This window comes from Haliotis asinina, chromosome 16, assembly GCF_037392515.1.
Source record: "Haliotis asinina isolate JCU_RB_2024 chromosome 16, JCU_Hal_asi_v2, whole genome shotgun sequence".
Lineage (NCBI taxonomy): Eukaryota > Metazoa > Mollusca > Gastropoda > Lepetellida > Haliotidae > Haliotis > Haliotis asinina.
Window position 1 is genome coordinate 30,621,627 of NC_090295.1, and position 72,089 is coordinate 30,693,715.

At 41.4% G+C, this 72,089-nt stretch overlaps 1 protein-coding gene and 1 pseudogene across 1 annotated transcript; one reads left to right on the plus strand and one right to left on the minus strand.

Moving 5' to 3' along the window:
• Positions 1-27,278: 27,278 nt before the first annotated feature.
• LOC137267728 (uncharacterized metal-dependent hydrolase YcfH-like) lies at positions 27,279-28,205 on the minus strand. The gene is made up of 2 exons (XM_067802183.1): positions 28,035-28,205; positions 27,279-27,869 (listed from the first exon to the last, which is right to left on the minus strand). Exons 1-2 carry the CDS (start codon positions 28,203-28,205, stop codon positions 27,279-27,281), a joined length of 762 nt encoding a protein of 253 aa, XP_067658284.1.
• A 3,174-nt stretch (positions 28,206-31,379) lies between these two features.
• On the plus strand, positions 31,380-51,050 carry LOC137267729 (uncharacterized; annotated as a pseudogene).
• Positions 51,051-72,089: the final 21,039 nt, after the last annotated feature.

Consider the following 72,089-nt stretch of genomic DNA (forward strand, 5'->3'; position numbering starts at 1 on the left):
CGCACTTTTTGAAGCTCCTGTTTCAAAGCCACTGCACTTTGCCATCCTGGGGCATAGTTTCGTGCGGCGACTTGTTCAAGTCTGTCCCCCTCCACATGGCATCCTCACTACCGTGCGTGGGATCGGAGGGGCGACCGTCGCTCGGATGAAAGCTGAGGTGGATGCCCTTGATGCAGCTTTTCAGGGCATTGTGTTCTTTCAAGTGGGAGAGAACGACGTGTCGGCCTCTACTGATCCTCGGGACCTGGTCGAAGACCTGCTGGATCTTCTGGACTACCTTCGGTGGAAACGGCCAGGCTCCAGGGCGGTGATAGGGAGTCTGTTTCCGAGGGTAAAACCAAGGAACATGACGGTCTCTGCCTACAAGCGGAAGGTGGAGGAGGCGAACCGGCGCTTGAAGAAGATGTTGCGACGCCGTCTGGATGCCACCCTTTGGGAACACAGCCAGCACATGAGGATGGGACCTGCGCTGCTAGCCAAGGACGGCGTACACCTGACACCAAAAGCTAATGGGCAGTTCTGGCTTTCAATTCGTAAGTGTATGTGTAGGTATGTTTAATCACACTCACTCACTCACTCACTCACTCACTCACTCACTCACTCACTCACTCACTCACTCACTCACTCACTCACTCACTCACTCACTCACTCACTCACTCACTCACTCACTCACTCACTCACTCACTCACTCACTCACTCACTCACTCACTCGCGTGATATCAAATAAGCTGTTTTGCATCCCGCCGCACGCACAGGCTTTGGCTTTGGGTGGCTTTAAGGGTGGGAAAACATAACGGCAGCCACACGTGTCGCACATGACGCGAAAGTCAAGACACAGGGCTTACGACCCATGTCGAAGACAAAACCCTGGGGTCGATGTACGAAACATGACAAGTACCTACAGCGTGAAAAAATTGCCATAAATCGGGATAAATCGGGCTTAAAAGCGCCCCGGCGTCGAACCCGGTAAAGATTTGTCACTTCTGATGTTACCACCAGATAGCCCTGGGGACCAGCTTCACGTCGATGTGAAACCTGTCAATAGGATGTGAATATTCAACGTTCGAGTGACGTTTAAAAGATGCTCTCCGAGTAAGGCTTTTGTCTTGGTAAAATTACAGGTCTATAACAGATGGGAAAATGGGCGTGGACGCCCAACCAGGCACCCCATGTCGACCCCGTGATAACCCCAGGTGCTTCATGCACGTGGCCGAATTTTCATGTATGATATGTGTGCAGTATGTCTCTTTCTCCCGGGATGGGACAATTAGTGAACGCAGGATGCATAGATCAAACCCTGGTGATATCAAATCTGAGCTGTTTTGGCCTCCGTTACGCGCACGGGGCTTAGCTTTGGGTGGCTTTAAGGGTGGGAAAACATGACTGCACCCGCATGTGTCGCACATGACGTGAAAGCCAAGACACAGGGCTTCCGATCCAGAGTCAAATCAAAACCCTGGGGTCGATGTACGAAACATGACAAGTACCCGCAGCGTGAAAAGCTGCCAAAAATCGAGTTACATCGGACTTTAAAGCGTCCCGACGTCGAACCTGTCGACGGCAGGTCATTTCTGATGACACCGCCAGATAGCCCTGGAAACCAGCTTTACGTCGATGTGCAACATAGGAATGGGCCGTGCATGGTCAGCGCCCAGGCGGCCGTTAAGTGACGGCACCCTACGTCTCTTGCTCCCTGATATAGGCCTTATAACAGATATACAATGTGGTTTCCATAAAAACAGAAGTACTGTCGATCACTTAGTGCGTTTAGAATCATTTGTTAAAAACGCACTTATCAATAAACAACATGCTGTGTCTATCTTTTTTGATCTCGAAAAAGCGTATGACACTACTTGGAAATATGGTATTTTAAAAGATTTATATGACTTTGGATTGCGAGGCCGTTTGCCTCAATTTATATGCAACTTTTTAAAAGACAGACAATTTCAAATCAGAGTGGGTTCAACCCTGTCTGATCATTATAATCAGGATCAGGGTGTTCCACAAGGCAGTATTTTTGTCTGTTACACTCTTTAGCATTAAGATTAACAGTTTATCCAAGGTTTTAAGTGATTCAATAGATGGATCACTTTTCGTGGATGATTTTAATATTTCATGTCGCGGTAAAAATATGTATACTATTGAACATCAAATGTAGTTGTGTTTAAACAAAATAAATAAATGGTGTCTCGAAAATGGATTTACATTTTCTCCATCCAAAACTAATTGTCTACACTTCTGTAGAAAGTATAAGCAACATAAGCACCCAGAACTGTTTTTAAATGGCACTCCCATCAAAGTTGTCAAGGAGGCCAAGTTCTTGGGTATAATATTCGATCCCCATTTAACTTTTCTTCCACACATTAAGTACCTCAGGAATAAGTGCTGGAAGGCACTGGATCTATTAAAAGTTGTTTCCAATTCTAAGTGGGGAGGGGATCAAGCTACCCTCCTACACCTCTATCGATCACTGCTTCGTTCGAAACTTGATTACGGTTCTGTTGTGTATGGTGGAGCCTGCAAAAGCAACCTAAAACTGTTAGATTCAGTCCATCACCAAGGTCTAAGACTTTGTCTTGGGTCCTTCAGAACTTCTCCTGTTGACAGTCTATATGTTGAGGCCGATGAACCATCACTTTCACAACGACGTTTAAAGTTGTCTTTACAATACATTACCAAATTATATTCTAATGACTCTAACCCTGCCTATAACTGTGTTTTCGATCCCCTTTATGAGGATTTGTTTAACAAAAAGTCTTCACTTGTTCCACCTCTTGGGCTCAGAATAAAGCCGTTTATTGCTGCTGCTGGTATTGAGCTGGACAACGTAGCTCCTTTCCGTCTTCTTTCCTCTCCCCCTTGGCAGTTCGTTAGGCCACAGGTTGACCTAACTTTAACTAAATTTAAAAAATCAGAAACGAATGAATTACAATATAAACAAGAATATCATCAATTGAAACATACATATAACAATTACAAATCCTTATTTACAGATGGGTCCAAGGACGGTGGCACAGTTGCTTGTGCCACTGTCATTGGATCCAGAACAATATCTTCTAGATTACCAGATTGCAGCTCTATTTTTACAGCTGAAGCTAACGCCATATTAACAGCTCTTAAATATATTGAAAGACACCCGAAACGTAAACAGTATATAATATATTCCGACTCTCTTTCTTGCCTTCAGGCTATTAAAAATATTTCTTGTAAACATCCACTTTTAATTGAAATTATTGAATTGTATAATAATCTTGCTACTGGCCAATACGACATCGTCTTCTGTTGGTTACCCAGCCATGTAGGTATTTCTGGGAATGTGATGGCCGATCTTGCTGCCAAGGCGACACTCAACAAGTCTGTGACACCACTTCGTATTCCATACTCAGATTTTAAACCTACTATTAGATCTTATATCCATGATCTGACGCAAAAGAAGTGGGACACCCAAGTGGGTATAAATAAATTACATGCAATAAAACCCTACATTGGTTACACCTACTTGGGTTGTCAGTCCAGATTTGAAGAGGTCATTATGCGGCGATGTCGTATTGGCCACACAAGATATACACATGAATACCTTTTGAAAGGTGAGGATCCTCCGTTCTGCATCCCTTGTGATGAAAGAATCACGGTCAAGCATATCTTGCTTGACTGTGTTGAGTATTCCATCACAAGGGGTCAGTATTTTAATTCACAAACTATGAAGGATCTTTTAAACAGTGTTAGTCCTCATTTAATTATTGCATTTTTAAAGGAATTAAATTTGTTAACTGAACTGTAAATAGATAAATATTTTAAAATTGGAAGATGAAATTTGTAACTCAAATCGTTAGTGGCTGTACCCTCAAAGGGGGTTGGAGTACCTAAAAACAATTGTTCTCCTGAGAGGGTACACAAGAAAAAAAATGGTGATTTACAAAAATTTACAAAATGTAAATGTCATATTTACAAATATTTACAACGATTGTAAAGGTGATGTTTACAAGGCTTGTAAACTTTTGTAAATTTAGGAAGGATTTTACCACTACTTCTTTCAATTTTGCCATTTCTGGAGAATCCCCATGAATCTGTATACGTGTACTTACTAATTTATTATTTTTTTGTTCTGTTAGAGTTCTTACTGTTGATATGCATAATAGATCTTGCATGTGACATATTTATTCATGAAAACTGAATGGAATAATGGAAAAGAATAAGCCATAATTTGTATAGTCCATTTGTGCTTTATATCAATGCATGGTGCATGAAAACATGAAAGTTGATGTATACGGCCAGCATTGATCTATATACCAAGTACTTGTGACTGTTAAAACAGATGTCTTGCCTTTGTTCGAGATCATCATCCCAAGCTCATTCCGGTGATTTTACCACTCTGCTCCGTGGGAACTATATGCATTCTCTAAATAACACCTGTCACTAGACCTTTTGTGTTGGTGCTCATTAACGGTGTTATGCAATTGGCGTATTCAAGAAATCTCATAAACATGTCAATAGATAATTGGTTGTGATGTCAGTATGTGTGGATTGGAGCAAATACTCAAATGAATTAATACAAATCATTGGGTAACAAGATTTATACAATCATTTACAAGAAGTATGTTACAGAATATTTAAATGGTGCGTGCCGGTCTATCATTTGTTTGTTTACATTGTATACATTGTTTACATTGTTTCGGCTTACATAATTTTGTAATTTATCATTCATACATAAAACATAACTTACATAACTGTACACTCTGTTTTGGATTTGGTAACTTTCGCAAATATAAGAAATTCTTAAAGTGCTACACAATCATACATCATCAGTGTCAACAGTGATAGTTCACTTTATACACAACTGACTCAACAAAATGGGAAAAAACTTTTCCATACTCTGTCATGGTCTTCCTTTCTGCTTGAAGATGTTTTTTGTCTTTAGTCTATGGTTACTTCGGTGAGCATCCATAATTTTACAATCAAGACACCAAAAATAATTATCTTACCAATAACATTCTCATAAATGCTCTATATTAATACAATTAGTTTGTATGTGTGGAATGCACTTTACAAAGGTAAATAAACCAAAGTTCTAATACAAGATTATCATATGACAAACCACGAGGTTAATTCTGCAATCATATTTAGTATCAAATCTAAAAGAAGAAGTGACGAAGAGGTAGGCAGATCTTAACATGGACAGATTATTAAGATCAGATAATTCACTATTTCCATATAAGATTGTCTTCAAGCTTTACCCATGTTTGTAATGCAAATTTATGTACATATGTGACAACACATGCTGCATTTAAATTTTGTATTGTTTGTTGTATGGTACCGGTGTCGATATAAAGTGTAAAGCTGTTCACAATCCCATTTCATTTTTTTTCAATAAAAAACAAACACAATAATTAAGCACAAAAAATTAGATGTGTAAATCATTCCCTCTGCAGGTGATGGCTGTGTGGGATTAGTTAAACGACCAAACCCAGTTGAGCATGCCTTATAATCCTCTTACTCTTAAAATAAACAACTTCAGTCCAAAGAGGATATCACTAGTGGGATTATTTGGCTGATTTGAGTTAGTGTTTTGATAACGCTTAGTCTTGATGAACAATAGTCTATTTCAACAACATGGTCAATTGGTAAAATTCATATTAAAGTGACATACCTTTATTTACATGTTTCACAAACCGTTGTGTACGAGTGCACTGTCCATGGTATTTCTTGGTTGGAGAAGTTACAGAGAGGAAGAGTGACTCAAAGTAATTTGATGACCTATTGAGATCTAAATACATATATGAACACCCGTTTGGAAAATGCAGTTGATCAGTGCACCCCAACATACGGACATTTTTGCTGTCGTGAATTTGAGACTTTACATCTACAAAGCCGTTCAGAATGTCTGTCAGCGATATTTCTTCAGAGGGCACATTCAGCTCAGGTGAGTATATTGCAGATGACGCAAGTATATTATTTGTAAAATCAGTAAGGCAATCCTGATGACGCCATGTGTTCCTTCAGCAGCATGGTTGTTGAGAAATCTTACACTCAAGACTACCATATCATTTAGCAGTGAGCTCAATACACAGAGTCGTGAAATTTCCCTGCCATTCAGTAAGTGCTTAGTATATTGAATCACGATATGAGAACAACAGCCCGACTAATTGGCTGATCAAAGGTTTACTACATGTCATAAATATCCTTCCTGGGACTTAATAAGGCTATGGGGGTGGAATATATTCCCCAGGTAACACCAGCTGGTTTTTCTGTGGTTGAGCTGAAGGATTACCTGTTGCATGTAATTTAAATTATAATGTATAATTAGTATAAGACTGATTTTGGACGTATTCTTACAGACGTAAAACGTTCTGTTTTATGTTTATCAAAAACAACAATGACGGAGCAATACAGACTAATCCCAGTATTTATGCATATACGTATTTTGGGTTCCAATATCACACGTCATTATATGGATGGAATAGTGACCTTAATAGATATATCCTTTTCAAAATCGCTGAGGCATTTCAAAATCAAATTTAACACAAATATATTTTAAAAACTAAATTGATTGTTTATCTTTTTGTAAATGTTTGTAACGTTTTCAGACAGGAAATTCTTATACGATGTTGTATTAGCAGTAATTCGACTTTATTTAAGACTTTAGTTGTAATACCTGCTAGTCATTTTGTTAGGTTTTTCAAAATGCTAACTGCATTTTTCCCATGAATGTACTTTCACAGACAACTGTGAGGCAGGCTCTACGGAATGCTGAGTCTGTAAGAGGAATAACCCTAAATCCACAACAGATGTAAGAATATAATTTAATATGATTTAAATACAGTAACTGCAAGAGTTTCAATGCATTAAACCATTCAACAAGTAAAACTTCTGGTGTTTCTACAATAACCTCGACATAAATTTATCTTCATTGTGCAATAAATTTTGAATTGTATTTTTTCAGGTTGGAAACAGGACAGAATAAGGACGCTAAGGCAGCTCTCCCTGTTATTCCGCACGCTGAGTTTCAAGGTATTGCAGTTCTGCTTAATGCTCTGTCCTATATGCATCAGTGCACAACAAGAAATGAGCACAACCTACTGTCATATAAATAAGAATGCTCATTTCTTGAGCTCCAAACGTGACTTTTGTTGCACAATAAAATTATGCAACAAAATGTGATGTTCAAGGGCGATTTTGTTCAACCGTTTGAATTGGTTGCATGTGTTTGGTGACGATTTCTTGTTATAATTCAGTAATCACTCTATAATATATGTCAGTTTTATTGAAACATAAAGTTTCTGTCAGGGTATTGTATCTTGTTTGTTGCAGTGGCTATGACAAGATGTTTGCAGACAAAAAAGGAAACCGTCTCAAGAAAGAAAAACAACCAAAACAAACACATGAAAACCAATTTAACTAGCTTTCGGGAATCAAGAATTAGATGAAACTGTTTTAAGAGGATGCACTATGTAACTTAGCTTACCATCAATTAACAAGGAAGAAGGTATGTTAATCGATGAATCTCAACTGAGATGATATCAAGGCATTAGACCTTGTTAATTAATGAACCCTTACTGGCATGACTTGCTCATCAATGAACAAGGGATTAGGCCTTGTTATGTGTTGAGGCTTTGTTCAAGGCTGGGAGATACAGTAACAATCACCCCCCAGTATTAATCCTAGTCTGTCGTACAGACCCTGAAGTATATATATCCAAGAAAACCCACGCAAGTCTAGAAAATATGGCAAGTCTAGAAAATATGGCAAGCCTAGATTTCCTTAGCTTCAGAAAATGAAGAAAGTCTCAGGGCTCCATTTCAGTATTTTTTTCACTATGAACGTTTTTCAGTGAAATATGTTCATTTCAGAGACTAGCTGTTAGACTATATTAATATGTGTGATCTTTCAAAGGAGAAAAAAAGTTGTACCATACAACACCTGTGTTCTAATGCACTAAATACACAAGTATAAATAATACTTGCTATGGGATTATGAGAATAACCATTGATTCTATTTTCACATTGGTTTACCATTCACTTAATGCAAATATAATCATATTGACTGTTTTCTTCAGAAATCGAGTCGAAGGGATGCGACAGGCAGACCTGCCGAGCCATAAGAAAGCAAAATATGAACCAGTATTAAAGGATGCAGAACTACAATGCTACCTCATTGTTTTTTATTGTATATTTGATAATAATGTGTAACATATTTTCCCTAAATTTGTAAATGGAATGTTTTTGTATGAAGTTTAATCTTCCTCTTTCTTGTTGTAATCTGTAAATAAACATCTAGTGTAAGCTTCACGCTGTCTATTTGTTCTGGGATAATTTAATTAGCATGAAAGACGGGAGTATTATAAAAGTGAAACAAATTCCGCATTATAGAATACCATTTCCATCAACAGTGCAGTATTGACCATGGAGCACTATCAAGCGAACATCAAATTTATTTCAATGTTATGATATGCTAAATTCCTTCTTCACGCGTCATAAACCAAATTCAGCACATTACAATTTTCACCATCCAAACAACCAACTCCTCGGTGCATTATCGCGATGATGACACTGCAAGATGTCAAACCAGCCTACAACTCCTCAGAAACAATTTCAAAATGTTTTTTTATCCAATTTTTGTATCCAATAAAGATGCAGCAGAGTAGCGAGGGCAATTGAAGCAGTGTGACTCGTCACATCTCAAATATGGTTCCTATGCCATATGAATAAAATGACAATGCACAAAGTCGAACGAAGGCCATTCTGTGTTTTTACAGGCACAAGGTGGATAAGAACTTACTAGTATTTGGCATGACCACTATTGATCACGAGATAAAAAAACCCCAAGAACATATCAAATATCAACATGTCAAATATTCCACCACTATAAGTACTAGTAACATATATTCCACTATATCAGTTCTGCTGTTTGTAAGAAAATAAATAAAATTACAAGCGTACAATCGCGATTCAGAAGTGTTGTACAAGGGAGCCTATATAGAGTATTGTAGAGTATCCCTGGTTGTACTTGGACTTTCGTCCCTCGTAACGAAGCCCGCGGGAGACCAAACCCTGTCATAGCTGGTGGATGTGCACTCAAGTGTAACGACGGCTACCGATTGTCTGCTTCATTTGCTGATACGCCGAAGGCTCATAAGGTGTGGCCCATAGTGTATTCAAAAAGATGATGTGTGTGATGGGCATTTTAGAAGTATGGCGAGTCACAAGAAAGTAAGATTCTTTATGGATAACAACTTTTTGCATTGTATATGATGCGTCGTTTCAGTATGGATTGATATACCGTTGTCAAACAAAATCATATACACTGTGTTGTTATCCATAAAGAACGTATGTAGAGATGTTGGGTTTTGTAAACCCATCTCTGAATTTGCGTTCGATCCAATCAAAGATCATCTCAGTAGAGATGGTGAACTACTGGAAATTGTAATACAAGTACAAAGCAGGACTTGAAACTGACAAGTTTTTGCACCAGTTTCCGTGAGATCCAGTCATCCGAGAAAAACGGATGTAGTTTCTTTGCAACACATAGATATAAAAACATGTCATATGTACAGTTATCACACCTACTGAGTTACATGTGGCTGTGACAGGACTCGGGTGCATGAGTCATCAATCAATTTATTTTGTTTATGCGTATAGCCTGATAGGTGTTAAGTTTAAATGGCATGTGGTCAATGATTGAAGCTGTGTATTGCATATTGTCTTTAGCAGACAGGCAGACATATGTATAGGTGTCAATAAACCAGACATTAAGCTTTTTCTGTGATAGAGGCTGCTTCTTACAATCAACATGTTTTTTATGTAATGAGTAGATTATTTACTTGTTTGTGTACACAACCAAGATTAGACTACTGCTCACTATCTCATACTCCGGGCATACATACTGTTTCAAAGGAACCTATTCACTGCGCGTTATGGACGCAGCGCAGAACAACTGTTGAAACAACTTCTTCCCCCAGCAGTGGGGGAAATTTGGTGAATCGCTTGAACTCAGAATTCGCGCGTTTTTTTTCCATCACATTTCTTTTCTTTATAGGTTGAATTGGCATTTTTTATGATTAATTTTGTTTCGGTAACTGCGTACCAAAATGTATCAGAATCTGCAAAATTGTGTTTTCCTTTTTTATGTGACCTTTTAGAAAGTTTCTTTACATGAGATAACCTATCAAAATAATACAACATATCCATAATGCCCTATGTTCCAGGATCGTCAGTTCTGTCTGGAGGTCTTGATGTTTCTTTTTCTTTGGGAGCAGTGTCTGGCCAGCACTATGTTGCACCATGTTCAGTTTATTAATTTGCGTCTCCAGACCAGCATGAAATGTAGCAGTATGTGTTAACTGCAACTAGCCCGTGTACAACAGGTGTAGTCCCACGAAGCCTAAAATTATTCAGTTAGGTACAGTTTATTCGGCTCATGGGACTTCATGCCTCAATGAATTTATGGGATTATGGTGGATTGTTGCTTGGCTGACCACAGAAAGGAAGAATCAACATAAACAACAAAAATCAAATATGATTGTGAAATATTTGAAAAGGTGACCTATCAAATCTGTATCACTGGTACTATTGGTAAAGGTTGAATCGACCACATGATTCATAGCAACATATACTGTCATGTGTTATGTTATCACAACACAATCTCTATCATTTAGCATATTATCAGAGGTGACAAGGTGATATTGTTTATGGTTATCGGTATTCACTGTTCCCAAACACAAAATAAGTGGGATACTGAGTTGGAATTCTTTTCTAAATAGCTTGTGCATAGTGAAAGCGACACCCATGCATCTTCACTCCACCGAACACTGTAGTAAGAGCATCAGCATCCTACCTCTAACAGAGTGAGCCCTGTCCACTGAACAGTGGTCTGTCCCACTCTTATTTCACGCCCAAATTACCTCTTTAATTATGTCGAGGGGTCAAACTGTAATTAGCTTTTGGGATTTATTAGGTGTGAATTTGAGGCCTTGCAGACCATTTTACCATCACCCACCAGTTATCTCCCCTTGTGGATCTTTACAAATTGTAAATGTCTTGTAAACATCATCTTTCCAAAATTGTAAATGTCTTGTAAACATCATCTTTACAAAAGATTTACAAGCTTGTAAAGGTGAACATTTTTTCCAGTGTAGGTTGTTAGCATCGAGATAGAGTAGATGAGTCAAAGGCTTCTTCCGATTGTAGCCTTCCACATATTTGTTATTCGCTTTGGCATAACGTTTCAATACCATGGAAATACTGCTGTGTAACCTTTTCTCAATAAACAGATGCATATCATAATCTGTGAATAATCACTCACTCCACACCTGTTTTCTCCAGTAAGGCATCCCACGATAGCCCAGGACTTGAATAATACAATGCGGGGTCCAGCCTGTATTGTTTCGAACACGTTTTTCTAAATATCTCAAAAACATCAGCCAGCAACAACATGTCCGTTTTCAAATATAAATCATGGTAATCATCTAGATTCTCACAGCCCAGTTTTTCCCACACGTTTTTTGCGTGTTTGTAATCATCTTGCGAGACAGACATGTCAGTCAGCTTGCTATAAAAGCGGTCAGTATGAGGTAATTTTGTCTCATTAAAATTAGACCAGTCATCCATATATTCATACAGGTAAATACCCTTACGTAGCAGCAAAGCTCTAGTTTTCTCTTCTGTGTAACGATTAGTTATAGCTGAGTTGTCTGGGTTATTACAGGATATGTTGCCTTCTACCTTTGAAATAGCTTGCATAATCAAGTGTGAATCATACCCACGTAGATTGTGAAATACCACCGGGATATGAATAAGTTTAGGATTTATTCTTAACTTCAAATTACACTCATTGTGAGCTGCACCTCTGTATTTACCAGTAATGTGGCAGTGGTCTCTAACTGAATCACCATTCTGAGGTTTACAACATACATGACAATGCATGCTTTTGTTGTGGGCTTCCCGATCTGCGCACTGGTGTTTTGTTGCACAATATTTTCTTGATCTCTTCCTCTTCATGTTGTAAAGCCTTTAGAAATTTCCCAGCCGTCTCTGGGGATCTATAAATAACAGGAGGGTTAGTTTGGCCATCACAACAAACAACCACATACCCAAACCCACATGCCTCATGGTGTTGAAGTTTTTGTGTGAAACTTTTATTAGTGGATTGAGCTACTGTATCGATTGGTTTAATGATAGCGTAGGTAATGTATGGTACTGGCATCTGATTTTTGTGGTTGATAAATTTCAAGATATTGTTGTTTTCTCTTATCATATTGATCTGTACAGCTGTCTCCCCTACACCTTGCCAATCATCCCTGTGTGAATCGAGCAGATCGGCCCTAGAAAACCTGTGAAGGCACCTTTCACAAAAGTGTTTCTTTACCCCATGTTTCGATTGATCATACAACAGTCTGCTAAAATTCTTAATCCATGTGCAGTGATATTGTTCACCTTGTTGTATCGCCCATCCTTATACAATAAAGGACCTATCCTGTGCACTATTACTTTTTCACTGTCATGTCCGAATACATTTATAGCTAAGTCTGGATTTTGATCCGGATAACTGGAAAGTCTGTCAGAATTTTTTACAGCAGGAACCTTATCGCTATCCTCATACAATTTTTACCACAGTTTTTAACATTAACCATAGTGTGTTTGTTCTTAAAATACTCAGGAAGTGGTAAGGAGGATCCACCTTTCAATGGTTTATAGTTTGCTATATCCAGGTAGATCATATTAATCTTATCAACAACCCAACCACACCCCCTGTTAGTGTAACGTTTTAATGTTTCTCGAATTTTCCCAAATGATCTGTCTATAGAAGAGTTGATAGTATCTGGATGTATTGTAACTTCTTGATGACCTCTGAAGTAAACATTGGTCTGGTCAGTTGTTTCATTCTAGTGTCATCTTTAATGTGAGTTGAAAGTTAATACCTCTTAAATCTTTCAGTTCTTCATTCACTTTATCAAATACCAATTGTTTTATATCTTCAACGTCTATGTTCCTTTGAACTTCCATCTTCCAACCTCTCAAATATTTTCCTATAGCACCCTCAGTCGGTGTGAATTGTAATTCTATAGGTTGTTGTTCCTTTAGTAATTCGATGAGCTCAGACTTCCTTATATGGGAATACCCTCACATTCCACAGTCACAAGCTTCCTTTATTAGCTCTTTCACAGTAGGTGTTTTTTGATACTTTAAACCTAATAAATTTAGTAACTCACGTTTCCTCATACAAGAATAGCCTCTCAATCCACGTTCACGTGCCTGCTTTTTCAACTCATGCACTGTAACCATGTTAGACAGGCACGGGTTTATCCACTATTGCACAGTTGTGCATTGTGACTTCGTATCCCACCAGTTCAATAAACATTATTTCAACATTTATATTTAATCATATAGGAGTTGGCTTGTTGATAACCATTGCAGAGCCGTGTTCCTGTATGTACACCGTTGCTATGCTGTTGTTTACCCAGGACAGTGTGTTCATATATGAATGCTGGTGGTGTTGTGCTATACCCCATGGGGCTTTGTCCCCACACATTTAAACTGGAATTATTTTATAGGTATACCATCGTGGGGGGTTTCCCCACACCTCAGTAAATTTATATGTGAATGTCTTTGGCAGATGAAAAGTAGTTGTATGATTAGTCTCAGATGTGGTGTACCCTTTGGTTTTCCCTGCAAATTTGCAGGCGATTAGGCCATGTGAGCCAAAATCACTATTCCCTATACTACTCATGAAAGTACAAGTGTTCTTTTATTTTTTTCCAAGTTTCTTCACAAGGTATGAATTGCACTGAGTGAAATTATGGACACACACTGGTACTGTGTTCCCTTATTCGGCACTATGAGTATATATTATGATGAATATAATGACTTCATTGTCACATTCATGGGCGGATCCTGGTGTTTTGAAAGGGAAAACCCACTGACACCCTCACCTCCACCCTTTGGCCCTGCAAACACAAATCATCAATCTTCTTATATCAGCTTCAAAAAGGAGATTTCGAACCCCCTATACACCAGTGGCAGTTATATATATATAACTGGCAGTGAGGTATGTACGATGTAGAAAGACAATAACCTTGTACTCGTGAGTGAGTGAGTTAAGATTTAACGTCACATCGGCAATATTGCAGTCATATCGTGACGAGAACAATTAATTATAAAACTACAAATAAATTAGTAGCACATACATTGTAAAACCCTGTCAACGAAGGACAGTAAAACTAACTAGAATATCACAGAGTAGAATCTAAAACTAGTAAATAGACCTAAAACAATGCATCTATAGAGGACAGTACAATATAAAAATGAGCTATAGGTTGCTAACAACTGAAGGTAAATCACCATACTAGGACCATGGGGACTTACAGTACATTTGCTTCCTGCAAGGACCCTAGTTGGATTTACATCATCCCTTCAGATGTTAGCAATTTAGATAAATCTAGCCATAAAGTAAAAATACACTTATTCTACAATTAAAAAGCTGGAAAACTGAAATTTACTCCAAATGTTTGAGGACTTACGTACCCTCTCAAGAGGACAATTGTTTTACAGTACTTCAACCCCTGTTGATGGTACAGCCACTAACGATTTGAGTTACTAATTTAATCTTCCAATTTTAAAATATTTATCTATTCACAATTCTGTTAACAAATCTAATTCCTTTAAAAATGCAATAATTAAATGAAGGCTAATATTTTTAAAAAGATCCTTCATAGTTTGTGAATTAAAATACTGATCCCTTGTGATGGAATACTCAACACAGTCAAGCAAGATATGCGTGACTGTGATTCTTTCATCACAAGGGATGCAGAACGGAGGATCCTCACCTTTCAAAAGATATTCATGAGTATATCTCGTATGGCCAATACGACATCGCCGCAAAATGACCTCCTCAAATCTGGACTGACAACCCAAGTGGGTATATAACCAATATACGGCTTTATTGCATGTAATTTATTTACACCCACCTGGGTGTCCCACTTCTTTTGCATCAGACCACAAATATACCATCTAATTGTAGCTTTATAATCAGAGTATGGAATAAGAAGTGGAGTCACAGCTTTGTTGAGTGCTGCCTTGGCAGCAAGATCAGCCATTGCGTTGCCAGAAATGTCTACATGGCTTGGTAACCAACAGAAGACGATGTCGTATTGGCCAATAGCAAGATTATTATACAATTCAATTATTTCTATTAAAAGTGGATGTTTACATGACAGGTTTTTAATTGCCTGAAGGGCAGAAAGAGAATCGGAATAGATAATATACTGTTTATGTGTAGGATGTTTTTCAATATATTTAAGAGCCGTTAATGTAGCGTTTGCTTCTGCTGTGTAAATAGAAATGTTATCTGGTAATCTGAAAGATATTGTTCTGGATCCAATGACAGTGGCACAAGCCACAGCGCCACCATCCTTGGACCCATCTGTAAATAAAGATTTGTATGTATTATTGTTACTTTTTAATTGATGATATTCTTGTTTATATTGTAATTCATTTGTTTCTGATTTTTTAAACTTTGTCAGTGTTAGGTCAACTTGTTGCCTCACTAATTGCCAGGGAGGAGAAGAAAGAAGACGGGAATGAGATATATTCTCCATCTCAATCCCAGCAGCAGAAAAGTATTGTTGGATTCTTATCACAAGAGGAGGAACAAGTGAAGTTTTATTATTATACAAATCCTCATACAGAGAATTAAAAACGCAGTTGTGAGCAGGATTGGATTCATTTGAATATAACTTTGTAATATATTGTAAACACAATTTGATACGGCGAAGTTTCAAAGACGGCTCATCGGCCTCAACGTAGAGACTGTCAATGGGAGATGTTCTGAAAGATCCAAGACATAGCCTCAGACCTTGGTGATGTACAGAATCTAATAGCTTTAGGTTGCTTTTGCAGGCTCCACCATACACAATGGAACTGTAATCAAGTTTTGATCGAACCAGAGATCTATATAAGTGAAGGAGGGTAGTTTGGTGCCCTCCCCACTTTGAATTAGAAACAACTTTTAACAAATCAAATGAGCGCCTTCAGGAAATGGCATCGTGTAATCAGAGGTACTTAATATGAGGCAGAGAGGTCAGAAGTGAGTCAAAGATTAGACCAAGAAATTTAGCCTCCTTCACAACTTTGATGGCCATGCCATTTAATGATAATTTGGGGTCTTTATGGGGTTTGTATTTCCTACAAAAATGCATACAATTAGTTTTAGTTTTAGAAAATTTAAACCCGTTTTCCAGACACCATTTATGAATTTTGTTTAGACACAATTGTAACTGTCTCTAAATAGTTCGCATATTTTTACCACGGCAAGAAATATTAAAATCATCCACAAATAATGATCCATCAATTGAATCACTTAAAACCTTTGAAAGACTATTTATTTTAATACTAAATAGAGTGACCAACAAAACACTGCCTTGTCGGACACCCTGATCCTGATTATAATGAGCAGACAGGGTTGAACCTACGCGGATTTGAAATTGCCTGTAGGTTAAAAACTGAGATACAAAGAGAGTCAAATGACCTCTCAAACCAAAATCATGTAAATCGTGTAAAATGCCATGCTTCCAAGTAGTATCGTAGGCTTTCTCAAGATACAAAATATAGATACTGCGTGTTGTTTGGTGATAATAGCATTTTTGACGAAGGATTCTAAACGCACTAAATGATCAATAGTACTTCGATTCTTCTGAAAACCACACTGAATATTGGTAATGAGGTTATTGGTTTCCAGATACCAAATTAATCTGTTATTTACCATTCGTTCCATGGTTTTACAGACGCAGCTGGTTAAAGATATCGGTCTGTAATTTGATGGATCCGTGTGATCCCGGCCAGGTTTTGGTATTGGCACAACAATGGCATTACGCCACGAAGGAGGAAAAATTCCAGACATCAATATTTTGTCAAATATGTCTAAAAGTGTGACCAGACATGGTTCAGGTGTTTTAATAGTTGGTAATGAATATTGTCATCACCCACTGCAGTGTCATGGGCTTGATCAAGAGCAGTATGTAGCTCATGTAATGAAAACACTTCATTATAGTCCTCACCATTATTGGAATTGAAATTAACTTTTGTCTTTTCCTGTTGTTTTTGGTAACTCTGAAATTCAGGGACATAATTTGCCGAGGAAGAACTTTTTGCAAGAGTTTCGCCAATTCTATTTGCAATGTCCGCTTTGTTAGTGACTAATTTGTCACCATCTTTAAGATGGTGAACAGCAGATTTTGAACCTTTGCCTTTTATTCGCTGAACCATGTTCCACACCTTAGACATAGGTGTACGTGAATTAATTTTTGAAACACAGATCCTCCAAGATTGGCGCTTGTTTTGCTTATACGTGTGTCGTACCTTCCCACTAGTGATTTTAACATTGTTGAAGTTAGGAACAGTAGGATGTCTGTGAAAATATTTTTCTGCTTCCTTCCTACGTTTTCTTGCGTGTTTGCACTTGTCATTAAACCATGGTTTACGAATATGAGGAGTTGCAGAGGAGTTAGGAATGGTTTGATCCGCAATTTCATTCAGTTGTATTGAGAACATCAGGATGGGATCTGGTACATAACTGAAGTGATCAGGTGTTAATTTTTCAACGCATAATTGTTCATATACAGGCCAATTTGCCTAAGCGAAACTCCACCGCGATGAAGGTGGATTGTCATCTGGTGTTATAGATTCCAGGAGAGTAGGGAAGTGATCGCTTCCACAAAGGTCATCATGTACAGACCATTCAAATTCGGTGTAAACATTCGCATCTGTGAGGGACAGATCAAGTGAAGAATAGGTTCCAGTGGCAGTGTGTAAATAGGTGCTGGATTCATCATTAAACACACATAAATTATTATCAGAAATAAAATCTTCAGTGACCTTGCCTTTATTGTTTGCACTTGTACTTCCCCATAGAGGGTTGTGCCCGTTTAAATCGCCCATGATGATACAAGGCTTCGGTAGCTGATCATACAGAGTCTGAAGATCAGATTGTCTGAGGGAAGATGATGGTGGAATGTATAAAGAGCACAGTGTAAGTGTAATATGCAAAGTTAGTCGAATAGCAACGGTTTGAAGATTAGTTTTTAGATGAACAGCACTATGGGTGATGTTCTGTCTTACTAATATACTAGAATCTCCAGTCACTTTATCTCCTGGAGGAGAAAATGAATGGTAACTGATGTACTGCCGTAAATCAAATGAATCGGTATGCTTAAGACAGGTCTCTTGTGGACAGAATGCTGAAGGTTTAAAATCCTGGACTAACAACTGTATCTCATGAAAATTCTTTCTAAGCCCTCTGCAATTCCATTGGACTATATTAGATGAATGACTCATGGAGGTTCAATGGGTGATCTCGCACGTGAGCGTGATGACGCAGAACTCCTCACAGAACTCTACGATAATGGAGTTACATCCATGTCCATAGCACTGTAGGTGTTGTGGACAGGTACCTCGGATGAAACGGGATTCCAGGGAGATTGGTTTCTATTTAACTTTTTTCTACTACTTTTTGTGCTTTTTCCACTGGATGGTTGTTCCACGATTGGTTGCGTCTGACTTTCAGCCTGAGCAGTAGAAGATGAAGTCGATGTTTGGCTATCAACCATGATGACAGGTGGTATTACAACAGGTTATTCCGAATTGATCCAAGTCAAGTCCGTCGGACATGAAACAGACGAAGTTGGAGACGCCTTAGAAACAGCATTAGCATATGTGAATGTGGACTGAGATGTGGATTGAGAGCCTAGTTGAGAAGTCAATAGCTTCCTGGCTTCTCCAAAAGTAATGTTGTTCTCACATTTTAGTTTTAGGATTTTTGATTCGGTTTGTCAAACAGGGCAGGATTTGGATGAGGCCATCTGTTGGCCACCACAATTTGTACAGTGCAATGCTTGTTGACAGTCGGTATAATCATGATTATCGCCACAGCGTTGACAAACTTCTGACAGTTAAAGCATCGGAGTGGAGCGAGGACATACATCTCCACTCTGATGTTGGCATAACCAGCTTTGATAGAGTGTGGTAATGAAGATCTGGCAAACGTAAACAAGTACGTATTCGTTGGTTCTATTGTTGGATCTTCCTTCCTCCGAGTAAAACGTTTAACAGAAGACACTCCTTGTTGTTTTAATTCATCAGTTATTTCCTGCTCCGACATACCAGACAATCACCGGAATATTGGCAAATTTAGTGATGGATAACAGATTGAGGGATTGTTGTTTCCTCACACATTCTACCAGTAGGGAGCCAGAGCACAGCTGGGTGACATGCTTCACCTCGCCACAATGTCCATGAATAGCCTTAGAAATGGCAAGGGGGTTCAGTTTAATTGGTAAGTGGTCTTCAGCTTCTGTCACGATGAATCGAGCCCAGGAGTCAAAATCTGGAATACTCTCCTCAGAGGAAATTGATTCTAGATGCCTGCGTTTTGAACCAGTGTGATTATGAGCCATGGTGACATATATATAAATTCAACAACCCTGCTCCCCACCCACCATGGAGTGTCAACAGGGACGGTGTCTAACTGCATCGGATTTCCAGCATGCAAACACCAGGGATACAGGGTTGCTATACTCAAGCAAATATGACTTGAATAGCAATACTTGTTTACTAAAACGAATGCTAGGCTGGTTCTGCCCATAACAACTATTTAGAAACAGACAGTATTCAGCGGTCAACATCGCCAGATTGGCCCATGAGCCACCGCCTTCTGGCATAGGACTCTAGGTAAACGGATAGTATATAAGTTCAAATACAACAACAGTCAGTTTCAGAAAAATGAATAATAACATGCAATAGGTGCATTAATAATGTTGTCCATGCGCAGGGCATGGCGTGACCAGCCGATTGATAGAACCGGGCCAGTTCTACCACCCGTCTAGGTGAAGTAAGGGCCAAAGTGGTGTGTTGGGCAACAGGAACACAGTTGCAGGGTCCTATTGCCCTCAACCACCAGGATCCCCTCCTCCACCGACACAGGGCTGCAACCCACGGTAAACCGGTTGGTGGACCAAATATACCCCGGGTCCACAACGGGGGAGTTGGCGAGCTCTTGGCATTACCCAGCACCCACCACGAGGAGGTGGCTCGCCACGGGTGCCTTGTACTTGTGTGTTGAATTCCACAGGAGATATCGCTTGAGTGAGACCATACGTTCTCCTAATCCCCTCTTTCCAAATCATCACAACACAACACAACACAACACAACACAACACAACACAGTTTAATGGAATATGCCTGTGACTTGTATGACCTATTTATTTTGCAACTTGGTATAGATTGTACCTCTCTCGTATACAAAGAAATGATTGCATACTTAACTGACATATAATGATATACATACTGAAACCCAACACATAAAAACAGAGATAAAAACTCTTACAGAAATACTCTGGACAAAAGCATTACAGTACAAATCGGTGGATTTCAAAACTGGAAGAGAAACATAGCAACTTGAACTACATTGAAGATCGTTATTGAAAACATATAATGACACAGGCAGATTATAATTGCTTACCAGACCAACATATTTTACAAGCCCCCGCCCCCCACAGGAATATACAATATTTTACCTTACCAGACCAGATGAATACAACCTACAGCTTTATGTGATATAGGAAGACGTAAATGTTCTAATGGCTTGCCAGCCCATAGCTTTTAGCTATACATTTCATACAGGAAATGCAATATTCTATTGGCTTTCCAATCCATTACGTTCAGATATACATGTCACACTGAAACGTGCAATATTCTAATAGCTTGCCTGCCCCCAAAAGAACAAACTCATGCGGTATTATAATGGCTTGCCAGGGCAATAAACAAACATGAAGCCTCACTGAGAACAGGTGCAATATTATAAAAACATGCCAGGCAATGAACAAACATGAAGCTTACAGCTTTTTTATATTCATTCATCTTCACTCCCACGAACCACCAGTCAGTTTGAATACCTGAAACTTTAAAATATAACTAATCACACATACACCTTATTACATAATATGATATGCATAGCAGAAGCTTAATGATGTTTGCACAAGTGAGAGAACGAATTTAAATTCACCAACCTAGTATAAAAACTTAATCAACACCACCTGGCGGAATTGCCAGTCACGTGACTCTAGTTACACACCGCTAGCAGAAAGCAATTTCCCACTAATTCATACTTCAAAAGTTGTTAATTTCATGTATCTCCTAATCTCCTCGTTTCACATCTCAAAACAGCACAGTTTAATGGAATACGCTTGTCACTGGTGAGACATGCAAAGAAAGTCAAGGGAAAGTGAAACTTACATCCATTGCTCCAAACTATCTTTAACATATCCATCTTTAGCTTTTTCGCTACTCCATCGTCCATGACGTTAAAACATTCTGCCTGGTAATCCGTTATTTGCAGCATTGTTGCTCCATCGACATGCAAGCTCAGCAAACCAAACTGTTTTATGTTATCAACGTAAGGACGTAAAGCATCAGTGAATATCTTTCTTAATTTTGTATATGATAAAGGAACATTTGAAAATTCCTTTTCAATAGCAGCCATATGAAGATAAAGTTCTAAATAAGCTACTGGACAAGGTTTCGTATGTGTGCAACCTATAACAACCCATGCATCATCTCTGTAAGTATCTATCGTGTATTTTATCATCATACAAGCGTTCAAGAATAGCTACCGTAAAAGGTTCTTTCTTAACTATACAGCTTTAGCCTACTTTTTCTTAGCTGCTTCCAAGACATTGTTGACTAAACCGTTCTCAGAAGCCCTAAACTGGAATGCGCATAACGCAAGCCATAAAAAGCTTTCAACACATGTAAAAGAATTTCACTTTGTTGAATTACTGATACACGATATAATGTACAATGCAACGGCAATATAGGTAAATCACAAGAAATCTGATTACATATCGCCCACCTTTTCCAGGCAGCAAATCCGTACAGACAATTTCTGTTTGTCGATTCAGCTCTTGCTCCAAACAACACCGATGGAATGTCATCAGCCAGTGCTTTAACATTTTCCGGGAGATCACTCAACACGTCTATGTACACATGTTGGAAAACCTCTGTAAACACATACAGCTTAAATTAATGAAAATCAGTAAACAGATCAAGTATATCAAAATCTAAATCTTTCTGACCGAACAAATTCCTTTCTATCCTAGATTCAACATATGTCATATTTGGGATTGCACTTTCTTAGTAAAGTACAAATTCTAGTACTTTTTTCGGTTGAGTCCCATCCGGGATTCGAACCCGCACCCTCAGAGTCAGGCACCTAATCGCCAGCACACAAAGTCAGCCGCCTAGCCCGCTCAGCCACCGCGACTTCCACAAAATGAAAGTCGGACAACTGGTAGTCTAGACTGCGTACTTTGTGTACCCCTCTGATGAGTGTAAATTGGCACGGCTCCCACGGCCGAAAGCTATGATTACACGATGCCATTTAGAAAGTGGTCAAATGCAACATATGTCATATTTGGGATTTCACTTTCTTAGTAAAGTACAAATTCTAGTACTTTTTTCGGTTGAGTCCCATCCGGGATTCGAACCCGCACCCTCAGAATTTTATACCCGAAAGCAATCAAATCAATGATAAATTGTGACGCGCCAATTTGACACCAAAAACCCACGTTCTGCTTGAACCTGCCCTTGACAGTTATTTCTGACATACCCTGTTCGAACTCAGTGAGGAGAACTGATCTCAACATCAACACAATGAGAATACTTAACTGACACATCTTGACTATTTGTTGCCTGGGTTCGAGATTCCGCCTGTGACCCCCCTGGTTTGTGGTGTGCTGACGTTGTAGGGAGAGTCTCGTCGGTAGTGAGAGAACACACCGTAGGTGAAGCATGAACCTGACCTTTTTAACGAAAACGATGAGTAGGCTGGCTGGACAGCAAATGGAACGGGCCAAGTGACCTTTCGAAGAGTGGCAACTGACCTAGATGTACGGAGTGCGGTGACCGGTGTGCTCACGTTTGGCGAAGTTTCCTGACTGCCTTGTTCTCAACCGAAGTAATCCTTTTGTCATAGTCAGAATCATGAGGGTGAGCGAGTGAGGGAGTTTGATCCTGTTAGTCGCCTCTTATGACAAGCATGGTAGTAGATATAAACTTCATTCTACAGCACAGACAATAGATACTGTGTCAAAACAATGGTAAAACAATGCGGTAATTAGCTAAAACAATAGCCCATATCCCTCATTCCTCATCCCACCTCCAAAAAATCCCTCATTTCATGCTCCAATTAGCAAAAAACAATGAAACCACTGACCGTCAATCCCTCATCACTCATTTTATCCCTCATCCCTCATATGACCCACATTTCATCACAAAATAGCCACACGTGACAGTCATTAGCTTCATTAGGCGTATTGATGTATAATATCACCATGATGAAAAGAAGTTTATGATTTTAATGAGAAATTATCAATGGATGTTTCACGCTATAGTTGAAATGGTGGTTATTTGTTACAAAACGATTGGAATGCTGCCTATTCAAATAAGTTGTTTACAGAACAGTCACGACAGGGTGGCATGACAGGTTGATACGGTGCTCTCTCTCTCTCTCTCTCTCTCTCTCTCTCTCTGTATATATATATATATCTTCGTTGATAGGTGTGCTCATGCTCTCAACCATCTACCATCACTACTTACAGAAATATTATTCATTTAATGCTAAAAAAACAGAGCTCAAACTTAAAATTGGAAACAGTAATAACAACTTTCACTTCACTTTCGATCGACTGTTTGGATCACTTTCCATTCAAAAGTCGGGCACTAGCTCTAGAGTAATTTTGCAGATCGACGGCATGCCAAAAAAGTTATCTAATATTTGATTAATGTCGATGCAATTGTGGAGCTTCACCGATTCCAAGAAGAATTCCAAGATAACTTATAGAAGGTAATTATGTACAGTGGATATTTCAGTTTCTCTATTTCATTTTTGTATAATTATTTGTGCACTTTACCTCATCAAAAAAGTCTGTTATGTGATGTAATAATTCATGAGCAACGGTATACTCTTCCTGACTAATATTTTCATCAGACAAAGAACTGAAGAAGGATGCTTGGGAGGGTAAACAAGTCTCATTCAATTTTCCCCAGTCATCCATGTATTCATAGGGAAAGGGAAGTTTCCTTGTTAACATGTTTCCATGATGGGGAAGTGTTCTTTTAAATAGACAAATGAATCGACGCCTTTGATCATTTGGTTTCGAGTCAGTGCATCTAATGAACTTTGCAGAAACTTGTAACTATCCAAAACGACCAAATTGTTATCTATGTAAACGATAAAAAAACTGTTCTGAGTTGTGAGGGATGACTGTAATGTCTCTGTCCCCAAAGTGTTGTGCTACTTCAAGTGAGAATCATAACGTTCAGAGTTATGAAGCATGACAACCACTTTCTTGCGTAACTGAAAATTCAGGTTACATCGATTATGCAAAACTTGCCGAAAACGTCCTGTCAGGTGGTCGTGGTCTAACACTCGATCAGTGCCTAACAGTTCACCGCACAAACCACAATGAGCAGCATTGGCGATGGTTATCTTATCTTGGTCAGTGAGCTGCATGGGTTTGATAGAATCCAACAATCCAAGTCTGGATGTTGTCATAGTCCCTTAAAATACTTTTAATAAAATGCTCAGCTGCCTGTTCTCCTACATAACTTTGTAAGGTTTAGAGTAGTATTCCTCCGTGCACACCACTTTCTAAGCATAAGCACAAGGTACATGTTTACTGAGGCGTGAACTACCTGGGCTGCTTTCTGGAATGAGCAAGGACTCAAAATCAGCTACGATAACAAACTTGACTCTTTCTGTTTTACTTTGCGAACATAAGCCAAACTGATATACAGCATCCTCCGGGTTAGGCATAACGACTCTTTGTGCTTTGTCATAACAGTAGTCTTCATGCTTATCCAAGCATTGTTGTGATGTATAACACCAAAGACATTTGCGACAGATGAACTGAGTGCGGTTATTACGTTGCTTGTTTCTGACTAACCCACTCAAACTGATAATGAGACAGTTTTGTGTATTTGGTTTAACGTCTACGTCCATGGGTTCATGTTCTTCTAAACCTATGATTCCTTCAAAATCATCCGACTCATTTCTTGTGAAAGCAACAACAAATCAATCTTCCTGTTTTCATCTACATCTAGCAGATTGTTGATGTACATTGGATACAAAGTATTATCTTCAAACCCATATATGTTGATACTCAACTCATTGACTTCTTCCAATCGAGGAATTTGTTTGAAAGTCATGAATGGGTTCCATGTAACGTTCCAGCATGTCTACATGAACGCCCCAGTATGTCTACATGTAATGTTCCAGCATGTATACATGTACCATTCGAGAATGTCTACATGTAACGTTCCTGTATGTCTACATGAATGCTCAAGGAGGGGAAAGGAATATCTGCTTGACAGAAGAGGGAAAAGATGTCACCTCGCCTCAACTGTAGTTCATATTATTTACATTTGTAGGAGTTAATAGTCAAAAACAAATAACTGAGTCATTAGTTATGCACAAACACATCGTAACTGAATGTTATTTCTTCATAAAATGCAATGATCCACGGCTGAACACTACAGTATTTTTAGTAATATGTTTCACAAATATGCTAGCATCAATTCATTAGTCATCTGCTTGGATTCAGGAAATTAAATTTAGAATTCGAAAGCGGACTATATTATGATATGTGTATTTCATAATTGTATATTCTATCATACAAATATACAATTTGTCTTCCTCGAATTTTGTCTACGTCGTGCTGAATCGTTCAGTTAAATATCTGTTCGATATCATTATCATTATCATTAAATCATCATAAATCTATACTCTGTTTTAGTCACAATATAGCTGATCTTAAATCTTAACTCACTCACTCACTCCCTCATTCACTCACTCACTCTCAAGTCTACCTAATGATTGATGCATAGCCTATTTCAATGACGACGTCGCACGTTTACACTGGACTTTGCTCTTGGGGAATTCAAGAGGAACGTGGACACCATGGGTTTACGCTGGTCTGTTGTTGAGTATGGCTAATTATCACAATTTTGACCAGTCAGAGGAATGTTATATTTCAGTTTGGAAGATACTGGTTAATGGATACAGTTTGACCAATCAAATGCCTAGTCCAGCATCGCATACATTTTATCTGAATGCCAACTTTGAAGCAAATCTCTAAATCATAAGTAGGTCGAGGCACGTCGCAAGCCTGGTGACTCTTTGTCAGGCCCCGAATTCTCGAAACGAACTTCAGTTTTTACTCAGTCTCAAACAGAGACAATTTCAAACAGTGGAATATTTAACTCAGATGCATTTTAAATTCTACCATGGCTATGTGAAATGCGTGAATTTGATTGGTCAATCAATAAAAGTAGACACTATCAATTTCGATTGAAAATGCGCCTGTTTTCATGGCGAACGTATACAACACTGCCGGACTACTTCCGCTTGACCACCAACATGGCGGATGTGTAGTGATTTCCTACTTCACTATCGGTTTATGCACCTAGTAGAGTCGGTCGCAGATGCCACCGGGCGAATATGCCTACTAAACTGAGGGAAATGATTCAACCTGACAGCTAGTCAACATACTCACGGTAATGGCTTCCACGAACTCTGGCTGGTGATCGGCAATCTCCGGCACCTTCCCCTTGGGTCATGACCTCGGGGCGTCCGGCGCACAGCTCCGATCACCACACCCCCCTCCGTTTTCAAGGCTCCTTCCCGCGGATTTCATAGCCATTAAACCCCTCTTACCGAGGTAATCACTGAGGGGCTACCTTTGAAAACATCTTGCCCTGGGGGAACGGTCCTGGTTCCCCCCCTCAAAGGCCAGTTCCTTTCACCGCCCACAATGCGTAAGCAAGTCCTTATGTCTCCGGGTCCACACGCTCTTCGAGTAGACCTAGCCATTCCCCAACCTTTCCATAGGCTGTGGTTTTGAGTGTTCTCCAATGACTCTTTAGTGGAAGGGAAAAGTGACAGTCCTCACAGTTCATCGCAGACTCTTTCACACCCTCCAACTGTCTCACTGTCTGGGAAAACTGATAGCACACACAATTTATTGTTTATCATTCTTTGATTGGGTCCCGTCCTTGTTACGGGACAACCAGCCACACACACTCTCTCCTGAGGGTAGGCTGAGTCAATCTGCACACTTGTTTTTCTCCCCACACCTCTTCTTTCAGGTGTTTTGGGTTACACCCCCTCCCCTCTGGGGGTGCAAACGTCAGACCTTCTCACACCCCACCTCTGTGCGGGGTGACTCCCCAGGCTTCTCACCACCAGAACAGCCGGGTGGCGTTCTCAGTCGCCGCCCTCAGGAAGTCCTTGGTGGTCATCCCTCTGGCTTCGGCGACCAAGTCCCCCACCAAGCACAGCAGCGCCGGGGAATTCCTCCTGTGTCCCTCTGGGGGCATATATGGGGAGTCCGTCTCTGCCAGCAGGCGGTCCAGGGGGACAACTCTCAGCCCCGCCACTTGGTCACTGTTAAACCCCCATACCTGTCCCGCGTAGCCGAAGTATATGTTCGGGAATGTCCTCAGCCACTCCAGGACCGTCTCTTCACCCCCAGAGAAGCAGTGGAGAAACAGCGGCTGTTCTGAAGGCAGATAGGTGAGCAGGAGTTCCATCATTCGGGCGTACGTCGCCATTGCCTCCTCGTCTCCATTGGGCCCCCTGATATGTATGACTACCGGCCTCCCTGCCGGTACGTGAGGTAGCAACTCCTTCAGAGTTTGTTCTTGTTTCTTCCACTCCTTGGCTGGAACGGAGTGGTCCAAGCCGATTTCTCCCACGATGCAGGCAGCTGCCTGAAGACGTCGTCGGTGAGGGCCTCCACCTTCTTGGGGTGCAGCCCCACAGCGGTCCTATACCGGGGGTCGGCACTGACCTGGCTTGGGTAAGTGGGGGGATCACAATAGACTTCCACCCCCCAGACCGGAAGTCGTGCCATCCTGTGATCCACTTCAGGAGCAGCTTGCAGTAAGTCTGGGGTAGTTCCCAGGGGTGCTGCTCCGAAGGTAGCTTCCCACGTCCAGTCTAAGTGGAAGTGGGAATCCACTAAGTGTTCCATCGAAGCCAACACCTGGGCCTCGCCCTCCTGCATCGGCCCCAATGTCGATGACCCTTGAACGATAGCCTCTGCCGCCACCACTCTTCACATTCACCAACCTCTTCTCCGGGGTCACCCCAAGTCGCCCCATCCGTCTGGACAGCCCCAGTCTCCTCCTCCACCTCTCCCCCCTTTTCTAAAAGTGGGGTACTGTCGGTCTCGGCACCAGCATGTGGTGGCCATGGCGGCAAACCCGGAGTGTCTAGTCCTGAATTACTGTGGGCTACACTCACAGTGCACTCCTGGTCCTGACTGATGCCGCCAGTGTCTGGTGGCCAGGGAGGCAGACCCTTAACCTTATCTGTATCCTTCTGGGGGCGAGCCACCGGGTCTATGTGCTCGTCCCCTGGCCGTTTAACGGGTTGTCTGCAAAGGACACTGTCGTGGCTACCGGTGAGCCACTTTTTAACTGTGGGCAGGCAGCCTTGAAGTGGTCGGTGTCCCCACAGTTAAAACACTCCTGCGATTTCCCTGGGCTGGGCGTACGGGAGCGTGATTTCGTGCTCTCCAGCTTCCTCACTGCAGTTGTTAGCTCCTGCACTGAGTGTACCAGCTGCGATATTTCCGACTTGACACACTTCACCTCCTTGTGCAATGTTCCAATCTCAGTCTCCATTAGTGAGACTCTCTTCGCTAAATCTGTTACCACCTGTGCGCTGTTGTTGGTACCCCCCTCACACCTGCGAGAGGTACGTACCTCCCTTGGTGGCTCTTCAGGCTCCTCTACTGACACTGTCAGCAACTCCCGACGGGGTTTACTATCAGGTGCCTGGGAATTGTGTTGATAATGCCTCACCGCTTCTATTGCATCTTCCAGTGAGGTGGGTTTGAGGTTGTAGATTAAGTTCCCTGCTTCCCGGTTCTCGCACCCCATGCAGAACCTAGTTACGGTCTCCTGGTCAACAAAGTCCTCTGGAAGACCTGGGAACGCTCGGGACGAAGTAGCTACTAGTCTCTCTGCCCAAGCTTCCAGTGACTCGCCTGGCTCCTGTTTTAGGGATTGGAATCTCAATCTTGCTGATAGTGGAGGCTCAACTATGCCAAATCTCTTCTGTAGCTTTTCCATCATCTGCCCATAGGACAAGTAGGGGTCCCTCAGCTGACATGTGGTGAAGAAAGCACTTGCCTCCGCCCGCACACAGAAGCACAGTTGACAAAAGCTTGTCTTCTTCTGACCATCCTTCTCTTTCTGCCAACTTGTCAAACTTCAGCCTGAACGGCGCCCAAGCCTCCTTCCCGTCATAGCTCAGTGCTGAAGAGGCTATCCGGGATCCCCCTTGATCTGCCGGGCGGGGTCCCTGGTTCCGCCGTCCTCTAGGGGTGCCCGGGTACATTTCGTCCTGTTGGTGCTGTATTGCACCCTGACGGGGCTCCTGCCTCCTATTTCGCCGGCCCTGTCCCCCCATAAAGGGCTCTGCCGTGCCATCCTGGCCCTCTTCTTGCTCTGCCAGTCCAGGCCCTGAATCCCGGTGAGGCAGGATGACTCCACACCCCAGTGCCTCACCCGGGGGTACATAGCACGCTGACTTTTTAGCATTCCGCTCCTTGATCATATCAGTTACTGAGCCCATACCCATGCACTGGATATTGGTGTCTGCCTTCTCTGCTCGGGCTTTCGGGCGAACATCCCTACCCCTAGCCTCCCCTTGTGATAGTCTCGGCTTTGCTGCATTCCCCACTTGGGGCAGGGTGGGAGTTATGGGTTCTGACTTCAACCCCCAGGTCGCCCTTGACTTCCGACTCGGTCTATCCACCCCTTCCTCCCGGGGTCTATCAAAATCGTTCCCCCTGTATGGGCCATCCCTGCACTCCTCTTCTGGGTAACCTGACGATTGACAGTCCCTAAAGGTCCTCACAGACTGGTCCTCTGACCTTTGCTGTAAGAGGGACATTGCTGACATCATGTCTTCCTTGTCGGCTGACCACCTCTTGTCCATGTTCTCCAAGACATGCATCATCTTGTCATACTTCTGTTCAGTCTCCAGCATCTGAGAGGCTGTCTCCTCACTTCTGCGATCTAGGCCTTGCATGGTGTTCATCATTTTGGCGAACACCACTGCTAATCCCTCGGGTGTTCCTTGCCTCCGCCCCGGGGGGCTGCCACCGGCACACTCCTCCCCACCGGACAAATGGCCCTGATGGTCGGCGTCATCACCCTCACCATCAGCCTCTTGGGAACGCCCAGCTATGTCCCCTGCCTCTGACTCGTCGGCCTCTCCGCCAGACGCAACCTTCATAGGGTGTGGGTTTCGCCTATGGTCATTGGGCTGAAAGTCCAATACTGCCCATATGTCACTCTCCCCTCGGAATTCCTCCATAGCAAACACATCTTCCCTAGACACATTATATCCTTGCTCTCTTATATCTGTTAAACGCCCTATTTGTCTTTCTGACAGCCCTTTGTTTCTCATGTCTGCAGGCATGTCAAAGTTCACCCTTATCCTCCGGCAAAACATGGTTATTGTTAAATGAAATCACCAGAGTATATCACTGCTAAAACTAATAAATAGTTATACTCTCTCCCGGAGCGAAGGGAAAGAGCAATTAAGCAAACTACTCCCCTTAATTCTAAAGAGGCGATTGTTAACACACTACAAGCAGTGTTAATATATAACAGCGTAAGTAAGCGTGAAGCGTACAAATACTGCCACACGAGTTGTGCAATTAGGATGTAAATGTCTTACAACAGTTTCTACCACAATGCAATCCGCTGAAAGTGCACCGCACACCACTGTCTACAAGCAGCCAAGCAACGAAATGCACTTACCCCGGTCGCTTGTGCATTCAATCCGGTTCCTAGAGTGTCACATCCAATCCGAATAGAATCCGAAGCACATAAATCCACAAATGAAAAATATGTCCGGCGGTTCACCGTCCTTTACACACAAAGTCCACACGTGACTTGTCCATGTTCAATGTCAACACACTCTCTCCGGAAGAATATTGCGGCACTTCCTCCCGCACATGCGCAGTAAGAGGCACGAGGCAGCACAGTGCGCAGAAACAGCAATTTCCAATTTAATCGTAATTTTTCACTATAAGCCACCCCGAAAGCTATGTACCTATAATAAATTGGTAGATAACTAGCCCCTGACAGAGAGAAAAGGTTAGCGCTGTTTCCCTATCGCTGCACCCAGCCACTTGGTTGGGAGACCAATAGGTCTTCCCCCCTCCCGTCCACGTGTGCCCCCCCCCCCCCCCCCCCCCCCCACGTGGGTAGCTAGCTAAGCGATAAAATCTCCACTTAAAGGAAATTTCCCACCAAATGCCACCTAATCCTCTCCGCCAACAGTCCGGAGATAATGAAAAACCACCTTTGGTCGCAATAAAAAGGCTAAACTTGCCGAATTACGCCAACAAGGCGTTAGACCATGTGACCTCCCAAGCGCGGGAAAACCGAGACTTGGGCGGCTATGGTCCGATGGGCGAAAAAAGTTATTTCTCGCCCAGTTTCGGTGTTCACAGCGCCACTGTAGTGATTTCCTACTTCACTATCGGTTTATGCACCTAGTAGAGTCGGTCGCAGATGCCACCGGGCGAATATGCCTACTAAACTGAGGGAAATGATTCAACCTGACAGCTAGTCAACATACTCACGGTAATGGCTTCCACGAACTCTGGCTGGTGATCGGCAATCTCCGGCACCTTCCCCTTGGGTCATGACCTCGGGGCGTCCGGCGCACAGCTCCGATCACCACAGATGTAAACATCGCAGACGCGCTTGATGTCGGTATATTTTCAGTCGGCAGTTTTGCAGACGTATATGGCCCAGACCTGGACGAATTTGATGATGATGATGAGTTTGACTCAATCCTGGCAAACCTAACCAATTCAGGTGAATTGACCCTCGAAACCTTATTATAACAACATTTTGGATATAAATCAGTTTGAAAGAGTTCGTCTGCTAAGAGATCAGTCAGAAAAACATCTCTCTTTTTTAAATATTTGTAAATATTTCGTTACAACATAACATAAGTACGTAATCATTTTCAACCTCGTTTATTCTCAGAAATAACAGAAAGTGCCATACCAGGACAGAATAAATATGCACCTAATGATGAGGAAACAACTGTTAGCGATGGGAACATAAACACGGGTAGGAAGTTATGGAAGTAATGAAAAACATAACAGTCCGGAACTATTAAAAAAACGCAAACAACTTATTATAAGATTTTACGAGCTTTGTTTACAATGTTAAAATGGGGCCTGCAAATTAGTGCAATGGGCCAGCTGATTAAGATAGCCAACACAATAGATCTACACTTGTATCTCGTGAATGGATTGGGTTTTTTTCTTTGTTATTTTCTTTCAAAATAAAAACCCAGTAAATTATTCCCACAGACACAAGAGATGAGAGACAAACAACTTTTTGGCAAAGCTGCTGCCGCTTCGCAACAATTGATGAAGCTAACTTGGACTCCATTTTTTTGGATGGCCGACCCAAATCAACCCTACGGACAACACACTGGGGTGTTAGGATTTTTCAACGTGGGCGCAAAAGTCATAAAAACATGCATTAAACCTTGTCTCGAAAACAGAATAATACGATTATTTCCTCCTTAATTGTGAGAGAACCTCATACCATATAAGCTTCCATTATATCAATTTTTAAACACAATCACTCTTTATATGCCCAACCATAAACAAACAATATTGAACATTGCACAAAGCCTTGTAAATAGTCCTATTTATGGACAAGATGACATCAAAATGTGAAATAAGTGCCTACCTGGTAAAGAGTATGTTTGTTTCCATTTAGAATGGATAACACATCATGAGATATCCATCAAGTTTGAAGCACTTCCCAAAGAAAAACTGGCGTCACACCTCCGACACTTTTATGCAGAACTTCGCACTAAACATGGCAAATTCTACTCGAAGTCTTCTTTCGTCGGAATCCGATCGGCGATTCACAGGCATCTGAGATCTCCACCGTTTGAAAGAAACATCAATATTTAGCAGGACATTGAGTTCCATAGTGCTAACAATGTTTTCACAGGAATGCTAAGAAAAATTAAAAAACTTGGTCTAGACAATGCACAACACCACGAGCCCATCTCACAGGCAGGTCTCGCAAATATTAGAAGTTCTCTATCTGTTGACACACCAGTTCAGTTGCAGAAAAAGGTGTGGTTTGATTTGACTTTGGGCTTTGGTCGCAGGGGAAATGAAAATCAGCGTGATTTGACGATGGATTCATTTGCTGTTGAATCCGACGATGTAGGTATGGAGTATATAACAATGACACACTCCGATTCCACCAAAAATCATCCCGGGGGGTTGCATGATAAGTTCCAGGCGAAACCCCGAATTTACGCCACTTACACTGCACCATGCCCAGTTGCTTCCTTCAAAAAGTACATTGCAAAATTGAACAAGCAGAATCCCGCTTTCTACCAACTTCCTCGGAAGAATGTCACTGCTGGCGATCCATGCTGGTACACATTGAAACCACTTGGCCACAACACTCTGTCAGAAATGATGAAAACCATTTCAAAAGAATGCCAGGTTAGTCGCATTTACACCAATCATTGTGTTAGGGCCACCACTATCACTCTCTTGTCGCATGCCGGGGTAGAGGCACGATAAATCATCAAGCTCACTGGTCACAAAAATCAACAGTCCTTGATGAGTTACAACACTGACTCGTCGGTCAATCAGAGAAGATATTCTCCAATTCTGCAAGGTTCACATTCGACAGTCGGTACTTTAGCTTCCTCAACTGTCACCTCAAATTCAAATTTCAATCTCGCGCAGAATGTAAATACTGCCTCGTCCACCTCCTTCCAAATTTCAAACTGTAACGTCACGGTAAACAATTTTTTCCAGGAATCTAATAAGGTCAGACCAGTCCATTATCGTGTTGGGAGAGGGTTATCCAAATAGACTGGTTTCCGTTGTATTTAGATTTGTTTATCTGAACCAAGCTGTTAAGCATTAAATTATTGCAATGTATAGACAGTTGTTTGTTTTCTGTAGACAATACGTTTTAGGTTACGATGTATGTTAATAAATACGAAAGGCACCTATTATACCTTTCACAGACGAGTTCAATTCGCCTCTCGCGCCATGCCGGATTACGCAGTGCCTTCCGCGGAAGGAAGGAGTTCGATTTTAAATCGGTTATGGTAGAATGGAGATAAACGTACTGTGTTGGAAAATTAGATGAATGTTATGCGGAATTGATAGTCTCCGGAGACTATCAATACGCGTGAGGTTTCAAATGATTAATTTAGAGACTATCAATTCTGCATAACATTCATCTAATTTCCCAACACAGTACGTTTATCTCCTAAATATATACGTTCAAACAACTTAGGCATTCAATTCACCAAGCTCTATTTTCTACTATATTTGAGTTTAATACCTGTTTCAGTTCATGCGTTTTCTCAATTTAAGTTAAAACTCTAAATTCAAAACTCAGACTTAAGCCTGTTCCGAGGAATTGGGGCCCGGTCTCAGAAGTCTTACTTGGCGGTTGCGCAATTTGGAAGCAGCATTATGTTTAATGAATATATGCTTGTCACAGGAAATCTGGAACAGGGTGCAAGCTGTACCCCGTCTCGCACATCGGAAGTTGGCGTTCACAAAGAGAACCAGCACTGGAAAAACAGTTCACATTTATAAGCTTTTACCTTCTTTGTAAAGACGATGTCTACAATATATTTACAATTTTGGAAAGATGATGTTTACAAAACATTTAAAATTTGTAAATATCCACAAGGGGAGATAACTGGTGCGTGATGGTAAAACGGTTCACGAGGCCTCAAATTCACACCTAGTAAACCCCAAAGGCTAATTACAGTTTGCCCACATGACATAATTAACGAGGTAATTGGGGCGTGAAACACGAGGGGTAGGATACTGGATGCTGATGCTCTTACTACTGTGTTCGGTGAAGTGAAGATGCATGGGTGTTTCTTTCACCATATACCAGCGGTTAAGAAAAGAATTCCGACTCGTAAACTTTTTATGTTTGGGAACAGTGAATAACAATAACCATAAATAATATCACCTTGTCACCTGTGATAATATGCTAAAAATACAGATTGTGTTGTGATCACATAACACAAGGAAATATATGTTGCAATAACTCTTGTGGTCGATCCAACCGTTACTAATACAACCAGTGATACAGATGGGATAGATCACCTTTTAGTAGGTTTCACAATTATATACTGAACATCATTGAAAACGCACCACCCCTAAAATTGTGGATTTCTAAGAGCAGAAGTGAGCAATCTATGTAAATTTTACATATTTGTGTAGACCAATGTTTGATAAAGAAAAGAAGCAAAAAACAATCAAGCAAAACAGTGAAGATTTAATGCAGCTGACAATGAAATAAAGATGGGGTCAAAATGGAAAGTCAGTAGCGTGTATGACCCCCGTTAGCAGCAACACAAGCTGTGCAACGTCTCCTCATTGAACGGATAAGTCTCTGAATAAAGTCCTGAGGCACTGCATTCCACTCTTGCTGCAAGGCATTGTCGAGTTCCCCAAGGTTGTTGATCTGCGGACGACGTGCGAGGCGTTGGCCGATGTAATCCCACAAGTGTTCGATGGGTGACAAATCTGGTGACAATGCAGGCCAATGAAGTAGAGGAATGTTGTTGTTAGCCAGATACTGTATCGAAACACGTGCAGTGTGGGCTCGTGCATTGTCATGTTGAAATGTGTGCAGATCTTGATGCTGGTGAAAGAAGGGAACGACGTTGTTCTGAAGAATGTTGTCACGGTAGTAAACGGCATTCACTCTGCCACGACAAACAATCAGAGCGGTTCTGTGGTGATAACTTATCCCTCCCCACACCATAATGCTGTCTCCACCCCACCGATCGGTTTGCACAACACAATCCTGATGATAACGTTCACCCCGTCGACGCCATACCCATAGACGCCCGTCAGCATTTCGCAAGTGAAAACGCGACTCGTCGGAGAACACCACACCATGCCAACGTCGTAACAACCACACACGATGCTGTTCAGCCCATTGTCGGCGTTCACGGCGATGCCTGTCAGTCAGGATGGGTCCAACGTAAGGGCGTCGACAACGTAACCCTGCCGCACGGAGACGGCGTCGGACGGTGGAAGCGCTGATCAAATCACGTCGACCCTGGACAGCGTTGGCGGTTCTGGCAGCGGGCAAGGTTCGATCCCGAATATGGCGCCGTACAATGTCTCGATCTTGACGAGGGGTGGTAACACGTGCCTGACCTGGGCGTTGCCGGTCCCTGCTGGTTCCTGTTTGTTGGTATCTGTTAGCAAGCCTCAGAATGGTCGAATGATGACACCCAAATCGTCGTGCAATGTTTCTGCTTGAAGCGCCGACCTGCAACATACCCAAGGCCTGTTCTCGTTCCTCTGGTGACAATCTTGGCATGGCGAAAAAACTTTACTTACGAAAGTACTGCGAAAATGAGAACGGTTTTGTGCCGAAGGTCATATATACCCCTGAACAGCATGCTTTCTGCATGCAATTTGTGCCCTTCGTGTGTGATGTGCATGAATTTTGTTGTTTTCATGTGATGTGTTCGATGATGTGTTCGAACGATCCGTTTTTTACTGTAGAGCGTTATTTACGATCTAGTGTGTTATTATCAAAATTCCCACCATTAATTTTCCATTTCCAAAGGATTCTATTGCCTTATTTCAAAATTTACAGGTGGTGCGTTTTCAATGATGTTCAGTATATATTTGATTTTTACTGTTTCTGTTGACCGCAACAATAATCATAATCCCATAAAATTATTGAGGCGTGAAGTCCCATGCAGCCTAATGAACTGTTCCTACCTAACATACTATTTTTAGGTTTCGTGGGACTACACTTGTTGTACATGGGCTAGTTGCAGTTAACATAGTTAACATAACTAAAACAATAACTAAACAATAACTGGAATGGAACAACATGACAGACATGTGCACAGGACAAATAACAGGTTGGAGGGTTGGCATGGGAGGTTCGAGTAACTTGTTGGAAAGGCCCATCCCAATGGTGGATGATAATAATGAGATGATAAATTTCATTTTGATCCGGAGACGCAAATCAATAAACTGAACTTGGTGCAATATAGTGCTGGCCAGACACTGCTCCCAACGAAAAAGAAACATCAAGACCTCCAGAGACAACTGCCCACCCTGGAACATAGGGCATTATTGATATGTTGTATTACTTCGGGTATCTCGTGGAACGAAACTTTCTGAAAATAATGTAATATATGTAATATGAATTGTGACTCTGTACTGATATTGAGAAAGATATTACTGAACAATCAGAACTGAATGGAATGTAATGGAATATGTTTCTAGTAATAATAGTGGTAGAATATTTGGCATATTGGTAGCTCATATAATGGGTTTTTTTAATATCGTGATCAATAGTGGTAACACCAAATACTAATAAGTTATTATCCACCTTGTGCCTCTTAAAACACAGAATGGCCTATGTTCAACTTGCAGCTCATGCAAAAATATTGTATTTACAAATTTGGGGAAAACATGTTACACATTATTATCAGAGATACATCAAAACAATCAAAACCACAAAATATGAATGTTAACTTGCTTCGTGAAATTACACGCAACATGTCATCCTTCAGCGTAACCATAACTTAGGGAAGATATTCCACCCCATAGCCTGATTAAGACCTGGGAAGGATAACATGTAATAAATAATTGATCATCCAGTTAGCCGGGCTGTTGTTCTCACGTCGTGAATTCAATATACTAAACAGTTACTAAATGCAGGGATACTCTACATCTCTGTGTATTGAGCTCCCTGCTAAATGATATGGTAGTCTTGAGTGTAAGAGTTCTCAACAACCTTGCTGCTGAAGGAACGCATGGCATCATCAGGATTGCCTTACTGATTTTACAAATGATATACTTGCGTTATCTGTAATATCCTCACCTGAGCTGAATGTGCCCTCTTAAGAAATATCGCTGACAGACATTCTGAACGGCTTTGTAGATGTAAAGTCTCAAATTCACGATAGCAAAAAATGTATTTATGTTAGAGTGCAATGATTAACTGCATTTTACTATATATGTTCATATATTTATTTATTCATATATTTATTTAGGTATCAAATCATAAGCTTCTAGCTTGTTTACCAATACATTTGTCTTCACGATTAAATATGTTTCAACCATTTATATACATATTACATCTAACTTCCCCCTTCTAAATATTCCATACAAAGAGGTAACAAACTAATTGTAGCAATATGGAACATTTATGAGGATGTTACTGTTAAGTTAATTATTTTTGGTGTCTTGATGGTAAAATTGTGGATGCTCACCGAAGTCACCACAGACTAAAACAACAACATCTTCAAACAGAAAGGAAGACCATAACAGAGTATGGAAAAGCTTTTTCCCATCTTGTTGGACTTTAAAGTCAATTGTGTGTGAAATGAACTATTATTGTGCACACTGATGATGTATGATTGTGTAGCACTTTATGAATTTCTTACATTTACGCAGTTACCAAATGCAAAGCATAGTGTACAGTTATTTATGTTATGTTTTATGTATGAATGATAAATTTACAATGTATGTGCGCCGAACATAAACGAGCACACACGCACGCTCTCTCTCTCTCTCTCTCTTCTCTCTCTTCTCTCTCTCTCACACACACACCATTTAAACATTCTGTAACATACGTCTGGTATAGGATTATACTAATCTTTTAATTTATTAATTCGTTTGAGTATTTGCTCCAATCCACACTTATTGACAACATAGCCAATCTACTGACACGTTTGTGAGCTTTCGTGACTACGCCAACTGCATAACACCGTTAATGAGCACCAACACAAATGGTCTTGTGACAGGTGTTACTCAGAGAATGTAGAGAGTTAGAGTGGTAATATGCACCCAGACGACATTAAGAGATGTGGTTTTATTTAGACTCACCATACATGGGAACGGAACTGGACCAACAGAATTGGAGACTTTATGACAAGGAATAATTTATCTTATATTCATAATCTTAACAGTGATATAGAAATTCTTTCTAGAGCTATGCAAAAAATTGTATTTGACGATTATGTACTGACGCGGAACAATCGGGTTAAATTCGACTTCACACAAAATGGAAGGAATAAGTTGCGTATCTGAATATCTAAATCTGAATATTCTGCTGAGGAATATCTTAAATACCTCGTGCCCACAGGAGTGCCCTTGCTAAGTTCCGGACTGGAGTGGCCCCGCTTCAGATTGAGACCGGGACGCTATGAAAACATCCCACTGTGTGGAAGACGTTGTTTTAATTGCCCTAATGAGATTGAAGAGCTCCACGCCCTACTAAACTGCCTACTGTACTGTGAAAGAGAGACTGCTTAATGACTGTCTGTCCTACTTTTAACATGTTATCTGACTGTGATAAATGTCATTATATATTATCAAGTCCAAGTGTGATGTTTGAAACGGCCAGAACCTGTCACAACATTCGTTTTGAAAGAAGTATTTTGTACAATTAACTTTTACCTTTTCATATTGTATTGTATTGTATATATGCATTTTAATATTTATTGCAGACTTTTTTTGTTTATTTTTTTGCGTGTATATTTTAGTGTCTCTCATAAATCTAATACAAGATTGGTCGTATACAATTTCATTTTGTCAGATTTTATGTTGAAATGAATTTTATTTGTATACGAGTGAGACGTTAATAAAGATTTCTTCCTCATGGGATAAAATCACCGGAATGAGCTTGTGTTGATGATCTAGAACACAGGCAAGACGTCTGTTTAATGGCACAAATATTCGGTATATAGGTCAATGCAAGCCGCATACATTAATGAAGTGTGTGAGACTTGTTTAATATACCTTTCTTATTCTCCTTTCTGTAACAACAAAATTCTGCTTCACGACCATTACGCCATGGCACGGGATCAGTTTTAACACATGTAATACAGCCTGTTCAGTCAGTCAATGGGTCTGGCACATTCTTGTTTAGTTCATACTGTGGGTTACTTTTAATTACTTGAACAGTGAGAGGGGAGAAATGAAGCATATTTTTTTAAATGCTTGCCATACTAGCAGTAAAAAGAACAGTCAATATAAATTCGTGACTCCTAGAACAAGGAGGATGCAGATGAGTGTTTTCAGGATTGGTTCCTAGTTGGATATAGGACATTGGACATAGGACAGCGAAAAGAAAACACACAACACATGATCAACTTTCATCTCTGCGTGCACCAGATGCAGTTGCATTGATATAAAGCACAAACGGACAATACAAAATATAGCTTATTCCTGCACTTATCATGAGTAAATATGCCACATGCAAGATCCATTATGCATATCAGCAGTAAGAACTCTTAAAGAAATAATGAAATAGTAAGTCTACAGGATGGGGATTCTTGAGAAATGACAAAATTGAAAGAAGTAGTGGTAAAGTCCTTCCTAAATTAACCAAACTTTACAAGTCTTGTAAACATCACCTTTACAAACTTGTAAATGTTTGTAAATATGACATTCATATTTTGTAAATTTTTGTAAATCACCATTTTTTTTCTTGTGCAGGAACCGCTGTAGCATTGGAAGTAGCGCCTCGCGAGATTTACAGGCCTCATTGTGCTTGATTGCTTTTCACAAAGTTCTTTGGCTCATCCATCATGATAGCATCACGATATAATCTTGCGATGTGCAGGAATAGTTTGCCTTCAAGTGTTTTCTGATTAATGCTACAGGTCGAAGTATAAGTTGTATGACCAAGCTTACAAAAGAGCTTGGGACGTGACAATCACCATCAAGCTCATATAGTCGCCACGTACAAATGGAGAATGATATAACACTATACTTATGTCCTGGAAATTCCAAAGGGGTTTGAAAACAAAATACTTTTCAAATCAGCCTGTAATTATAGCCAGCTTAAAATTGATTCAAAATATATTTTTCAAATCTAAATCAATATTGTGACCTTAATTGACACGGATAATTTCTAATCACCAAATCCAAAGAAACAAACATTGATAGTAAGGTTAAACCTGCTCACGAAGTAAAGGTAGCATGATGTGCTTGTTAACTGTATATTCACTTATCATGAGTAAATATGCCACATGCAAGATCCATTATGCATATCAGCAGTAAGAACTCTTAAAGAAATAATGAAATAGTAAGTCTACAGGATGGGGATTCTTGAGAAATGACAAAATTGAAAGAAGTAGTGGTAAAGTCCTTCCTAAATTAACCAAACTTTACAAGTCTTGTAAACATCACCTTTACAAACTTGTAAATGTTTGTAAATATGACATTCATATTTTGTAAATTTTTGTAAATCACCATTTTTTTTCTTGTGCAGGAACCGCTGTAGCATTGGAAGTAGCGCCTCGCGAGATTTACAGGCCTCATTGTGCTTGATTGCTTTTCACAAAGTTCTTTGGCTCATCCATCATGATAGCATCACGATATAATCTTGCGATGTGCAGGAATAGTTTGCCTTCAAGTGTTTTCTGATTAATGCTACAGGTCGAAGTATAAGTTGTATGACCAAGCTTACAAAAGAGCTTGGGACGTGACAATCACCATCAAGCTCATATAGTCGCCACGTACAAATGGAGAATGATATAACACTATACTTATGTCCTGGAAATTCCAAAGGGGTTTGAAAACAAAATACTTTTCAAATCAGCCTGTAATTATAGCCAGCTTAAAATTGATTCAAAATATATTTTTCAAATCTAAATCAATATTGTGACCTTAATTGACACGGATAATTTCTAATCACCAAATCCAAAGAAACAAACATTGATAGTAAGGTTAAACCTGCTCACGAAGTAAAGGTAGCATGATGTGCTTGTTAACTGTATATTCAAATGTTTGATACTTTAATATACGACACCCACCGTCATATAGCTATAAGGTTACTGAGGGCACGATCACACAAGAAACAAATAATATGCGGCAATGTGTTTTATCAAATGTAACTGATTTTTTTAAAGAGCTTGTTAACCCGACGTTCAACTGAATATAGCTGTTGATATTTATCGCAAGAAATATATGATGTACTGCTCACTGATGATGGCTGGCTTTATCATCAGGCGGTTGGCACTTCGGTCTGACGTGAAACGTGTGGCTGAGCTGGTCACAACAAAACAAAGAAGGGTGGAACCTATCCCTCGAATATCTCAATAAAGCCTTTGAGATGGTGGGCAGGATTATTTGTGAGCAAAAATATTTTAAGAGATCAAAGATCAGATTAAAGGTATACACACCTGATATTTTTCATAGTGCCAGTGTTATCATTAATAATAATATGTGCATTTCCATTGCGCCAAATTCCAGTCACGAGGTGAATGCCCATAGCGCTAACAAAGCAGGCATATTATTACCATTTTCTGCTGGGCAAACAGAGGTAATTTTGAACAAACTCACTTGCCCAAGGCGAGACCACATGCGTCATGTGCTTCGTTGTGGGGCAGTCCTAGACATTCTTAGGCGTTAAGCTTCCGGCCACCCATATCAAAGTGACGTATCCGTTACGACGTTATATGCAACATTCTGGCGTGCACCTCACAAGAAATCACATTGGTATCAGTAACCGACCATAATGTCAATATCTGGTGTAAACACCTACAGTAACATCCCTGACTCAATTCCTTACTGACTCGATTAGATTAGATGCTCATCTGAATGTTATCCTGGACGAGCACAGTGAAACCGGTTTAAGTTCATGCGACAGCAAGAAGCCACTCGCGTGCGCATTCATGTCACTAATAATGAATTAACTTGACGTGACGTTAAAACCCCGGTTACACCTATCCTGATATGTATAATTCGTTTGTACAAACAATGACATACTATTACACGAAATCATCTGTTGACATTTTTGCCGTTTTCGAAGTCATCGACAACGAGACTTCTCAAGTTGGGTTAGGCGTGGTAGAGAAGATGCATTACCACCAGATGATAGTCATGACGTTGGTGGGAACAGCAGTATGAAAACGTCAACGGAGAAACGTTTTAATACTTACTATTCACAATAACTTTAAACTTTTGAGACCTTTTTATGAAATTCTGATGTTGAGACCAAGAAAAAAGCAATATGATGTTTCCTCCTGCACTGAAAACTCAGCTTTGCATACTTCCATTAACTGATATATCCCTGAATGGCGTCGAGGAATACAATGCAAAGATACATACAGACAAGAGAACTACTTACCTCTACAGGTGCACCATTGCTAGAGCGGCGACTATCTATGTAGTCTTAGATAAAAGTTTTGATGACGTCATCTGTTATGGTGTTCTTCAGAAAACCAATGAGGGATGGAACCTGGGACCAACGTACGCTGATAATGATGAAGTGGGATACGAAATTTTCAGAACACTTTATGATGGAGACGTCATGGTTGTGTATCCATACGCAGGGAATCACGCGGCGATTGCCTTATATAGAGAAACTGGATTTACCTATGGGCATACGTTTACTTTGCTGTACTCAAAGAACCCTCTGAAAATTCCAGTCGAAAAGGTATATTCAGTGGCTGGTGCCCCTTTTGAACCAATGACGCTACATGTCCAAGATCACCCTTAGGTTATGGAGATTGAACGTTATTGCGTAAAGGTATCCATTCGATGGGTGAAAAATGTATTTGCAGACTGCATCTATGCCTTGGATGAATGAAGTCTATTTACGAAATAATGGTCAACAGCAGTTACATATCCAGGGGTAAGGACTCAAATCAAACACTCCACAATCTGATTGAACCCGTTTTTAATTTTAGGGCGTGGTCTAAAAACCTAATACCACCTGAATGCGCTTCCTTTCTCAAGACAATACAGAGGCATACCCAAAATCAAAAGTATCATGTCAACTTAGTTTATTCCATGCCATTCCATTCTGGTGTCCCCTACAGTGATGTTGCTGGGACAGTGCTGAAAGCTGAGTAAAACCATGCTTACTCACTCTTCCATTGTGGTCCAAAAAGACAAAACGACGTCTATGTTGACGTGTAAATTGCACCACGTGTGCCTCCAGGATGTTGTCATCGTGGCAGTGCCAACCGTGTAAATCATAGATGGTCTGCCAACCACAGTGATCCAATCCTTCTCCATTACTGAGCTATTAGCCAAAAGTTCTTCTGTGTTATGATAACATCATTCCTTCTACCCTGCACTGCAACAGTCCGAGGTAAACCCTGAAACATCCGAATACGCAACGTTTGTCCAACTATGATTGGTCCAACGCCGCCGTTCCCGTCGCCAGCGACGTACCTGACGATGCGGCAGTCGTGAGTCGTGAGACCAAACAGAAGATCTCATGACGTATTCAGATGTGGGGTTGCACCGATTAGACTTTAAACTGGGTGATACACGAACGTGATCGTCAATGAGTCATGTGTTTTAATTTACCAACTGTGAAGAAGATGAGATGCATGTATTGCTTCAATGCCCTGTTTATAATGATCGTTTATTAACAATGTTTCCACTAAATGTAATGATAAGTGGCATGATGGCAATCTACAAGATGGTGATGTTAAGTTTTATCCTGGCCGGCCTTAATGTTGTACATGTAAGTGCCCAAACCTGCAAAGCCATCTAAATTTACGTAAGGATATTATATACCATAAAGTGCTTTTACCTGTGCATATTATTCATTTAATGGGTTTTTTTTTCAATTGTATTTTAGTAAATGTACTTTGTACATTTTTAGTCTCTCATAATTCCAGAAACGAATAGCCTAATTATAATAACGTTTATGTAACGTAGCGGACCATCTATTTGTCTGTCAAAATAGTTGAGGGAATGTCAAATGATAGTGTTGAAGTGAAATTTGGAAAGATTTCTTGTGGACATGAATGTGATCGGCGGAATAGTTCATTATTGGTGTTTGAAATCAGATGAAAATATTTATGAGCAAGGCTTATTGTTGTTTTAATATTTTTGACATTACAAGACGTAGGCGTTTAAAAATAAACGATGGTAAGTTATTGGCGTGCATGACCCAACGTCGTCCTGACGCAAAATTGATGCTAGCTTGGACACTAACCACGATGTCAATAGTCGACTCTATAGGTCGTATGACCATATTTACAAGATTGCTTATATACCCTTATCGGTGCATTAATTTCAGATTAGAAGTAAATGTTACCAAATATAAATTTCAGATATTTATTTCATTGTTGTTGTTTCTTTTTTCAAATATGCACATTCAGTGGATGGGGCTTGATTAATGCTGGTATGTATATAAGATAAATTACATGAAGAAAGGTGACAAAGTGAATCTGTATCTGAAGGTTACATGACCCATGAACGTGATATCTGAGAAACCTTTAACCTTTTTCTGCTGGATTCGGCAACTCTTGCTTAATACAGACACGTTTCAATGACACACATGTTAGTCAGTTACATGCTAGTCAGTCGATATGTTCCAACAAGTCGCTATGAACTTTTACTCCAAGGATATTCCGAATGATAACTAATGGTGGTGCTACCAAATGTATTCAATCCCTTTTTGTCTCTAATCTATAGGATCTGAATGAAATCTGCAGGCCCAGTTTGTTTAAGTCAACCCAGTAAAAACAAAATAAACTACATTGTGCCTTGCTCCACACTGTTTCCATGAAATTAATAAACGAACACTATGGGGCAACCAGAAATTTGTATTTTTAGTCAAGACTGGTTTTGTCATTCCTCTACCCATAGCGCTGACATACCAGAAAGTAGAACTGTTAGGTACCGGAACGTGATGATTCATGGATGGTTCACCACCCATGAACGGCCACCTTCTCGTGGTGGGTGCTTGGTAACGCTGAGAGCCGTTCACCCCCGTTGTGGACCCAGGGGAACCCGTTTGTCGTGGGTTGCGGCCCTGTGTCGGTGGAGGAAGGGAACCTTGTGGTTGAGGGCAATAGGGGCCTGCAACTGTGTTCCTGTTGTTCTACACACCACTTTGGCCCTGACTTCGCCTAGACGGGTGGTCGAATGGGTCCGCTTAAACCAATCGGCAGGACATGCCAAGCCCTGTGCGTGGATTATTCATGTAATTGCATACATTTGAAATAAAGTTTGATTGTTTGATTGACTTTGTATTGTTTCAATTTTGGCCTTGGCTTTTCACTCACATAACACTTTTGGATTTGAAATGATGTTATGAACTTTGCCTAGAGTCTCATGCCCAGAAGGCGGTGGCTCATGGGCCAATCTGATGGATCGATTAATTTTCTATTAATCTTCTGCTGGCGAATACGATTTCAGTATTCTTGGTGCTGATAGTCGGAGACCATCTGGTGTATAGGATTGTCCATTCGAGTCGGTGGAGGTAGGGGAGCTGGGATGGTGAACTTTCTATTATCAACCATTGCTCAACATAAAAAACATAAACGAGCACTAGATGAATGTGTGTCCTCTGATGAGGACAGCACCACAAACAGGTATCCAAATACATGGAGTAGATTCTACTGACGGTGAACCGCCAAAACTAAATCCATTTGCGACATCAAAAGCAATTTATTGACTTGTTGATGATGTTAGCTGTTAGAAAAATTAGATCAGGGTTTCTCCTCATAGAGTGTAAAATGGCAAAACAATCTGCTACCCTCATTGCCACAAAACAGCTCACCAATACTGAAGTTTCAGTTTCTCCGCACAAGTCTCTGAACAGTAGCAAAAGGCATTTTGAGAGACAGAGATCGCTGGTTTGCCCACATGAGTTTAAAGAAAACAGTTACTGAACTGCAAAATCAAGGAGTCACTCGTGTTAAACGATTCACGTTTAAGAAAAATGGAGAAACTTTAAATACCAACACATACTTAATTTCTTTTTCACAACCCCAACACCCAGAGTACATAAACGCTGGATATTGTAACATCGAAGTGGAACAGTATATTCCAAACCCACTTCGTTGTTACGAGTGTCAAAAGTTTGATCATGGTGCCCAATCCTGTAGGAATCGTGCAACACGCTATTGATGTGGTAAAGATGATCATGAAGGTTCTGACTGTTTGTCTTCTCCAAAATGTGTCAATTGTCTTGCAGATCATATGTCTTCGTCAGAGTCATGTCATAACTGGAAACGTGAACATGACACTGTCAAAATCCAAATCCAAAAGAATGTCAGGTATCATGAGGCAAAACATTTAATAAATGTAGTCTCCCCTCAGCCATCAGGTGTACTATATTCTGCAGTTGTTGCTCGCAAACAATATCTCCTGTTGTGAAAAATGCCAAAAAGTAGATTACAGACACAAATCTGATCGAGTACAAAAGGAATCACGTGATCCTGTACAAACACATAGAAAGTTTCAACTTTTAGAAGACATGGACGCCTCTCCTCATTGCCATGCGCGAAATAGAAGCAGTTCGCCTCTGAAGGGGAAAAGTCTGTCCCCAGTACTACCCCCTGCTATTAAATGAACAATAACTCCTTAATCCAACGGAATTGCAGAGGACTTAGGACCAATTTTAATGAAGTACAATACTAGCACATGACTTTAAACTATCAGCATTTAGTTTTCAAAAAACGTACTTCAAACAAAATGATAAGGTTGAGTTGCGTAAATACCATTCTTATCATTCTTTTTCACCCCCTGGTGACAAAACTACTGGTGGATCTTCCATATTGGTGAGACATGGTATTATTCATAGCCTTGTTCCTCTTAAAACCAATCTTCAGGTTGTTCCTGTTTGTCTTACTTTACATATAACTTTTTGTTTTTGTTCCTTGTATATCTCTCCTTCTTCCTTTCTTCACCAGACTCATCTTCAAGATTTATTTGACCAATTACCAAAATATTGTATCATAATGGGTGAACTCAATGGACATCGCCCATTATGGGGAAGTCCTGGTACCAACAGTAATGTGAAAGTTCTTGAAGAGTTTATATCTAATTATAATTTATGTACATTCAATGATGGCTCTGACATATATTTACACCCTGCAACGGGAACATATTCTTCTTTAGACCAGTCACTCACTGATTCAAACGTTTATAATTTGAATGGTCAGTTCATAATGATCTTTGTGGTTGTGACCATTTTCCAACAGTACTTACAGCAATTAGCCCTTCCGATGATGCGCCTGTAACAAGACGGAATTTTTCCAAGGCCAATTGGTCCTTATTTCAGGCCACCTGCCTTGAAGAACTTAAGCCAGACATTTTCATGGATGTACCTGATCCAATTAAAATGTTCTCGGACGAACTAGAACATATAGCTGATGAAACTATTCCTCAGTCCTCTGTAAACCCGCACATCAATAAACCATGGTATAATGATGAATGCAAACAGGCTAGGAAAACGTTACTTTTTGACCATATTTGGATAACGCAACATTTCCCACCTTCATAGCGAAAATCCATATTTGTTCCTATTCCAAAGCCTGGCAGGGATCATAAAGATCCATCAAATTATCGACCTATTTCCTTAACTAGTTGCGTTTGCAAAACCATGGAGCGAATGGTAAATAATCGCTTAGTTTGGTTTTTGGAAACCAACAATCTTATCACTGATATACAACGTAGGTTGCGTAAAGACCGAAGGACAATTGACCACTTGTGTCGTTTTGAATCATTTGTTAAAACATTTTTCATTAAAAAACAACATGCAGAATCAAACTTTTTGATTTTGTAAAAGCATATGGTACTACTTGGAAGCTTGGTATTTTTAAAGATTTACACTCTTGGGTTGAGAGGTCGTTTGCTTCAATTCATATCTATTTTCTTAACTGACAGACAGTTTCAAGTACGTGGGGGTCAACTCTCTCCGACTACTTTCATCAAGATTAGGGTGTCCCACAAGGCAGTATTTTGCTGTGTCTTTATTTAGTATTAAAATCAATAGACTATCTAAGGTTTTAAGCGATTCATTTGATGGATCATTATTTGTGGATGCTTTTAACATTTTTGTACAGGCAGAAATATGCATACAATAGATTGGCAATTACAGATTTGTCTCAATAAAATTGAAAAATGGTCACTTGGAAACGAGTTTAAATTTTCTATAACAAAATCAAATTGTTTGCATTTCTGCAGAAAGTATTAACCGCATAAAGCAGAAAAGGAGGCCAAGTTCTTGGGTTTTATTTTCGACTCACACTTAACGTTTCTAAGTGGGGAGGAGACCAAAGTGCCCTACTCCACCTAAACAGATCTCTCATCCGTTCGAAACTTGATTATAGCGCCATCGTTTATGGGGGAGCCTGTAAAAGCAACATTAAAATACTTGATTCTATCCACCATCAAGGTCTAAGACTTTGTCTTGGGTCATTTAGAACTTCTCCTATTGAGAGTCTTTACGTCGAGGCCGATGAGCCATCTCTTACTCAACGACGTATAAAACTCTCCTTACAATATATAACAAAAGTATATTCTAAGGAGGCCAATCCTGCATTTAACTGTCTTTTAATCCTCTTTATGAGGATCTATACAATAAAAAGTCTTCTCTCGTTCCGCCTCTGGGACCAAGAGTGAAACATTTTCTTTCTGCTGGCGGCATTGAGCTAGCCAATATATCTCCTTCCCGTCTTCCTTCGTCTCCTTCTTGGCAGCTAATAAGACCCGAAGTTGACCTAACACTGACGAGGTTTAAAGAAACGGAAACAAGTGAATTACAATATAAGCAAGAATATAATCAATTCAAAATTAACTATAGTACATACAAATCTTTATTTACAGATGGGTCCAAGGATGGTGGCGCAGTTGCTTGTGGCACTGTCATTGGATCCAGAACAATATCTTTCAGATTACCGTATAACAGTTCTATTTTCACAGCAGAAGCAAACGCTATATGAACGGCTCTTAAATATATTGAAAGACATCCTAGACATAAACAGTATATAACCTATTGAAACTCTCTTTCTTGCCTCCAGGCAATTAAAAATCTGTTATGTAAACATCCACTTTTAATAGAAATTATAGAAATGTATAATGATCTTGCCACTGGTCGGTACGACAACATGTTTTGTTGGTTACCAAGCCACGTAGGCTTTGCTGATAACACAATGGCTGATCTTGCAGCCAAGGCAGCATTCAACAAATCTGTGACACCACTTATTCCATAGTCTGATCATAAACCTACAATTAGATCGTATATCTGTGATCTGATGCAAAAGAAGTGGGACACCCAAGTGGGTGTAAATAAATTACATGCAATAAAACCTTATATTGGGTATACCCACTTGGGTTGTCAGTCCATATTGGAAGAGGTCAATTTGCAGCGATGTCGTATTTTTACAATGTATGTGCTATCAATTTATTTGTATTTTTATAATAAATCGTTCTCGTCACTCACTCATGGATGGTTCTCCAAAGACTCTTTTTGGAGAAAATATACTGAGGGCTACAAGGGCGTAAACATATTTCAAACTACAGGCCCGATGCAATAACAATCGGCGCTGGGCCTCCGGGTCGTCGATTATTTCGAACGCTGCAGCGTCGTGTTGGTTTAAAATGGGCCCAGCGACCACTGCTTGGAATGTGTGTGTGTGTGTGTGTGTGTGTGTGTGTGTGTGTCTGTGTGTGTATGTATGTATGTATGTATGTATGTATGTATGTATGTATGTATGCCTGTCTGTCTGTCTGTCTGTCTGTCTGGATGGATGGATGGATATTTATCCCTATGACGCTAGTAAAGCGGGGTATCGTGAAAACGTGGACACGCAAACTTACATTTTTCCATGTTTCAGCCTCAACTTTGACTTCAGATTCGAATGTGAACATCTTCACATTTAGTTGACCTCGTTACATTCTTGCCTCAATCACTACAATTACATTTGACAATTTAAATAAATAAATCACACTTACATGTTTACACAAGGCCGTGTTATTTTATTGTCTAATTCAAGGAGTCATAGATAAGTGACTTCTTGGTGTCAGTCACGGTGATATCAGCCCTACTTATCACCTTCATGTTGACTGTGTAGAGACCTGGCGGCCCAGCACCAAACATGGGAAGAAGAGACTCCCTCCACTCAACATCGACCTTGACTAAAACAACCTCTCTGTCCAGGTCGATGAAGGCGACTCACCCCCTCCCCACATCCAGCACAACGCCATAGTGGATTGTAGCCTGAGTGCCGGGTGTGTCAGACATTGTGTTACTGTAACACTTCCCCTCCTTCCCCTGCTGCCACACACTGGTACAGAGACTCCCCAGGTGTGTGCCACATCTCCCTACACCGACACACCAGGAGCGGTACTGTCGATAAACATACATCTCACTGTCCACCTGGCTCTCCTCCACCACACCCACCTCCAGGACAAGCCACCACCCTCTACTCACCACACACGCCCTAGAGTGTGTCTCCCAGTATTGTGGGGTGTGTGGGGCAGGGGTGACAGTAGAGGGGGATGGAGGAAGGAGGATGGAGTTGGAGGCACATGTACCCTCATATTTCCTTAACCTGCCGCTGTGTCTGCGATCTGTGGCGGGCGGCGAGTTAGACAACAAATTAGACATTTTATTGTCAACCTCGTTTCAGTGAAACAGCGCACTGAATATCGGCTGCCATTTTTGTCTTTGTGGGAATTGTGTCAGAATGCTGATATGAATAGACATTATAACGCTGTGAAAATATTTGTGTCGGTATTCTAAATGTTTTCCATGCAAATTTACACTGACTGACAATGAAAGAAATTGTTAGGTTGAGCTTGTTCGCTGTCTGTAGTCAGAAATCGACGCTTGCCGACTGAAAACAGATTTGTATAAACTTCATATTATGATAAAACTACCCTTGTATTCTAAACTCTTCTTATACTAGTTAGTAAAGAAACACCGACAAAGTAGTTGTTTGACGATATTTTTACATCTGAGTGTTCAACGGAGACAGTATCAACAGGTAACTTCTACGTCCGCTTCAATCACTGACCACAGTCTGAACACACTTGCTGGGCTGGACACAGGTTGTCGCGTCATATGAATTGACTAGAAAATATGGTTATTTATCATTCCAACACTGTTTATAATTCCAACACCAAATATTTTAACAGCAAATTGATCATATTCGTATATATTTACGAAGTTCATTGCAAAGTTTATCAACAATATACAATTTTGCCGGGAGGACTTTCAATGTTGCCAGTTAGTTTTACATAATTGACATTTAAGTAATCGAAGATCATGTCTCACCAAAGCCAAAGAGATTTTTACACCTGTGAATGGTGAAAGTGACGTCATCAACTTGTTAAACTCATTCCAGTAATATTCATGAAAATAAAGCTATAAACTCCATTGAATACTGAGCTTGCAGTTTCAACGTTTACTCCGGCTTAGAAACACAAAATTGTATTATCTGCTTAATATATATGAGCAAACTCATTATTTAGGCATATTAACTTGCTATGCATAAATGCTCTTTAAATATAGTCTCCAAGAGGGAATATTTTACAGGTTACTTTTTCATGCATCAAAGTATATACTGACATATGATTCTTTTAACGTTATATAGTGGCCACCTGAATTGATTATCAGTCTCAACTCCTGAGGGACCATACCAGTCTTGCAGTTATTAGGCGCACCAAGTTATGGCGGTTTTCACATCCATATGAGGTACCCATTTACACCTGGGTGGATTGGGACACATAGACACAGTACTTTGTACAAATGTACTGCCGTTGCTGTACCCGCAAGTAGATATTTTCACGTTTTCATGTAGCCACCACCTGGTCATTTACTGACGTATCGGTGGGTTTTTTAAGTGCACAGGGTTGTGTACTGTACACTAGGGGTTGTGACAACACTGGAAGAGTCTGCACACAAGGTCGTTACGGCCGGTCACAAGTGGACTCCTTCCTGACACCTCAAACTCTCTGGATCTTTATCCTTGGAGATGGTACGCCTCGCACCCTCAAACCCCAGGAGCCAATGCTTTAATGAGTCTAAATCCAGTGCCCTACCACGCAATCAGGAGATGGAAAACATACACGCATTATAACCAGTCCCATGTCTTTGATAAGAAAATGTCCGACACTAAAAGTGGGCTCCCAATGGATTTCAGTGATACTGAAAGCGCTCAGTGTGAAAGTATTTCAACAGCGTCCAGTACAACATCCCCGTGGTTGCACGTTAGCGCGGAGCCAGTAACATATCCTGTTTCAGAAGGGCGCACATCAGTAGTGTAACGTCAACAATAACGAAACTGCCTTGACTGACATAGCAATGTCAACATGGTCCTTGTTTCTGTTTCCAGACTGTAGGTGTTACTCCCCGCATCATTTTCAGGATTAAAGAACAAAACCAACACTACTTACAGACATCCAGACAGGCATACCATTTCCACGACACATCTGGATCTGTTTAACAGTGAAGATTTACACAAAATGTGACTGCTGTCGGGTAATGATACTAAGAAGGATCCTTGTCCATTATGTGTAGACAACACCAGGATAACATATTGTACAAAACCTGAGTGTTGATTACCAAGCTATGTATTTGCTAATGTCGTTAACTTGTGACTATTCGTTAATATTTCTATTCAAATCACAAGGATGTTTGGGAATGTGTTTCTGATATATATCAGAATAACTATGTATCCATTCTGATAACATAGCATGGGGAAAAAAGATGTAAACAGTACTGTTTCTAATTTTGTTCTTTTCTATTTCATAAATGTTTCCAAGGTAATGAAAAATAACCTTACCAAACTGTGGCAGTTGACAATGTGAACATTATATGTACATCGTGAAATATTGATATTACTTACCTAATAAACAACGCGACGTATATACACATGCCTACAGACTAACAAGTACTTACCTGCCTGCGTGCGTTCTTCGTGTCAATTAAATGGAATTCGGCAGTCTGTGTACCTTTGTCTGTAAGATAACCTACAGCTGTTCACTATTCAAGCCTTTTTTGTCATGATAACCAGCAAATGCTTCCTCAACTGATTTAAATGTTTCACTGAATTATTGTTATTGGAAATGTCTAAATACAGCGTCCATATGCCATCTTAAGGTGGCATTATGCAATAGTAAAATGTAAAACAATGTTTCAAACTGCTTTTCATTTTTGATAAAGCTTTATCGGTATTACTGTCAATATTAATGCCCATTGTTAAAGTAAGAAGTAAGCACCTGTAAGCGTGTGTTTATCAGATGCTGATCCATGTCCACTGACAGACCCGAAGGTAGAGATGTCGGATTTCAATTTATCCAGCCCCCTCGTGTTGATTTTGGCTGCAGGTGTCCTGTGCCTCTCTGGTGGAAGTGATCCGAGTTGCGTCTTCGTTGTGCCTTGTATTGAACTCTCAAGTGTGAGAAAGTCCAAGACGATTTGACAGTTCCTGCTTCGTCTGATTCTCAAACTCTATGATCAGTTCCTTCTCTCTGTGATCGAGCTGTGTCCTCAGAGAATGGAAAGCGTGGCGGATGGCCTCCTTCAGATCACTGCTGGTGTTCTTTGTGTCATTTATGACTTTGCTTCACGTGTGCTTTGTGAGTAGTATGATGTGCAGACACACTCTTCTCGTACTGTTTTATCCGTCCTCTAGCAGCATCAGCAGCCACACCTATATCACCAACGTCGTGCTCAGCATGGTCGCTAAGTCTGCATTTGACACAGATTAAAATGTTGCAGTTTTTGTCAAAATAATCGAGAGGATAAGGATTGTGAGGTTTGCAGATGGGTTTAGCATGTATGCTTCCAGGTGTTGCGTTCACGATGGTTTCCACAACATGTCGTCTGGTAGCTTTAAAACTATTATGCATGTTCTGGCAGTATTCACAGAGTAACTCCTCACACTCCTGACACCAACACACAGCCTGGTTGCCGTCATCTTCATGTGTACAGAGAAGCTCTGAAGGGCAATGTTTGTCTGTAGGATGAAGTATTTCCTTCTGTCTGACTACATCCTTCTGGAGGTTTGTGTCTATGAGGTTGACCTGTCTCTGACATGTAGAGCATGATATGGCACCAGCAGCTGCAGATGTCACACGTTTCACGCACAGCATGAAGAGAGGGCAGTAGGTAGGGGGCAGGGCCTTTCAGAGTAAATTGTTGCTGGCAGACAGAACACTTGGGGAAGGCGTCCATTCTGAAACAGATAATGTCACTGTCCCTATTCCAGCGAGAATATTGCACTCCACAACATATCTTCAATTCAATAATAGGAATAGTTTATCAAGAATGGCACCAATTACCTGGTCTCTAATTCCGCACCCAAACTTGAACAGAGAAGAATTGCAGTAAAACACCGGCAGTCACGTTGTATCACATGATAACGACTGACCACTCGTTGTGACTACATGAAAACAACATTGAATTATCAAAAAATATCTCAGACAATATGTTACAATTTGAATGCAGATATTAAAAGGACATACATCAGGCTGATACGCTGTATCATAAGGGGTAAAGAGGATGGAGAGGGATAGGGAAGGAAACTGTCAGGGGTCGGGTCTAGATAAGAGGGAGGGGTGGGTAGTAGCAGGGGGTGCAGGTAAAGATGGCAAGACGACGGGTGTAACAGGAAGGAAAATACCGATAGAGGTGGGAGTTACCGATGTGTAGTGGGAGAAGACAAGAGTGCTAAAGGTAAGAGTGACAGGTGTGTAGTGGGAGGAGAGGTGAACACAGGTAGGAGTGGCCAGTGTGCAGTGGTAGGAGAGGTTGATACAGGTATGAGTCAACGGTGTGTAGTGGGAGGAGAGATTGATACAGGTATGAGTCATCGGTGTGTAGTGGGAGGAGAGGTTGATACAGGTATGAGTCACCGGTGTGTAGTGGGAGGAGAGGTAGGTACAGGTAGGAGTGACAGGTGTGTAGTGGGAGGATAGGTGGATACCGGTAGGAGTGACAGTTTGTAGAATTACGAGAGGTAGATAGAGGTAGGAGGTTCGGTATGTAGAAGGAAGAGAAGTAGATACACGTAGGAGTGACAGATGTGTTGTCGGAGGGAGAGGTAGATACAGATGAAAGTCACCGGTGTGTAGCGAGAATAGAGGTGGATACACGTAGGAGTGACAAATGTATAGTGGGGAAGAGGTAGGTAGAGGTAATAGTGGCAAGTATGTAGTGGGAGGAAAGGTGAATACAGGTAGGAGTGACAGTTTGTAGAAGGACGAGATGTAGATAGAGGTAGGAGGTTCGGTATGCAGAAGGAAGAGAGGTAGATACAGTTAAGAGTGACAGATGTGTTGCTGGAGGGAGAGGTAGATACATGTGAAAGTCACCGCTGTGTAGTGAGAGGAGAGGTAGATACAGGTAGGAGTGACAGATGTGTAGTGGGAGAAAACGTGGTGAAGGTAGAAGTGACAAATTGGGAGTGGGTGGATAGAGGTAAGAATGAGAAATGTGCAGTGGGAGGAGAGGTATATACAGGTAGAAGTGACAGATGTGTAGTGGGAGGTACTGTGGATACAGAAAGGAATGATATGTGTCTAGTGCGAGGTAAGGCTCACACAGGTACACGTTACAGGTGCATAGTTGGAGGAGAGGTATGTAGAGGTAGGAGTGACAGGTGTGTAGCGGGAGGAGAGGTGGATAAAGGTAGGAGTGACAGATTTATAGTGGGGGAGAGGTATTTAGAGGTAGGAGTGACAAGTGTGTAGTGGGAGGAGAGGTGGATACAGGTAGGAAGGACCAGTGTGCAGTGGGAGGAGAGTTGGTACATTTAGGAGTGACAGTTGTGTAGTGGGAGGAGAGGTGGATACAGGTAGGAGTGACAAATGTATAGTGGGGGAGAGGTAGGTAGAGTTAGAAGTGACAGGTGTGTAGTGGGAGAAGAGGTGGATACAGGTAGGAGTGACAGTTTGGAGAAGGGCGAGACGTAGAGAGACGTAGGAGCTTCGATATGCAGAAGGAAGAGAGGTAGACACAGTTAAGAGTGACAGATACGTTGATGGGGGAGAGGTAGATACAGGTGGAAGTCACCGGTGTGTAGTGGGAGGTGAGGTGGATACAGGTAGGAGTGAGAGATGTATAGTGTGCTAGAGGTAGGTAGAGGTAGGAGTGACAGGTGTGTAGTGAGAGGAGAGGTGGATACAAGTAGGAGTGACAAGTGTGTATTGGAAGGAGGGGTGGATAGAGGTAGGAGTGACAACTGTGCATAGGGAGGAGAGGTGGATACAGGTAGAAGTGACAATCGTGTGGCGGGAGGAGTGACAACTGTGCATAGGGAGGAGAGGTGGATACAGGTAGAAGTGACAGTCGTGTGGCGGGAGGAGAGGTAGATACATGTAGGACTAACAGGTGTGTATTGGGAATAGAGGTGGATACAGGTGGAAGTTACCAGTGTGCATTAAGAGCAGAGTTGGTACATTTAGGAGTGACTGGTGTGAATTGGGACGAGAGGTGGATACAGGTAGGAGGGACCAGTGTGCAGTGGGAGGAGAATTGGTACATTTAGTAGTGACATGTGTGTAGTGGGAGGAGAGGTGGATAAAGGCAGGAGTGACAAATGAATAGTGGGGGAGAGGTGGATACAGGTAGGAGTGACAACTGTGCAGAGGGAGGAGAGGTGGATACAGGTAGAAGTGACAGTCGTGTGGCGGGAGGAGAGGTAGATACAGGTAGGAGTGACAGGTATATATTGGGAATAGAGGTGGATAGAGGTAGGAGTTACCAGTGTTCAGCGGGATTAGAGTTGGTACATTTAGGAGTGACAGGTGTGTAGTAGGAGAAGAGGTGGATACAGGTAGGAGTGAGAGTTTGGAGAAGGACGAGACGGAGATAGACGTAGGAGCTTCGGTATGGAGAAGGAAGGGAGGTGGATACAGTTAGGAGCGTCAGATGTGTTGCCGGGGGAGAGGTAGATACAAGTGGAAGTAACCGGTGTGTAGTGGGAGGAGAGGTGGATACAGGTAGGAGAGACAACTGTACAGAGGGAGGAGAGGTGGATACAGGTAGAAGTGACAGTCGTGTGGCGGGAGGAGAAGTAGATACATGTAGGAGTGACAGGTGTGTATTAGCAATAAAGGTGGATACAGGTAGGACTTACCAGTGTCAAATGGGAGGATAGTTGGTACATTTAGGAGTGACAGGTGTGTAGTGGGAGGAGAGGTGGATACTGGTAGGAGTGACAATTTGTAGAAGGACGAGACGTAGATAGACGTAGGAGGTTCGGTATGCAGAATGAAGGGAGGTAGATACAGTTAAGAGTGACAGATACGTTGATGGGGGAGAGGAAGATTTAAGTGGAAGTCACCGGTGTGTAGTGGTAGGAGAGGTGGATACAGGTAGGAGTGACAACTGTGCAGAGGGAGGAGAGGTGGATGCAGGCAGAAGTGACAGTCGTATGGAGGGAGGAGAGACGTAGATACAGTTAGGAGTGACAGGTATTTATTGCGAATAGAGGTGGATACAGGTAGGAGTTACCAGTGTGCAGTGGGATTAGAGTTGGTACATTTAGGAGTGACAGGTGTGAATTGGGACGAGAGGTAGATACACTTAGGAGTGACAGATGTGTTGCATTGGGAGAGGTAGATACAAGTGGAAGTCACCGGTGTGTAGTGGGAGGTGAGGTGCATACAGGTAGGAGTGACAACTGTTCAGAGGGAGGAGAGGTGGATACAGGTAGGAGTTACCAGTGTGCAGAGGGAGGGGAGTTGGTACGTTTAGGAGTGACAGGTGTGTAGTTTGAGGAGAGGTGGATACAGGTAGAAGTGACAGTCGTGTGGGGTGAGGAAAGGTAGATACCTGTAGTTCCAATTCACTTTTTTACCTATTTGCAAACCAGGACGTACCCATTATTACCCTTTCACGGGATTACCCTTCCTGGGGTGCCAAAGTTGACTTTCATGAAACTGGGTTTTGACCCTCTAGCACTCCATCAGGAACACTCCTCTATCATTTCAGCTGGTTTTAAAACCTGTAGCTCCAATTTATCTTTCAACCTATTTGCAAGCCATGATGTATCCACTATGACCCTTTCACGGGATTACCCTTCCTGGGGTGCCAAAGTTGACTTTCACGAACCTGGGTTTTGACCCTCTAGCACTCCATCAGGAACACTCCTCTATCATTTCAGCTGGTTTGAAAACCTGTAGCTCCGATCCACCCTTTTACCAATTGCCAAACCATGATGTATCCACTATTACAATTTCACGGGATTACCCTTCCTGGGGTGCCAAAGTTGACTTTCACGAAACTGGGTTTTGACCCTCTAGCACTCCATCAGTAATCCTCCTCTATCATTTGAGCTGGTTTTAAAAACCTGTAGCTCCGATTCACCTTTTTACCTATTTCCAAACCATGATGTATCCACTATTGCCCTTTCACGGGATTACCCTTCCTGGGGTGCCAAAGTTGACTTTCACGAAACTGGGTTTTGACCCTCTAGAACTCAATCAGGAACCCTCCTCCATCATTTCAGCTGGTTTTAAAACCTGTAACTCCAATTCACCTTTAAGCCTATTTCCAAACCAGGACGTATCCACTATTACCCTTTCACGGGATTACCCTTCGTGGGGTGTCAAAGTTGACTTTCACGAAACTGTGTTTTGACCCTCTAGCACTCCACCAGGAACCCTCCTCTATCATTTCAGCTGGTTTGAAAACCTGTAGCTCCGGTTCACCTTTTTACCTATTTCCAAACCATGATGTATCCACTATTACCCTTTCACGGGATTACCCTTCCTGGGGTGCCAAAGTTGACTTTCTCAAAACTGTGTTTTGACCCCCTAGCACTAAATCAGGAACCCTCCTCTGTCATTTGAGCCGGTTTGAGAACTGTAGCTCCAATTCACCTTTTTACCTATTTCTAAACCAGGATGTATCCACTATTACCCTTTCACGGGATTACCCTTCCTGGGGTGCCAAAGTTGACTTTCACGAACCTGGGTTTTGACCCTCTAGCACTCCATCAGGAACCCTCCTCTATCATTTCAGCTGGTTTGAAAACCTGTACCTCCGATCCACCTTTTTACCAATTTCCAAACCATGATGTATCCACTATGACCCTTTCACGGGATTACCCTTCCTCGAGTGCCAAATTTCACTTTCTTGAAACTATGTTTTGACCCTCTAGCACTCCATCAGGAACCCTCCTCTATCATTTCTGCTGGTTTGAAAACCTGTACCTACGATTCAAATTTTTATCTATTTCTAAACCAGGATGTATCCCCTATGACCCCTTCACGGGATTACCCTTCCTGAGGTGCCAAAGTTGAATTTCATGAAACTGTGTTTTGACCCTCTATCACTCCATCAGGAACCCTCCTCTTTCATTTCAGCTGGTTTGAAAACCTCTAGCTCAGATACACATTTTTACCTATTTCCAAACAAGGATGTATCCCCTATTACCGTTTCATGGGATTACCCTTCCTGGGGTGCCAAAGTTGACTTTCATGAAACTGTGTTTTGACCCTCTAGCACTCCATCAGGAACCCTCCTCTATCATTTGAGCTGGTTTGAAAACATATAGCTCCGATCCACATTTTTACCTATTTTCAAACCAGGATGTATCCACTATTACCCTTTCACGGGATTACCCTTCCTGGGGTGCCAAAGTTGACTTTCATGAAACTGTGTTTTGACCCTCTAGCACTCCATCAGGAAACCTCATCTATCATTTCAGCTGGTTTGAAAACCTGTAGCTCCGGTTCACCCTTTTTCCTATTTCCAAACCAGGATGTATATCCTATGACCCTTTCACGGGATTACCCTTCCTGCGGTGCCAAAGTTGACTGTCTCAAAACTGTGTTTTGACCCTCTAGCATTCCATCAGGAACCCTCCTCTATCATTTCAGATGGTTTTAAAACATATATCTCCGATTCATCTTTTTATCTATTTCCAAACCATGATGTATCCCCTATGACCCTTTCACGGGATTACCGTTCCTGGGCTGCCAAAGTTGACTTTCATGAAACTGTGTTTTGACCCTCTAGCACTCCATCAGGAACCCTCCTCTATCATTTGAGCTGGTTTGAAAACATATAGCTCCGATGCACATTTTTACCTATTTTCAAACCATGATGTATCCACTATTACCCTTTCACGGGATTACCCTTCCTGGGGTGCTAAAGTTGACTTTCATGAAACTGTGTTTTGACCCTCTAGCACTCCATCAGGAAACCTCCTCTATCATTTCATCTGGTTTGAAAACCTGTAGCTCCGGTTCACCCTTTTTCCTATCTCCAAACCAGGATGTATCCCCTATGACCCTTTCACGGGATTACCCTTCCTGGGGTGCCAAAGTTGACTTTCACGAAACTGTGTTTTGACCCTCTAGCATTCCATCAGGAAACCTCGTCTATCATTTCAGCAGGTTTGAAAACCTCTTGCTTCGATTCAACTTTTTATTTATTTCTAAACCACGATGTATCCCATTTCACCCTTTCATGGGATTACCCTTCCTGGGGTGAAAAAGCTGACTTTCACGAAACTGTGTTTTGACCCCCTAGCAGTCCATCAGGAAACCTCCTCTATCATTTCAGCTGGTTTTAAAACCTGTACCTACGATTCAAATTTTTATCTATTTCCAAACCAGGATGTATCCCCTATTACCCCTTCACGGGATTACCCTTCCTGGGGTGCCAAAGTTGACTTTCTCAAAACTGTGTTTTGACCCTCTAGCACTCCATCAGGAACCCTCCTCTATCATTTGAGCTGGTTTGAAAACATATAGCTCCGATGCACATTTTTACCTATTTCCAAACCAGGATGTATCCACTATTACCCTTTCACAGGATTACCCTTCCCTGGGTGCCAAAGTTGACTTTCTCAAAACTGTGTTTTGACCCTCTAGCATTCCATCAGGAAACCTCCTCTATCATTTCAGCTGGTTTGAAAACCTGTAGCTCCGATTCACCCTTTTTCCTATTTCCAAACCAGGATGTATCCCCTATTACCCTTTCACGGGATTACCCTTCCTGGGGTGCCAAAGTTGACTTTCTCAAAACTGTGTTTTGACCCTCTAGCACTCCATCAGGAACCCTCCTCTATCACTTAAGCTGGTTTTAAAAGATATAGGTCCGATTCACTTTTTTATCTATTTCCAAACCATGATGTATCCACTTTTACCCTTTCACGGGATTACCCTTCCTCGAGTGCCAAAATTGACTTTCTTGAAACTATGTTTTCACCCTCTAGCACTCCATCAGGAACCCTCCTCTATCATTTCAGCTGGTTTGAAAACCTGTACCTACGATTCAAATTTTTATCTATTTCTAAACCAGGATGTATCCCCTATTACCCCTTCACGGGATTACCCTTCCTGGGGTGCCAAAGTTGACTTTCACGGAACTGTGTTTTGACCCTCTAGCACTCCATCAGGAACCGTTCTCTATCATTTCAGCTGGTTTGAAAACCTGTAGCTACGGTTCACCTTTCTACCTATATCCAAACCAGGATGTATCCACTATTACCCTTTCACGGGATTACCCTTCCTGGGGTGCCAAAGTTGACTTTCATGAAACTGTGTTTTGACCCTCTATCACTCCATCAGGAACCCTGCTCTTTCATTTCAGCTGGTTTGAAAACCTCTAGCTCAGATACACATTTTTACCTATTTCCAAACCAGGACGTATCCCCTATTACCGTTTCATGGAATTACCCTTCCTGGGCTGCCAAAGTTGACTTTCATGAAACTGTGTTTTGACCCTCTAGCACTCCATCAGGAACCCTCCTCTATCATTTGAGCTGGTTTGAAAACATATAGCTCCGATGCACATTTTTACCTATTTCCAAACCAGGATGTATCCCCTATTACCCTTTCACGGGATTACCCTTCCTGGGGTGCCAAAGTTGACTTTCACGAAACTGTGTTTTGACCCTCTAGCACTCCATCAGGAAGCCTCCTCTATCACTTAAGCTGGTTTTAAAAGATATAGCTCCGATTCACTTTTTTATCTATTTCCAAACCATGATGTATCCACTATTACCCTTTCACGGGATTACCCTTCCTCGGGTGCCAAATTTGACTTTCACGAAACTGTGTTTTGACCCTCTAGCATTCCATCAGGAAACCTCTTCTATCATTTCAGCAGGTTTAAAAACCTCTTGCTCCGATTCAACTTTTTATTTATTTCTAAACCACGATGTATCCCATATTACCCTTTCATGGGATTACCCTTCCTGGGGTGCCAAAGTTGACTTTCACGAAACTGTGTTTTGACCCCCTAGCACTCCATCAGGAAACCTCCTCTATCATTTCAGCTGGTTTTAAAACATATACCTCCGATTCACTTTTTTACCTATTTCCAAACCAGGATGTATCCACTATTACCCCTTCACGGGATGACCCTTCCTCGAGTGCCAAATTTCACTTTCTTGAAACTATCTTTTCACCCTCTAGCACTCCATCAGGAACCCTCCTCTATCATTTCAGCTGGTTTGAAAACCTGTACCTACGATTCAAATTTTTATCTATTTCTAAACCAGGATGTATCCCCATGACCCGTTCACGGGATTACCCTTCCTGGGGTGCCAAAGTTGACTTTCGCAAAACTGTGTTTTGACCCTCTAGCACTCCATCAGGAACCCATCTCTATCATTTCAGCTGGTTTGAAAACCTGTAGCTACGATTCACCTTTCTACCTATTTCCAAACCAGGATGTATCCACTATTACCCTTTCACGGGATTACCCTTCCTGGGGTGCCAAAGTTGACTTTCTCAAAACTGTGTTTTGACCCTCTAGCATTCCATCAGAAAACAACCTCTCTCACTTCAGATTTTTTAAAAACATATAGCTCTGATTCATCTTTTTTACCTATTTCCAAACCAGGATGTATCCCCTGTCACCCTTTCACGTGATTACCCTTCCTGGGGTGCCAAAGTTGACTTTCATGAAACTGTGTTTTGACCCTCTAGCACTCCATCAGGAACCCTCCTCTTTCATTTCAGCTGGTTTGACAACCTCTAGCTCAGATGCACTTTTTTACCTATTTCCAAACCACGACGCATCATCTATTACCGTTTCATGGGACTACCCTTCCTGGGGTGCCAAAGTTGACTTTCACGAAACTGTGTTTTGACCCTCTAGCACTCCATCAGGAACCCTCCTCTATCATTTCAGCTGGTTTGAAAACATGTAGCTCCGATGCACATTTTTACCTATTTCCAAACCAGGATGTATCCACTATTACCCTTTCACGGGATAACCCTTCCTGGGGTGCCAAAGTTGACTTTCTCAAAACTGTGTTTTGACCCTCTAGCATTCCATCAGGAAACCTCCTCTATCATTTCAGCTGGTTTGAAAACCTGTAGCTCCGATTCACCCTTTTTCCTATTTCCAAACCAGGATGTATCCCCTATTACCCTTTCACGGGATTACCCTTCCTGGGGTGCCAAAGTTGACTTTCACGAAACTGTGTTTTGACCCTCTAGCACTCCATCAGGAAGCCTCCGCTATCACTTAAGCTGGTTTTAAAAGATATAGCTCCGATTCACTTTTTTATCTATTTCCAAACCATGATCTATCCACTATTACCCTTTCACGGGACTACCCTTCCTCGGGTGCCAAGGTTGACTTTCACGAAACTGTGTTTTGACCCTCTAGCATTCCATCAGGAAACCTCCTCTATCATTTCAGCTGGTTTGAAAACCTCTTGCTCCGATTCAACTTTTTATTTATTTCTAAACCACGATGTATCCCATATTACCCTTTCATGGGATTACCCTTCCTGGGGTGCCAAAGTTGACTTTCACGAAACTGTGTTTTGACCCCCTAGCACTCCATCAGGAAACCTCCTCTTTCACTTTAGCTGGTTTGAAAACATATAGCTCCGATTCACTTTTGTACCTATTTCCAAACCACGATGTATCCACTTTTACCCTTTCACTGGGATTACCCTTCCTCGAGTGCCAAATTTGACTTTCTTGAAACTATGTTTTCACCCTCTAGCACTCCATCAGGAACCCTCCTCTATCATTTCAGCTGGTTTGAAAACCTGTACCTACGATTCAAATTTTTATCTATTTCTAAACCAGGATGTATCCCCTATTACCCCTTCACGGGATTACCCTTCCTGGGGTGCCAAAGTTGACTTTCGCAAAACTGTGTTTTGACCCTCTAGCACTCCATCAGGAACCCATCTCTATCATTTCAGCTGGTTTGAAAACCTGTAGCTACGATTCACCTTTCTACCTATTTCCAAACCAGGATGTATCCACTATTACCCTTTCACGGGATTACCCTTCCTGGGGTGCCAAAGTTGACTTTCTCAAAACTGTGTTTTGACCCTCTAGCATTCCATCAGAAAACCTCCTCTCTCATTTCAGATTTTTTAAAAACATATAGCTCTGATTCATCTTTTTTACCTATTTCCAAACCAGGATGTATCCCCTGTCACCCTTTCACGGGATTACCCTTCCTGGGGTGCCAAAGTTGACTTTCATGAAACTGTGTTTTGACCCTCTAGCACTCCATCAGGAACCCTCCTCTTTCATTTCAGCTGGTTTGAAAACCTCTAGCTCAGATGCACTTTTTTACCTATTTCCAAACCACGACGCATCCCCTATTACCGTTTCATGGGACTACCCTTCCTGGGGTGCCAAAGTTGACTTTCACGAAACTGTGTTTTGACCCTCTATCACTCCATCAGGAACCCTCCTCTATCATTTCAGCTGGTTTGAAAACATGTAGCTCCGATGCACATTTTTACCTATTTCCAAAGCAGGATGTATCCACTATTACCCTTTCACGGGATAACCCTTCCTGGGGTGCCAAAGTTGACTTTCTCAAAACTGTGTTTTGACCCTCTAGCATTCCATCAGGAAACCTCCTCTATCATTTCAGCTGGTTTGAAAACCTGTAGCTCCGATTCACCCTTTTTCCTATTTCCAAACCAGGATGTATCCCCTATTACCCTTTCACGGGATTACCCTTCCTGGGGTGCCAAAGTTGACTTTCACGAAACTGTGTTTTGACCCTCTAGCACTCCATCAGGAAGCCTCCTCTATCACTTAAGCTGGTTTTAAAAGATATAGCTCCGATTCACTTTTTTATCTATTTCCAAACCATGATGTATCCACTATTACCCTTTCACGGGATTACCCTTCCTCGGGTGCCAAGGTTGACTTTCACGAAACTGTGTTTTGACCCTCTAGCATTCCATCAGGAAACCTCCTCTATCATTTCAGATGGTTTGAAAACCTCTTGCTCCGATTCAACTTTTTATTTATTTCTAAACCACGATGTATCCCATATTACCCTTTCATGGGATTACCCTTCCTGGGGTGCCAAAGTTGACTTTCACGAAACTGTGTTTTGACCCCCTAGCACTCCATCAGGAAACCTCCTCTTTCACTTTAGCTGGTTTGAAAACATATAGCTCCGATTCACTTTTGTACCTATTTCCAAACCACGATGTATCCACTTTTACCCTTTCACTGGGATTACCCTTCCTCGAGTGCCAAATTTGACTTTCTTGAAACTATGTTTTCACCCTCTAGCACTCCATCAGGAACCCTCCTCTATCATTTCAGCTGGTTTGAAAACCTGTAGCTACGATTCAAATTTTTATCTATTTCTAAACCAGGATGTATCCCCTATTACCCCTTCACGGGATTACCCTTCCTGGGGTGCCAAAGTTAACTTTCATGAAACTGTGTTTTGACCCTCTAGCACTCCATCAGGAAACCTCCTCTATCATTTCAGCCGGTTTGAAAACATATAGCTCCGATGCACATTTTTACCTATTTCCAAACCAGGATGTATCCACTATTACCCTTTCACGGGATTACCCTTCCTGGGGTGCCAAAGTTGACTTTCTCAAAACTGTGTTTTGACTCTCTAGCATTCCATCAGAAAACCTCCTCTCTCATTTCAGATTTTTTAAAAACATATAGCTCTGATTCATCTTTTTTACCTATTTCCAAACCAGGATGTATCCCCTGTCACCCTTTCACGGGATTACCCTTCCTGGGGTGCCAAAATTGACTTTCACGAAACTGTGTTTTGACCCTCTAGCACTCCATCAGGAACCCTCTTCTATCATTTTAGCTGGTTTCAAAACCTGTACCTCCGACTCACAATTTTCCCTATTTCCAAACCAGGATGTATCCCCTATTACCCTTTCACGGGATTACCCTTCCTGGGGTGCCAAAATTGACTTTCACGAAACTGTGTTTTCACCCTCTAGCACTCCATCAGGAACCCTCCTCTATCATTTCAGCTGGTTTGAAAACCTGTACCTACGATTCAAATTTTTATCTATTTCTAAACCAGGATGTATCCCCTATGACCCGTTCACGGGATTACCCTTCCTGGGGTGCCAAAGTTGACTTTCGCAAAACTGTGTTTTGACCCTCTAGCACTCCATCAGGAACCCATCTCTATCATTTCAGCTGGTTTGAAAACCTGTAGCTACGATTCACCTTTCTACCTATTTCCAAACCAGGATGTATCCACTATTACCCTTTCACGGGATTACCCTTCCTGGGGTGCCAAAGTTGACTTTCTCAAAACTGTGTTTTGACCCTCTAGCATTCCATCAGAAAACCTCCTCTCTCACTTCAGATTTTTTAAAAACATATAGCTCTGATTCATCTTTTTTACCTATTTCCAAACCAGGATGTATCCCCTGTCACCCTTTCACGGGATTACCCTTCCTGGGGTGCCAAAGTTGACTTTCATGAAACTGTGTTTTGACCCTCTAGCACTCCATCAGGAACCCTCCTCTTTCATTTCAGCTGGTTTGAAAACCTCTAGCTCAGATGCACTTTTTTACCTACTTCCAAACCACGACGCATCATCTATTACCGTTTCATGGGACTACCCTTCCTGGGGTGCCAAAGTTGACTTTCACGAAACTGTGTTTTGACCCTCTATCACTCCATCAGGAACCCTCCTCTATCATTTCAGCTGGTTTGAAAACATGTAGCTCCGATGCACATTTTTACCTATTTCCAAACCAGGATGTATCCACTATTACCCTTTCACGGGATAACCCTTCCTGGGGTGCCAAAGTTGACTTTCTCAAAACTGTGTTTTGACCCTCTAGCATTCCATCAGGAAACCTCCTCTATCATTTCAGCTGGTTTGAAAACCTGTAGCTCCGATTCACCCTTTTTCCTATTTCCAAACCAGGATGTATCCCCTATTACCCTTTCACGGGATTACCCTTCCTGGGGTGCCAAAGTTGACTTTCTCAAAACTGTGTTTTGACCCTCTAGCATTCCATCAGAAAACCTCCTCTCTCATTTCAGATTTTTTAAAAACATATAGCTCTGATTCATCTTTTTTACCTATTTCCAAACCAGGATGTATCCCCTGTCACCCTTTCACGGGATTACCCTTCCTGGGGTGCCAAAGTTGACTTTCATGAAACTGTGTTTTGACCCTCTAGCACTCCATCAGGAACCCTCCTCTTTCATTTCAGCTGCTTTGAAAACCTCTAGCTCAGATGCACTTTTTTACTTATTTCCAAACCACGACGCATCCCCTATTACCGTTTCATGGGACTACCCTTCCTGGGGTGCCAAAGTTGACTTTCACGAAACTGTGTTTTGACCCTCTATCACTCCATCAGGAACCCTCCTCTATCATTTCAGCTGGTTTGAAAACATGTAGCTCCGATGCACATTTTTACCTATTTCCAAAGCAGGATGTATCCACTATTACCCTTTCACGGGATAACCCTTCCTGGGGTCCCAAAGTTGACTTTCTCAAAACTGTGTTTTGACCCTCTAGCATTCCATCAGGAAACCTCCTCTATCATTTCAGCTGGTTTGAAAACCTGTAGCTCCGATTCACCCTTTTTCCTATTTCCAAACCAGGATGTATCCCCTATTACCCTTTCACGGGATTACCCTTCCTGGGGTGCCAAAGTTGACTTTCACGAAACTGTGTTTTGACCCTCTAGCACTCCATCAGGAAGCCTCCTCTATCACTTAAGCTGGTTTTAAAAGATATAGCTCTGATTCACTTTTTTGTCTATTTCCAAACCATGATGTATCCACTATTACCCTTTCACGGGATTACCCTTCCTCGGGTGCCAAGGTTGACTTTCACGAAACTGTGTTTTGACCCTCTAGCATTCCATCAGGAAACCTCCTCTATCATTTCAGCTGGTTTGAAAACCTCTTGCTCCGATTCAACTTTTTATTTATTTCTAAACCACGATGTATCCCATATTACCCTTTCATGGGATTACCCTTCCTGGGGTGCCAAAGTTGACTTTCACGAAACTGTGTTTTGACCCCCTAGCACTCCATCAGGAAACCTCCTCTTTCACTTTAGCTGGTTTGAAAACATATAGCTCCGATTCACTTTTGTACCTATTTCCAAACCACGATGTATCCACTTTTACCCTTTCACTGGGATTACCCTTCCTCGAGTGCCAAATTTGACTTTCTTGAAACTATGTTTTCACCCTCTAGCACTCCATCAGGAACCCTCCTCTATCATTTCAGCTGGTTTGAAAACCTGTAGCTACGATTCAACTTTTTATCTATTTCTAAACCAGGATGTATCCCCTATTACCCCTTCACGGGATTACCCTTCCTGGGGTGCCAAAGTTAACTTTCATGAAACTGTGTTTTGACCCTCTAGCACTCCATCAGGAAACCTCCTCTATCATTTCAGCCGGTTTGAAAACATATAGCTCCGATGCACATTTTTACCTATTTCCAAACCAGGATGTATCCACTATTACCCTTTCACGGGATTACCCTTCCTGGGGTGCCAAAGTTGACTTTCTCAAAACTGTGTTTTGACCCTCTAGCATTCCATCAGAAAACCTCCTCTCTCATTTCAGATTTTTTAAAAACATATAGCTCTGATTCATCTTTTTTACCTATTTCCAAACCAGGATGTATCCCCTGTCACCCTTTCACGGGATTACCCTTCCTGGGGTGCCAAAGTTGACTTTCACGAAACTGTGTTTTGACCCTCTAGCACTCCATCAGGAACCCTCTTCTATCATTTCAGCTGGTTTGAAAACCTGTACCTACGATCCAAATTTTTATCTATTTCTAAATCAGGATGTATCCCCTATGACCCTTTCACGGGATTACCCTTCCTGGGGTGCCAAAATTGACTTTCACGAAACTGTGTTTTGACCCTCTAGCACTCCATCAGGAACCCTCTTCTATCATTTTAGCTGGTTTCAAAACCTGTACCTCCGACTCACAATTTTCCCTATTTCCAAACCAGGATGTATCCCCTATTACCCTTTCACGGGATTACCCTTCCTGGGGTGCCAAAATTGACTTTCACGAAACTGTGTTTTCACCCTCTAGCACTCCATCAGGAACCCTCCTCTATCATTTCAGCTGGTTTGAAAACCTGTACCTACGATTCAAATTTTTATCTATTTCTAAACCAGGATGTATCCCCTATGACCCGTTCACGGGATTACCCTTCCTGGGGTGCCAAAGTTGACTTTCGCAAAACTGTGTTTTGACCCTCTAGCACTCCATCAGGAACCCATCTCTATCATTTCAGCTGGTTTGAAAACCTGTAGCTACGATTCACCTTTCTACCTATTTCCAAACCAGGATGTATCCACTATTACCCTTTCACGGGATTACCCTTCCTGGGGTGCCAAAGTTGACTTTCTCAAAACTGTGTTTTGACCCTCTAGCATTCCATCAGAAAACCTCCTCTCTCATTTCAGATTTTTTAAAAACATATAGCTCTGATTCATCTTTTTTACCTATTTCCAAACCAGGATGTATCCCCTGTCACCCTTTCACGGGATTACCCTTCCTGGGGTGCCAAAGTTGACTTTCATGAAACTGTGTTTTGACCCTCTAGCACTCCATCAGGAACCCTCCTCTTTCATTTCAGCTGGTTTGAAAACCTCTAGCTCAGATGCACTTTTTTACCTATTTCCAAACCACGACGCATCATCTATTACCGTTTCATGGGACTACCCTTCCTGGGGTGCCAAAGTTGACTTTCACGAAACTGTGTTTTGACCCTCTATCACTCCATCAGGAACCCTCCTCTATCATTTCAGCTGGTTTGAAAACATGTAGCTCCGATGCACATTTTTACCTATTTCCAAACCAGGATGTATCCACTATTACCCTTTCACGGGATAACACTTCCTGGGGTGCCAAAGTTGACTTTCTCAAAACTGTGTTTTGACCCTCTAGCATTCCATCAGGAAACCTCCTCTATCATTTCAGCTGGTTTGAAAACCTGTAGCTCCGATTCACCCTTTTTCCTATTTCCAAACCAGGATGTATCCCCTATTACCCTTTCACGGGATTACCCTTCCTGGGGTGCCAAAGTTGACTTTCACGAAACTGTGTTTGGACCCTCTAGCACTCCATCAGGAAGCCTCCGCTATCACTTAAGCTGGTTTTAAAAGATATAGCTCCGATTCACTTTTTTATCTATTTCCAAACCATGATCTATCCACTATTACCCTTTCACGGGATTACCCTTCCTCGGGTGCCAAGGTTGACTTTCACGAAACTGTGTTTTGACCCTCTAGCATTCCATCAGGAAACCTCCTCTATCATTTCAGCTGGTTTGAAAACCTCTTGCTCCGATTCAACTTTTTATTTATTTCTAAACCACGATGTATCCCATATTACCCTTTCATGGGATTACCCTTCCTGGGGTGCCAAAGTTGACTTTCACGAAACTGTGTTTTGACCCCCTAGCACTCCATCAGGAAACCTCCTCTTTCACTTTAGCTGGTTTGAAAACATATAGCTCCGATTCACTTTTGTACCTATTTCCAAACCATGATGTATCCACTTTTACCCTTTCACTGGGATTACCCTTCCTCGAGTGCCAAATTTGACTTTCTTGAAACTATGTTTTCACCCTCTAGCACTCCATCAGGAACCCTCCTCTATCATTTCAGCTGGTTTGAAAACCTGTACCTACGATTCAAATTTTTATCTATTTCTAAACCAGGATGTATCCCCTATTACCCCTTCACGGGATTACCCTTCCTGGGGTGCCAAAGTTGACTTTCGCAAAACTGTGTTTTGACCCTCTAGCACTCCATCAGGAACCCATCTCTATCATTTCAGCTGGTTTGAAAACCTGTAGCTACGATTCACCTTTCTACCTATTTCCAAACCAGGATGTATCCACTATTACCCTTTCACGGGATTACCCTTCCTGGGGTGCCAAAGTTGACTTTCTCAAAACTGTGTTTTGACCCTCTACCATTCCATCAGAAAA

Excerpts from the sequence above, each read along its gene's own strand:
- LOC137267728 (XM_067802183.1), bottom strand. The coding sequence starts at position 28,205 with ATGGGGCGACTTGGGGTGACCCCGGAGAAGAGGTTGGTGAATGTGAAG. Across the intron at positions 27,870-28,034 it reads CACTTCCACTTAGACTGGAC|GACCGCTGTGGGGCTGCACC; the intron begins GTGGGAAGCTAC and ends CCCCCGGTATAG.